General features: G+C 44.0%; 2 protein-coding genes and 1 non-coding gene across 3 annotated transcripts; 2 read left to right on the top strand and 1 right to left on the bottom strand.

The window, feature by feature from the left end:
* The first annotated feature begins 3,520 nt into the window (after positions 1–3,520).
* Eif4g2 (eukaryotic translation initiation factor 4 gamma 2) lies at positions 3,521–13,347 on the top strand. The gene is made up of 21 exons (XM_037203791.1): positions 3,521–3,735; positions 4,145–4,210; positions 4,745–4,885; positions 5,748–5,850; positions 6,629–6,760; positions 6,850–6,916; positions 7,055–7,206; positions 7,540–7,650; positions 7,771–7,854; positions 7,937–8,035; positions 8,220–8,358; positions 8,441–8,601; positions 8,943–9,056; positions 9,600–9,725; positions 9,862–9,966; positions 10,064–10,279; positions 10,358–10,616; positions 10,717–10,921; positions 11,031–11,242; positions 11,339–11,460; positions 12,521–13,347. The coding sequence occupies exons 1-21, from the start codon at positions 3,521–3,523 to the stop codon at positions 12,584–12,586; spliced, it is 2,895 nt and encodes a 964-aa protein (XP_037059686.1). The 3' UTR covers positions 12,587–13,347.
* On the top strand, positions 9,108–9,294 carry LOC114697607. Its single transcript, XR_003735221.1, has one exon. It is a non-coding gene; the product is annotated as a small nucleolar RNA SNORD97 (small nucleolar RNA).
* A 17,208-nt stretch (positions 13,348–30,555) lies between the features above and the next one.
* On the bottom strand, positions 30,556–57,664 carry Ctr9 (CTR9 homolog, Paf1/RNA polymerase II complex component). Its single transcript, XM_028875837.2, has 25 exons — positions 57,436–57,664; positions 56,281–56,379; positions 52,034–52,273; positions 51,466–51,583; positions 50,351–50,440; positions 46,898–47,046; positions 45,038–45,145; positions 43,008–43,115; positions 42,683–42,919; positions 42,465–42,554; positions 42,249–42,377; positions 41,970–42,153; positions 40,689–40,777; positions 39,898–40,083; positions 39,734–39,821; positions 39,442–39,590; positions 37,477–37,593; positions 37,210–37,355; positions 36,446–36,517; positions 35,912–36,047; positions 35,663–35,809; positions 34,786–34,943; positions 34,012–34,108; positions 33,672–33,784; positions 30,556–31,549 (listed from the first exon to the last, which is right to left on the bottom strand). Exons 1-25 carry the CDS (start codon positions 57,478–57,480, stop codon positions 31,129–31,131), a joined length of 3,516 nt encoding a protein of 1,171 aa, XP_028731670.1. The 5' UTR covers positions 57,481–57,664; the 3' UTR covers positions 30,556–31,128.
* Positions 57,665–71,052: the final 13,388 nt, after the last annotated feature.

A 71,052-nucleotide genomic window follows, 5' to 3' on the forward strand; every position in this document is an offset into this window, starting at 1 on the left:
GGTGTGTGCCACCACCCCCCAGCTGAAAAAATCGATTTTTTAAAATCTACATTTATTTTTTATTTTTGTCTTTATTTTTATTTGTTCTACTTTGGTTTACTCCCTGTGAGCTCAGCACCTCACATGCTTGCATATCTACAAAACTCACAGCAGAGTTTTCCAATTAGCAAGTCGAGAAAAGACCCTTTAAAGATATATGTGCATGGTGCCTCAGCATACACGTGGAGGTAAGAAGTCAACCTCTTTCTATCATGTGGGTCCTGGAGATTGAACTCAGTCATCAGGCTTAGCAGCAAGTACCTTTACCAGCATTACCATCTTGCTGGCCCCTTTAAAAAAATTTAATTGAAGTCAAATTCCTTATTTTTAGGACATCCATGTTTTAGGACCAAGTGACTATTCTTTCACATCTACATTATTATAATGAGTATGGAGTTTTTTAATCACTGTTTCTACCACACAGATGTTTTCAGTATATCATGAGGCAAATAAATCACTTGTATAAAACTAAAGTATCACATTATATATTTCTACAAGTTATAAACTTTTACAGAAGTTATACAAAGTGAAATCTCTTGTATCTTTAAAAACTGCCCTTTCCCCAAAAAGGTTTTTTTTTCCCCACACATAACTAACTCCAAAAATGAAAAAATGCTTTTTGCAGTTTTTAGTTTAAGTGAATTTTATTTAATAGCATTAATTCTATAGCAAAGATCTAAGGATTCTAGATTGCATTAGAAACTGTGCTACCACACTGTGCTATTATCAGACTTAAATGTTAAGGAGAGTACAATTTCTTCTGAAAATTCTATTTAAGGACTAGGTCTTTCACCATCAAGACATGCCAAATTAAGTTTGGGTCTTTGAAAATCCAGTTCTTGGGCATTCCAAGTCATGACTTAAAAACACACGTGCTTTTGGGGGGGGGGTGTCACCCGTTGTACCAAAAACTACAAAGCTCAAACACGGAGATTGGGCGTTTCTATTGTTTACATACCTTCATTTTTATTTATTTATTTATTTATTTTTTGGTTTTTCGAGACAGGGTTTCTTTGTGTAGCTTTGCGCCTCCCCTGAATCTCGCTCTGTAGACCAGGCTGGCCTTGAACTCACAGAGATCTGCCTGCCTCTGCCTCCCAAGTGCTGGGATTAAAGGCGTGTGCCACCACCGCCCGGCAGTATCCTCATTTTTGTAAAGCTAAAAATACCGAAAACATCTGGGCGGTGGTGGCACATACCTTTAATCCCAGCACTTGGAAAGCAGAAGGCAGATCTCTGTGAGTTCAAGGCCAGTCTGGTCTACAAAGCGGGTTCCAGGACCAGGGCTGTTACAGAGTAATCATGTCTTCAAACGCGCCCCCCCCACCACCACCACACACACATAACGCATCCTTTAAAATGCCACCTGTAAGTAGTTTAACCTACCACCTTTGTAATGCCTCGTTTTCCTTTATAACCCTAAGTAAAAGTGAAAACAGTATGCAGCCCATCTTTTAACATTTTTTAAATATGAAGGAAATTTTTTAAAAACGAGCTTGCAATTTTAAATCCTCCAAATGCTCGCTCTCTACAAACACTTCTCTAGGCAGCCTAGCATATTCTGGGTCAAGCTTGGACACAGCAGGCCGAACACTGAGGGAATACGAGGGCTCTAGCCTAGGGCACAAAGGCAATCCCTCCTCTTGATCCTTTTCTCGTTACTCTGCAGATGGAGGACCAACAAACAGAACGCTCTCCTTTCGATGGGCACACGTCCCTCTCCTCAGTCCGCAGGCCCGCCCGAGGCCAGGCCACGAGGCCACGCGGAGTTCTCAGGGCGCCAGGCCCGGGCAGGTCCAGGAGGAGAGGCAAGGAAGAGGTTCTTCTAGGCAAGCGTGGGGCTCGGACTCTGGAACAAAGCGCCGGCCCGGGAAGACACGCCGGCCCGGCGACGCACACTCACCGGGCTCCCGGCGCTACGCAAAAGCCCCGCAGCGCGCCGGCCCGCCACCCTTACGCCACTGGCTTGGCCCCAGAGCCTTCGCGAATATGGCTTTGCGCACTGCGGCGGGGCTGCGCCGCAACCTAGCTTGCCCGGTGGCTCCTCCCCGCCGGTCTGCGCGGATTGGTGGTGGACGGAAGCCCGGCTGCTGATTGGATAGCGAAGGAGCCACTCGGGGAGGCTCTGGTGGGTCGGCCGCCCCAGAGTGATAAGTTCGGCTTCAGACACGCCTCAGCGCCAGCAGCGAGCCGGAGCTCTATGGAGGTGGCGGCGGGTACCAGGTGGTGGCTGCAGCAGCGAGTCCTCTGAGCTGAGAGTTTCAGGCCGTCCCCGACTCCTTCCTCCCCCTTCCCTCCCCCTTTTTTGTTTTCCGTTCCCCTTCCCCCTCCCTTCCCCGTCCCCGACGACCGGATCCAGAGGAGGCAGCTGCGGCGGCAGCTGCTGAGTTCTCGGTGAAGGTGAGTGGAGCCGCCGCCGCCGAGCGGAGCCCTCTAAGATGGCCGCCGCCCCTGGCCGCTTCTTGTCGAGTGGTACAAAATGGCGGCCGCAGGCGGAGCCGGGCGGGGCGCCTTTCCTCTACCTCTGGGCCACCTAGAAGTCTCTGGCCTCTGCTCTCCTTCCCGTGCCGACCGAGGAGAGAGACTCTGCGGTCTGGGCTAGGCCGGCGTGCGGCCGAGTGGCGGGCTCGGCCGGGACCCTGCCGCGGGGTGCGAGGACAGCGTGCGAGCGTGGCGGGCCTCGCGCCTCGGCGGGAGGGACGCGGCCAGCGGCAGGGCCCGGCCGTTGGCGCGGGACCAGCGAGGCGGACGAGTCCGGAGCCCGGCCTCCCGGTGGGGAGGAGGTGTGTGGGTCCTGTCGCGGGCTGCCCCGCTCCGGGGAGGCCGAGAGCGGGTCTCCGTTCCCTTTGTGGGCCGCGGCGCTGTCAGCCGGGGATTTATGGTGGAGGCGGCGGGTGGGCAGGAGGCCGCCTTCCTGCGGGAGAACAAAGAAAGGGCCGGCCCGGAGGGGGCGCCTCCCGCCCAGGCCCTGGTCCTTCTTAGGCGCCGGTCGGAAGCCCGGCCAGACTTGGCTTAGGGGAGGAACCCGCTGCTCTTTTGTTCGCGCGGAGTGGGGCGGAGGTTCCTGCTGCCATGTTGTGGCCCCGGTCTTCCGGCGGCGGCTTTCCACACGCGCCCTGTGGGAAGGGGTGAAAGGACGAGCAGAGGAAAAAGCTGTCCAACAGCGGGTAGTGAGACCCTGGCCTGCCTCTCGGTGCCCAGGCCCCACTTATCAGTACAGCAGACATTTCCCTCGTAGCACCGCCGGTGTTAAGAGCATTTCTGTTAAATAAGGCCCCAGAATATGGCTGCGTTCTAGGCAATATCCAGATTTTTTTTCACACACCCCCCCCACACACACACAAAGGCTATTCTTTGCAACCTTGAACACTAAGGGAATCCACGTAACTAAACAAGATTTTAATTTGTATTTGTGGTTTTGACTTTGTTCTATTTTAGTCTTCTGAGGGCTGCAATGCAGTGAAAGTTAATCAGCTGCAGTATGAGCGCTGAAATAAATTACGATAGACTGAAGATTTATAGATCTGTATGCTGGCAGTGCCTAATTTTGGTGTTCTCTCTCGTTCCAGGCTTTTCATTTGTACCATCCCCTCCCCTCCCCACCCCATCCATTAATATTATTCTTTTGAAGATTCTTCGTTGTCAAGCCGCCAAAGTGGAGAGTGCGATTGCAGAAGGGGGTGCTTCTCGTTTCAGGTACGGGTAGATACATGGGGGGGATGAAATGGCAAATCATAAAAACCACTACCAAATCCCACTTAATGGTGCTGCGGTTCTAGAATTGTTTTCGGAAGAGTAAATGGATTATTTTTTGGTGGGGGGTGCTGTTTTGTCTGCACCTCCGTGTGCAGTGTCAGAAGAGGGCATCAGATCCCCTGGGACTGGAGTTGAAGACAGTTGTGAGCCGCCATGTGGGTGTTAGGAATTGAACCCTTGTCCTTTGGAAGAGCAGCCACCGCTATCAAACAGCTGAGCCATCTCTAGCCTCTGGTTCATTTTCTTTTAGGCCAGAGTTCAGTCTCGGGTGTGGTGCAATTTCTAAAATATAAATAGGTTCCCTTTTGAGTGAGACATAATTGGTATAGTAAAAATTTCTTTTGAATAGTGCTTCTTCGGGCGGAGGAGGAAGTAGGGGTGCACCTCAGCACTATCCCAAGACTGCTGGCAACAGGTATGGTAACTTGAAAGACAGTGACTTTTATAAATTGTCAATTTGATTGATTAAAGACTTCTCAGTGCCTAACAGGATAATTCTTGGGAAATCATCAGTAATTCTGATGTGAATTTATAAATTCAAACTGTTTTTCATTCTCTTGGTTTATATTTACTGGTATTCCAAAATTACTATCCCTGATATTTGGTTTTTGTGATGTGGCCAGTATGGAATATGTTTGTTAAGCATTTTAGTATTAAGTCTCAAGGTTTGGTTCCTGAATCAGCAGTTTTGACATTACCTGGGAATATATTACCAGGAATGAAAATTCTCAGTACTACCCAAAACTTACTACAACAGAAATTGGGAATGGCCTTCTAGATGATTCTGGTGCTGTTTGAGAAATAAAATTTCCAGGATTGCTTTGTTGTGGGGGAAAATGTAAAGCCTAAGGTTTTGTTTCTGTTTAGCAAAGTTTTAGGGTTATATGAGTGCATGCTGTGTTAGACTTTCCTAATTGTAAGCTACTTTGTTGATGTTTTATCAAATTAGCGAGTTCCTGGGGAAAACCCCAGGGCAAAACGCTCAGAAATGGATTCCTGCACGAAGCACTAGACGAGATGACAACTCCGCAGCAAACAACTCCGCAAATGAAAAAGAACGACATGATGCAATCTTCAGGAAAGTAAGAGGGTAAGTGTCAGGGTCTGTTAGGAGGGAGTAGAGATTAGCTCTGCTGTTGTAGTGTGTGGTGCACAATTGAAAGGGAAGATTCACCTTAGAAGAGTACTCCATTGCCTATAGGTATTTGGCAGCAGGAGTCATTTGCTTATTTTACCCATAAGCTTGTGCTGTCATATCCATGTTGGACTGGTGTGTAACATCAGTGATGTGGGTAAATACAACCATCTTAACTTACGTATGGTTAAGTCCAGATAATGAGAACCTTGTGCTCTGAGTTTTGAGGAAGGTTTCTTGTGAAACGGCAGGAAAGCCCAGATATAATTCAGATGTCATAGTATGTATCTGTGAGAAGTGTATTCCAGCATCTCTGGTTAGATGAAAAATGAACACTTCTGTGACAGCATGCACAAGATTTACATAAGTCAAGCCAGAGAAAATTCCCAACATAAAGGTTGGGGAGTGGGCCCATAAAGTCCCACTCTTAGCCAAGAAGCTACTGGCAATTCAGAGCTGTTGGGAGGGAGAGAATTTTGTTTTGTCCCATGGAGTGATGCTGGACATGTTAGCCACATTCCAGGGCAAGGTCCTATCTATGCTCAAGAACAAATGGCCAACACAAATTAGGTTTTCAGTGACTTTTTCTTAGAGAAAGAGCAAAGAGCATGAAGTGGGGTAGGGAAGGAGTTGGAGGTCAGAAAAGAGTATAATAAAAATACACTGTATGGAATTATCAAAGAATAAATTGGGAAGAAAGGGGAACGTTTGTCCCTCTTTAGGGAGCTAGTAAAGGGAGACTCAATTTAAATGCTATTTTTTCAGCTCAGAAAATAATTGTTAACCCACACTTGAAATGTGTTGTTTTTTCCCCCAGCATACTAAATAAGCTTACTCCTGAAAAGTTTGACAAGCTATGCCTTGAGCTCCTCAATGTGGGTGTAGAGTCTAAACTCATCCTTAAAGGGGTCATACTGCTGGTAAGTTTAAAATGTTAGCTTAAAAGAGGGGAAGAAAATAAATTAACAGACCCAAATTTCTTACACTTGATTATTGCATTAAATCATGAGATAAGTCCTAGGTATAGGTATGTGTGTCTGAGTAATGATATTAATAAAAACAGAACCACTTTTAATGGCATCAAGATTCAAAAGGTGAACCTTGAATCCTCATTTGCCTTGGTTTACCAAGCTGTCTGGAAACAGCTGTTGAGTTTTCCTTTTGTGAAAGTGGTTTTGGGAATTTGTGATAATTTATAGCATTCTGGCATCTTGTTTTGCAAGACTAGCAACCACAGAGTAAGATCCCCCACTCAACACTGTCTTTGTGGTTTATAGTTCTTAAAGATTTATTTATTTATTATGTATACAGTGTTCTGCCTGCATGTATGCCTGCAGGCCAGAAGAGGGCACCAGATCTCATTACAGATGCTTGTGAGCCACCATGTGGTTGCTGGGAATTGAACTCAGGACCTCTGGAAGAGCAGCCAGTACTCTTAACTGCTGAGCCATCTCTCCAGCCCCTAGTCCTGATATTTTTTAGCTGGGGTATACAACATGACATTTATTAGATTGTACCACAGATGATGTTTAAAAAAAAAAAAAAACTTTAGAAATGGTTTTATTTTTCTGAGGTGTTGTCCAAGTCCAAATGAATTGAGACTGTAGTTTATTGTGAATTGTAAGATTAAGGCTATTTAAGAGGGGGCTCTTTTCAGCCTCTGATTCATGCTAGTTTGTTTTGTGATGACTTTTGTAGATTGTGGACAAAGCCCTAGAAGAGCCAAAGTATAGCTCGCTGTATGCTCAGCTATGTCTGCGATTGGCAGAAGATGCACCAAACTTTGATGGCCCAGCAGCAGAGGGTCAACCAGGACAGAAGCAAAGCACAGTAAGTGGCAGTTTTTTGTTTATTTTGTTTTAAAAGTAATTTGGAAGATTCCTTATTAACAAAGTATAATGCCTGTTGTTTGCAAATAGACATTCAGACGCCTCTTGATTTCCAAATTGCAAGATGAATTTGAAAACCGAACCAGAAATGTTGATGGTAAGAATTTAAATTTACTGTTAACTAGTACTGTGTCTTTTTATTAGATTCATGCATTCCGTGGCCTAGGTGTAAACTAGGTCAGAACACGTGCAAGAATGGTTCTAAGTGTTCTTCTGTTTGCCTCCTCTTCCTCAGTCTATGATAAGCGTGAAAATCCCCTCCTCCCTGAGGAGGAGGAACAGAGAGCCATTGCTAAGATCAAGATGTTGGGGAACATCAAATTCATTGGAGAACTTGGCAAGCTTGATCTTATTCATGAATCTATCCTTCATAAGTGCATCAAAACAGTGAGTATGACTGGAGTAGCTTAGGGTGAGGTAGTCAGTGAGAATGTCCTTATTTGGGGGGAAATTAGTCAATTGTAGCATATGAGAAGATAGCTGGGTGGCTACTAACATAGTTGTGGTAACGAAAGAAAATTGAGGATTTTGAAGTATGCATTATAGAGATAGATTGGATTGCTTTGTCTGTGTTAAAATTTCCTAGAGGAATTTAATTTCTTCAACACAGGCTAGTAGGAAAGCATTGTTTTACATGCTCTAGGAATTGAGTCAGTCCAAATCTAAGGAGATAATACAACATAAGCCAGAATAACTGTTTTAAATCTGTTCTTTTGGTAGCTTTTGGAAAAGAAGAAGAGAGTCCAACTCAAAGATATGGGAGAGGATTTGGAGTGCCTCTGTCAGATAATGAGGACAGTAGGACCTCGCTTAGACCATGAACGAGCCAAGGTATGAGAACAGTGGGAAGGTAGTATGTCTTGTGAGTTGGGGTGTGATACTCCAAAATGCCTTAAATAGTATGCACATTTATCTTAGTTCTAGTTTTGTTTTGTTTTGTCTTTTTATCAGTCCTTAATGGATCAGTACTTTGCCAGAATGTGTTCCTTAATGTTAAGTAAGGAATTGCCAGCAAGGATTCGTTTCCTACTGCAGGTAAGATTTTTAACAATGTCCAATAAGATTGAGTTTTTCCTTTGGAATAGTAAAATAAAATGTATACTTTTTAAAATGACAGGATACCGTAGAGTTGCGAGAACACCATTGGGTTCCTCGCAAGGCTTTTCTTGACAATGGACCAAAGACGATCAATCAAATCCGTCAAGATGCAGTAAAAGTAAGAGAAGTTTTGGATTCTTTTTTATAGTGTAGTCCTTTCCTTAACTCTTCTGAAAACTAGAATTGTCTTACTGGTAGTGAGGTTTCCTAGTGTCCTTCATGCCATTTTGGAGGGAAGTTAGAGAACTGTAAGTAATTACAGGGTCTACAGACAACAATATTTATCCACTTTCTTCTCAAAGGATCTAGGAGTGTTTATTCCTGCTCCTATGGCTCAAGGGAGGAATGACTTCTTCCTGGAGGGACCGTTCATGCCGCCAAGGATGAAAATGGATAGGGACCCACTTGGAGGACTTGCTGATATGTTTGGACAAATGCCAGGTAGTTTTTAAATAAAGTAGTGTTTTGGTTAAACTAAAAGTTAATGTTTTAATGGTGTTCTAAGAATTTTCTGTATTTTAAGGTAGTGGAATTGGTACTGGTCCAGGAGTTATCCAGGATAGATTTTCACCCACGATGGGACGTCATCGTTCAAATCAGCTCTTCAATGGCCATGGGGGACACATCATGCCTCCCACACAGTCGCAATTTGGAGAGATGGGGGGCAAATTTATGAAAAGCCAGGTAAGATATTGACAGTGTTTATAACGTCAGGGCTAGCTTTAGGTCCAATACATTTTGCCCTTTATTATTTATTTTTAAATGAAGCGGAATTTTACTTTTGATACTTTTTTTTTCTTAACCAACTCTCCGTCTGACTGTTGTTTCAAATTGAGTAAAATGTGTATCCTTAATTAGTAAAATCACATCAGTTTATTCAACAGATAGGTTAGATATTCTTCCCTGTTTCATCTTTTCTGGGCAATTGCAGTTAATCTCTGGGCAAGGCAATGGCTTGGCTCATTCCCTTGGTACTTGATTACCATGATTTTTATCTAGACTTTCTCTCTCCCTTTCTGAAATAGGGGCTAAGCCAGCTCTACCATAACCAGAGTCAGGGACTCTTATCCCAGCTGCAAGGACAGTCGAAGGATATGCCACCTCGGTTTTCTAAGAAAGGACAGCTTAATGCAGATGAGGTACATTGCCTACATTACTTCTATGCAGTAGTTTGTCAGTGCAGATGTCTCTTGCCCGATGATTATAAAAAGACGCGAAAGAGGACTTAAGCTGGATGCTTTCCCTTTTTTTCCTCTTCTCTTCTCTACTCTTTCTTTAACTCTTCTCTATCTACTTTTCCTCCTTTTTCTCTCGCTTCTTTTTCTCTCTTTGGATGTCCAGCGTCCTATGAGCGAAGATTATGAGATATGAGGGCAAGTTTCTAAGTAACTTTTACTAGTTAGCATAAAAAATGGTTAAGATGTTGGTGGTTTCTCTGTAAGTAGAATAAAGTATCTATCTGTATTGCTGATACTGGCAAATTGTGGTACAAACTAAGGTTTGTAAACAGTATCTTACTCTTCCCCAGTATCTTCTGCAGATGACTTTTCCCAGTTGAATTTATTACATGATAGGAAGTATCTTAGTTTTGTTTAGAATTAATGCTAGGTATTAAAAGTGTTAACATTTCATGTTTATTAGCTCTTTTAACTTGTTATGTGTTGATTTATTTTTGATTTTAGATTAGTTTGAGGCCTGCTCAGTCGTTCCTAATGAATAAAAATCAGGTGCCAAAGCTTCAGCCCCAGATAACCATGATTCCTCCCAGTGCACAGCCACCACGCACTCAAACACCACCTCTGGGACAGGTATGGGCCCAAAGTCTCTACTCCCTGAAGATGTGTCCTCACTTCTCAGTGTTGCCTTCCCTCTGCATCATGGTGGTACTGTTCTTTTTGGTTTGTTACATTTTGATTAAACATGTGTTGTACTGCTTGTCTTTAGACACCTCAGCTTGGTCTCAAAACTAATCCACCACTTATCCAGGAAAAGCCTGCCAAGACTACCAAAAAGCCACCACCGTCAAAGGAGGAACTACTTAAACTGACTGTAAGTTACAAATAGCTCCCTAAATCATCATCTCTACTGCTTAGAAAACAAATGAGGACAGGGACCACTGATGGGAATTGGATTGTGTTCTTTTCAGGAAGCCGTTGTGACTGAATATCTGAACAGTGGAAATGCAAATGAGGCAGTCAGTGGTGTGAGAGAAATGAGAGCCCCGAAACACTTTCTTCCTGAGATGTTAAGCAAAGTGATCATCCTGTCACTAGATAGAAGTGATGAAGATAAAGAAAAAGCAAGCTCTTTGATCAGTTTACTCAAACAGGAAGGGATAGCCACAAGTGACAACTTCATGCAGGTAGAACATTGTACTGATTGTATGATAACACTTTCCAGTTATGGTTGGAAACTAAAACTTTTTTACATTCTTCCCAAGGCTTTCCTGAACGTATTGGAGCAGTGCCCCAAACTGGAGGTTGACATCCCCTTGGTGAAATCTTACTTGGCACAGTTTGCAGCTCGTGCTATAATTTCGGAGTTGGTGAGCATTTCCGAACTAGCTCAGCCGCTGGAGAGTGGCACCCACTTCCCTCTCTTCTTACTTTGTCTTCAACAGTTAGCTAAATTACAAGACCGAGAATGGCTCACTGAACTCTTTCAACAAAGCAAGGTCAATATGCAGAAAATGCTGCCGGGTAAGAGCTCGCTGACTGATGGAGACTTTTGTGTATTAGGAAATCATTTGTGAAACTCTTGTCTTAGGCCAACCTGGTAAAATGAAAAATGTCTTTACAGAAATTGATCAGAATAAGGATCGAATGTTGGAGATTTTGGAAGGAAAGGGACTGAGTTTCTTATTCCCGCTCCTTAAATTGGAGAAGGAGCTATTGAAGCAAATTAAGCTGGATCCATCCCCTCAAACTATATATAAATGGATTAAAGATAACATCTCTCCCAAACTTCATGTAGATAAAGGATTTGTGAACATCTTAATGACCAGGTAAGCTGAATAGTTTCATTTGCTAGAAAGAAAGCCTATACAGGGCAGAGGCCCGAGAATTAGTGTTAAACTAGACAACTGCAGTTTCTAACATGATCCTGCTGTTCAGCTTCTTACAGTACATTTCTAGTGAAGTAAGCCCACCTAGCGATGAAACAGATTCTTCCTCTGCTCCTTCCAAAGAACAGTTAGAGCAAGAAAAACAACTGCTGCTCTCTTTTAAGCCAGTGATGCAGAAATTCCTTCATGATCATGTGGATCTCCAGGTCAGTGCCCTGTATGCTCTGCAGGTGCACTGTTACAACAGCAGCTTCCCAAAAGGTGAGGTGACTGGGGGCAGGAGTTAGGGGATGAGGGCAGTCTGAAATACCACACCGAATAATGGAATCACATGCTGGGTTTTTGTTCTGTTTTAAGGCATGTTACTTCGATTTTTTGTTCATTTCTATGACATGGAAATTATTGAGGAGGAAGCTTTCTTGGCTTGGAAGGAAGACATAACTCAAGAGTTTCCAGGAAAAGGCAAGGCTTTGTTCCAGGTAAGTGCTTTGTTAAGATTTTTTTGCTATTGACTTGACCTGGTATGTTTTTTTTTGTTTTTTTTTTTTTTTTTTTTTTTTTTTTTTATTGTCTGTCTTTGGTAGTATGTCAGTCTGCACTGTTATATACAAGATGTGGTTAACTAGGCAGCTAGCAAATGTGATAAAGAGATAGTATAGTATGAAATCATGCTTAAAATCATAGTGGGATGTAAAGGTGTTCAATTAGAGGTAGGTAATGATTTTGGCAAAGCTGCTTGCTTGCATGGTTAAAGGATTAAATAAGTTTGGGTTTTAACTTAAAAGCATATTTTTTAGTTTGATCTAGTTTGGTTTTCTGTTACCAAGTGGAATTGGAGCCCTGGGGATAGAACTTGAAACTACTCTTAATCTTTACATAGTGTAAATATATTAACTTGAGTGCTAAAGGTTATTATTTAGCACAATTGAGGTAGTACTCTAATTTTTCTAGGGCCTCCGCTTTAAGGAAGCCCTGGTTTACAGCTTCTAAGGTTTGTTAGACTACTTTTATAAGGATCATTCTTAAGAATTTATCCCTATTCTTTTTTTTTTTTTTTTTTTTTGAGAATCTGACAGTAATTCCAGAATGCAGCTTGGCATACCCTACTTCCTATATATATGCTGATAAAATTTGGTTTGGAAGAGTTGCTGTCGTGGACAAGCTGAAGTATAAGGCTAGTTCATTGACAGCTAGGTGCCTTGAAGCCACCTAACACTTAGGGGTTAGAGGCAGGCTGGCCTCGAACTCACAAAGATCCGCCTGCCTCTGCCTCCCGAGTGCTGGGATTAAAGGCGTGCGCCACCACAGCCCTGCCGATATATTTTTATTTTATGTGCATTGGGTATTTTGCTAGATCCCCTAGAATTGGAGCTATAGACAGTTGTGAGCTGCCATGTGAATGCTAGGTATTGAACCCAGGTCCTCTGGAAGAGCAGTCAGTGTTCTTAATTAACCACCGAGCCATCTCTCCAGCCCTCAAAACTTAATTTTTATATACTATACTACTAAGTTTCATTAAATTACAAATTTAATTTACAGGTAAATCAGTGGCTAACCTGGCTAGAAACTGCTGAAGAAGAAGAATCAGAGGAAGAAGCTGACTAAAGAACCAGCCAAAGCCTTAAATTGTGCAAAACATACTGTTGCTATGATGTAACTGCATTTGACCTAACCACTGCGAAAATTCATTCCGCTGTAACGTTTTTTCACAATATTTAAAGCAGAAGCACGTCAGTAAGGTTTCCTTCTGCATAAGGTTTTTGTAGTGTGATGTCTTAATCATAGTCTACCATCAAATACTTTAGGAGTATCCTTAATGTTTAGATAGAATATTAGCAGCATGCAATAATTACATCCTAAGTTCTCAAGCAGAGGCAGTCTATTGCAAGGACCTTCTTTGCTGCCAGTTACCATAGGCTGTTTTAAGTTAGAAAACTGAATAGCAACACTGAATACTGTAGAGATGCACTTTGCTCAGTAATACTTGAGTTGTTGCAATATTTGATTATCCATTTGGTTGTTACAGAAAAATTCTTAACTGTAATTGATGGTTGTTGCCGTAATAGTATATTGCCTGTATTTCTACCTCTAGTAATGGGCTTTATGTGCTAGATTTTAATATCCTTGAGCCTGGGCAAGTGCACAAGTCTTTTTAAAAGAAACATGGTTTACTTGCACAAAACTGATCAGTTTTGAGAGATCTTTAATGCCCTTGAAGTGGTTTTTGTGGGTGTGAAACAAATGGTGAGAATTTGAATTGGTCCCTCTTATTATAGTATTGAAATTAAGTCTACTTAATTTATCAAGTCATGTTCATGCCCTGATTTTATATACTTGTATCTATCAATAAACATTGTGATACTTGATGTAGTTGTACATGACTTCAAATAGTACCTGCAAAGTTATGGAGAATTGTTCATTTTGTTTTGAGGTATGGACTTATCTCAGTTTAAGAACTTGGGAAATTTTTAGCTACATAGTCTTAACACCAGTGCTATTCAGTAGTGATTCACCCTGTAAGCATCATTCGTTGTCATATTTTCAGGTATTCAGTTTTTCACCCTATGACTGTTTTCCTGTCAGTCTTGTTCTAATACAAACTGTCAACTTAGTCTGGAGCTGCCTTTACTGTTATAGACTGTGTATCAACTCTTCAGCTCTGCTTCCTCTTTGCTCTGAGGTACCTGCTTTGCCCTTAATCTCCATTTACTCTTCAAAACAAAACAAGCAGAGCAAAAAACGGAAAAATAAACTGCCCTGTTGTTTAGAACCCAGCAAATGCTAGACTTTAGGTCATCATAAAGTTGGCTCCCTCTCACTGCTTTTGATTTTGTCTAGCCCTTGCAATATGCAGTTCCTCTACCTGAAACAGTGCTCTCCTTAAGCTGTTAACCTTCAGATGTTGGTGTAATTAATTTCACTCAAAGATCTTGCCTTCTTCCTCTGCCAGGACAGTGAGGAGTGTGTCAGTCAAGGTTTTTTTGAGATGTTACTGGAAGGTCCACAGGGAACCCAGAGAACAGTAGACCACAGAAATAGCCTGGCTGGGTCAAGTCCCACTGTGTCCCCAGCATCCTCTGCCAATATCTGTTCTCAGGTGTCACCAGCTCCAAAAGCCTACAGCAGAATTGAGTAGGGACAGATAGACCCCTTGCTTTCTCCCAGCCAGAACCCTGGTCTGCTTTGGGGGCTCTCATCATCAACTCTCAGTGGAGTAAAAGAATCTGGGAAGAGTTGCTTAAGTGGACAGACAAGGGTAATTGTGGGATTGAGGCTCATCCCACAATAACCTACCATGTGGTCCACTACTCATCCACCCCTTGGTGAAAGCTGAGCACCAAAGGGACAGTGTAGGTGCATCTCATCACTGCTGAATGGGATTTCGTGACCTTCAATCTTAGTGAATTTTGGGAATTAGGAATTACAGGGCAATTCAGAATTAGGTTTAGGATCCAAAATGTCCTGGATAAAAAATTGTCTTTGAACTGAAGATTGATTGACTGCATGGTAACTGAGTTAGGGCTAACACACTAACTGAAATGATCTGTGTATTGCCCCACCCACTAGAAAAACTAGTAACAAATAAATGTTTGGATAGTGACCTGGGTTTTTCTCATTTGTTACACCCCTTGATCCTAATACTTTACAGTGCTTGTGACCCAGTTTTAAACATCCTTCACAAATGCAATGGTTATATGAAATGTATGTGTGTGTGTGTGTGTGTGTGAGAGAGAGAGAATTTTTTAAGGCACACTCAAAAGTGAGTTTCTTGAAAGCAGGCTCTGGAACTGCTGCTCATGCTTTGATGGATGGCTAATCCTTTCATACCCCCAAATGAAGGTTATCCTTCAAATCCTTGGGGTGTTGTGGACCAGTAACCCTCAGTGTTGAGGTAGAGCAGGAGACAGATTTACAAAGCTCTTCCCCACTTTGTCTCCCTGTCAGACAAGCTGGCAAGTCCAGTCCAGGTAGATATGAGCAGAAGAGCTGAAACATGGGGAATCACATGGCCTCTCCACACCCCCACGTCACTTGGAACCTGGGTCTGGAAAACAGGCCAGAAAGCCTTCCATCTACCCACTAAGAGTGCTCTCAGAGCCCTCTGCCAGGCCCCAGGATGGGACTTGGGTGGCAAGATAAAAGGATCTTTGTCCTGCATCCAAAAAGACCTGGTGGACATACTCAAGTGAGAATCTCAGCTTCAGCTTGGTTCAATGACAATGATGTGACTCAGTGACACCTTAGGGCTGGCTGTTCAGGTCAGCTGAACACTGATCTGGAACATACTCTGGTCGGCAGGAGAGACAGATACTTAGGGTAGTATTCCATCGAGGGAGGGGAGACAAGGAGAAGGGAATGACGTCAGTGCTACCTGAAATGGTGTTCAAAGAATACCACTTGGGAGATAAAAGATCAAAGTTCAGGAGGGAATCAAGCCACTATCTAGAGGAAGAACATTCAGAGGAAGCAAATCCACGGACCTGAGTTGGGGATGGATGCTCACTGTGTCTTGAGAATGTTGAGGTCAGGGTGGTTGAACAGAGTAAGGTTGCCTGAGGCTGGAGACCAATGGGGTGATGGTAAAACCAGTCCAAGAGAATAAAGACAGGCCTTTATTAAAAATGGAATGGGCTGTCCTCTAAGGATCATATTATCAAGCAGTGATAATTCACTAAAATACCCAGTGTCTGCATTGTTTTATGACATTTGGTTGATTCACTGAGCATTTAGTATGTCAAATTGGAGTAGAAACACTGCTTCATTCCATCTAATCTTCCTAGCTTCCCCAGGTACTATGCTATCTCTAATTTACTGATGGGGGAAACAATTGAATAAGTCATAACACCTTGACCAAAAGCTTTAAATGATTCCAACCCCAATCTTGCATTGTGGTTCAAGTTATTGCTCATTTCTTTTTATTCAGTCTGGGACCCCTGCTCAAGGATGATCCCACCCACATTCAGGTGGCTCTTCTCTCTCCAGTTAAAATAGGGCTGGAGAGATGGCTCGGCTCTTCCAGGAGTCCTGAGTTCAATATCCAGCAACCACATGGTGGCTCCAACCATCTATAATGGTATCTGATGCCCTCTTCTGGCATGCAGGCATACATACAGACAGCATTCATACATTTTTTTAAAAATGCATAAATAGGCCGGGCATCCGTGACACATGCCTTGAATCCCAGCACTCAGGAGGCAGAGCCAGGTGGATTTCTGTGAGTTCAAGGCCAGCCTGGTCTACAGAGCGAGCTCCAGGACAGGCACCAAAACTACACAGAGAAACTCTGTCTCAAAAAAACCAATAATAATAATAGTAAATATTTAAAACTCTCTGGAAATAGACACACCCAGAAGTTTACTTACAATAAAGTTAGCAAGGAAGGTTAACCATCACATCCAGTAAGAAGCTTCATACCTATGGGATGGGCCCTTCATACATACATACATGTGTATGTGTGTGTCTGCCTGTCTGTGTGTAATGACACAGCACTTGCATGGGGACAGAGGACAGCTTTTCGGAAGTCCATTCTCCTACCTTGTTTGTGAGGAAGAGTCTCTTTGTTCCTGCCACAGCACAACAGTGAGTTTCCATCCACTTCTGTCTCCACTTTCCATCCCATTGGAGTGCTAGAATTACAGACATGAGCCACTTTAGCTGGCTTTAAGGTTGGTTCTTGGAATTCAGTTCAGATCATGTGACTTGTGCAGCAAATGCCATGTCACCAGCCCCCTTTCATTTCTTTTCCCTTTTTCTGCACTCCTTCTTATAATGTGACTGGTCAAGTACTCCTGTGTGACTTCCTGGAATGGGAATGAGGTAAACAAATGTCTAGTCACCCTAGATAGAGGATGACAGACCAAAAAAAAAAAAAAAATCATCCAAGTCTAGTTTGGGGAGCCAGTGAGTGTATAGAAGCATGGATAAAGTACTAGCACTCACCTTTCTTTGCTTCCTGATTGTGGGTACAATGTGACCAGTGACCTCATGTTACCACCACCATGCCTTCTCTGCCACTTTGGACTATATCTCTTGAAATGTAGCTCAAAATAAATCCTTCCCTCCGTGAATTGCTTGTTAGCTATTTTGGTCTCATTAACCAGAGAAGTTACTGGTGGTTTGAATGGGAAATGTCCCCTGTAGGAGCATGTAACTGAACACTTTGTCGCCCAGGTGGTTGCACTATTTGGAGAGGTTATGAAATCTTTAGGAAGTGGAGCCTTGCTGGAGGCAGTTATGTCACTGGGAACAGGATTTGAAGCTTTATTGCCTCACCCAACTTCCAGTTCTTGCTTTCTGTTTCCAATGTACAGCAAAAATGACGTCATCCAGCACCCTGCTCTGGCCACTTGCTGCCATGCCTTCCTCACCATTATGGACTCCTTTGGAACCATAAGCCAAAATAAACTGTTAGCCATTGGCATGGTCATGGTGTTTTGTGACACACAGCAACAGAAAAGTAAAAGACAGTAACTTCTGCACTGGACTTGTGTGGCTGGAGCTGGGAGAGTCTCTGGAGCTGCAGTCACCATGGGGTTGGACTAGAAGACCTGAAGTAAGGGACACTTGGCTTTCAACGCCTCTGTGATGGATTGGATTGTATCCAACTCAAAAGGAGGCCTAAATGTGGCCTCACTTGGGAAAGGTCTTTGCCAATGTGACCAAGTTAAGATGAAGTCCTGAGGATTGGTCCCTAGTCCTGTGGGAAAATGTCCTTACAAAAAGAGAAGAAACACAGACACAGACAATATCATTGATGACAGAGGCAGAGATACGAGGGATGACCTCTACACATGGAGGGATGCCTGAGAGTGCAGGCGACACCTTGAGCCATCCCCCACTCAAGAACTCCAAAGCTGCTTCATTCAATGCCATGACCCTTTAAAATAATTCCTTATATTGTGGTGACCCCCAACCATAAAATTATTTTCATTGCTACTTTATAGCTGTAATTTTGTTACTGTTATGAAGCATAATGTAAATATTTTCATAGAAGTTTGCCAAAGGGCTCAAGACCCACAGGTTGAGAACCACTGGTGTAGTCAAGCCAAGCATGATGCTGCAAGTGAATGAATGAATGATGGTCTTCTATTCAGTTACTCAGAATAATTGAAGAAACTTCCAGGAGTCATCTGTTTTAGGAGTGAAAATTTAAAAAAAAAAATTAAAAAGGGAAAGAAGAAAGGTAATTATACTAACAATTTCTGTAACTTGGCAGGGAATGACCTTTTGAGGAAGTTTCAGATTTTGAGGAGCTTAATTTATATAATTTATAATATAAAATCATAAAGTCAATGCAGGGCCTTCAAGGATGCCCGAGTGAAAATCATGATTGTGTGAAAATACTTAAACCATAAAGGTAAATGGCAGCATGGGGCGTGAGGGGGTTGCCAATATGTCTGATTCAAAACACGGATAATTAATGGCAAGCTAAGAAAAGAATCTGTCAGACACACCTCAGGAGCTGACCACAAACAGCTCTTCAAAAATCAGGCAGGAAAAAGAGCAACGTTTCAAAGCCCTGAGATGGAGACATCATATATCCCAATTCGGACAGTAGGAAGGCACAGCTGTCAGGAGCCTGGGAACTAAGAGTTTGAATAACTCTAAAGCTCACATTTTCTTCTAATGCAGCAGTTCAAACTGGAGTTCATTTCCAAATACAATGAGGAAACTCCAGGTACAGCATCTATGGCAACCATTTTGTGGTATTTTGTTTGCAATACTGAAGATGGAACTCAGAGCCTCATACATGCTAGGCAAGAATTTTACCACGAAGCTACAACCCCTCCTCAGACCGCAAATTTTAATCTCCAAATTACTCTTCAGAAAACACAAAAATCCAGCTCTTGTCAGTTCTCTCCAGCCACACAAGGCCTTCGCAGTTACTTGTTCTGCACAACATTGTTTTGTTTGGGAATGACACATCTGTTTGAAATTGTCCCCACCACTGCTGGTTTGTGATGTTCACAAAGGCCTTGAAAGAGTTGGTCTTTAAAGAAACTGAAAGCTTTCAGCACTGTTCTGGGAGACTTGACTGTACAGTCTCAAGAGTCATCAGAAGCCAAAACAAGCATTTTTAAAGACAACTTTAAACTTAATATTGTGTATGTGTATGGTGTATGTATGTGCACCATTTGCTTGCAGTTCCTGTGGGGGCCAGAAGAGGACATCATCCCCTGGAGCTGGAGTTACAGGTGTTTGTGAGCTGTTAGATGGGTGCCAGGAATTGAATGCATGTCCTCTTCACCACTGAGCCATCTCTCCAGCCCAGGGCATATGTTTCTTTAAGATTTATTTTTATTACTTTTTTTTTTTTTTTTTTGAGACAGGGTTTCTCTGTGTACAGCTCTGTCTGTCCTAGAACTTGCTCTGTAGATCTGGCTGGCCTCAAACCCAGAAATCTGCCTGCCTCTGCCTCCCAGGTGCTGGGATTAAAGGTGTGCACCACCACTGCCCAGCTATTTTTATTACCTTTACTTGTGTTTCTGAGTAGATATTTGTGTGGGACTGTGCACACGAATGAAGGTGTCCATGGAAGCAAGAGGTATCAGATCTCCCTAGAGCTTAAGTTACAGGATATTGTGAGCTGCCCAACATGGGCACTGGGAACTGAACTTGGGTCCTCTAGAAGAGGAAGCAGTGTGAGGTCTTACCCACTGCACCATCTCTCCAGCTCCAAGTACTTTTTAAAGCAGTACATTGAAGGGAGTCCCCACCTACTGGGTAAATGGGAAGGCCAGCTGTCCTAATGTGAGGACAGGCACTCATTATCCTGGAGTTTAGGATAATGTTTCTGGCTGATCAGGGACACAGATTCCCAAGGCCTGGACTTCAAGCAACACAATGGTGATGCTCTCTCAAAAACCATGAGGGTGCCGGGCGGTGGTGGCACATGCCTTTAATCCCAGCACTAGGGAGGCAGAGGCGGGAGGATCTTTGTGAGTTTGAGGCCAGCCTGGTCTACAGAGCGAGATCTAGGACAGCCAAAATTATACAGAGAAACCTGGTCTCAAAACAAACAAACAAACAAAAAACCATAGGGTCAAGTCACTGGCCAAAGATTTTATGTAGAGTTGAACGAAATTATTTTATGAAATGTGGGCAGAAGAAAACACTAGTTATTAATACACACTAATGCTGTGGTATGGTCTGTATGTCAAATTGCTCTGATTGGTCAATAAATAAAACACTGGTTGGCCAGTGGCCAGGCAGGAAGTAGGTGGGACAAGGAGAGAGGAGAAAGCTGGGAAGCGGAAGGCTGAGGCGGAGAGACACTGCAGCCGCCGCCGCCATGACCAGCAGCATGTGAAGACGCTGGTAAGCCACCAGCCACGTGGCAAGGTATAGATTTGTGGAAATGGTTAATTTAAGATAGAAGAACAGTTAGCAAGAAGCCGGCCACAGCCATACAGTTTGTAAGCAATATAAGTCTCTGTGTTTACTTGGTTGGGTCTGAGCGGCTGTGGGACTGGCGGGTAAAAGAGATTTGTCCTGACTGTGGGCAAGGCAGAAAAACTCAAGCTACAAATGGCGCCCAACGAGAGGGCAAGAGTTTCTACCTAAAACCTGAGAAAAGATTCTAAAATGGAACTAAAAACAGCTTCCTAATTGTCTCTCTCAAATGAGCAGCAGCTGCCGGTTTGAGTTACTGGCGGGTTCTGGCATGTGTGCTTGACCTGCAGTATGGCGGGAATGAGGCCTCTGCAAGTGGCACATTAAGCTGCATGGTGGATTTAGCCTTTGCTAGTTACAAAACAAAAAAAGTTTCTGGGCTACACGCTGCTTTGATAAGAAGCATAGACCCACTATTTCTGAGAATTGATGGCTCCCAAAGCTGGCGGAAAACGTACCACCGCCATGTTGGGAAGCTGAAGTGGGCGGAGCCAGCAGCCACAGCGCAGTTTCAGGCTTAAAAGGCTGCAGTTTAAAGCAATAGGCTTAAGATAATATAAAAAATAAGCCACATAAAGATGGCTACCACACAGAGAATCTGGATTATGTTCTCTTTGATATTCGTAACTGAAGAAAAACATTTGATTGCAAAAGCTGTTGAGTTATGCCAAAATGTATATTTTAAGGTACCTTGACTTCAAAATTTTGCTATAAGGATATGTTGCTTTGGAAAAGAGGCTCTGCTTTTGTTTCTACAGAAAGCCAGAGGCTATGGATTTGTTCCAGATTAAGATACATCAGGTTTGACCAGCCAAGACCACCTGAAAGGTCTCTGATGACACCATGGCCCAGATGATCCAACATCCAGAATCGTTTCAGGGCAACTAGCTCAGATGATACAGTCTCACGGACTACTCCATGATCCTAAAATTTTCTTTGCATCCCCATAAGATACAGCGCCCCCCTCCAGCAGGAAGTAGTAAGAGATGCTACGCCCAAATTCCCAAATATACCAAGCTGGCTTTGGAGATGTGTAAAAGTTAAAACCTTCCTTTTAAAAAAAAGAAAAGGGGAAGTGCTGTGGTATGGTCTGTATGTCAAATTGCTCTGATTGGTCAATAAATAAAACACTGGTTGGCCAGTGGCCAGGCAGGAAGTAGGTGGGACAAGGAGAGAGGAGAAAGCTGGGAAGCGGAAGGCTGAGGCGGAGAGACACTGCAGCCGCCGCCGCCATGACCAGCAGCATGTGAAGACGCTGGTAAGCCACCAGCCACGTGGCAAGGTATAGATTTGTGGAAATGGTTAATTTAAGATAAAAGAACAGTTAGCAAGAAGCCGGCCACAGCCATACAGTTTGTAAGTAATATAAGTCTCTGTGTTTACTTGGTTGGGTCTGAGCGGCTGTGGGACTGGCGGGTAAAAAGAGATTTGTCCTGACTGTGGGCAAGGCAGAAAAACTCAAGCTACACACTAATATAATATATGCTTTTAAATGTGCATTTTAATGTAACAGTGAATGAAATATTAGTAACTGAACTATTTCACATACCTCCCAAAGGCTTATAAATTTTAGTTAATAAAAAATTTATGTTAATATTTATTTTGTGTGCAAGTGTGTATATGTGTATGGGCATGTGCAAGCCATGGTGTGCATGTGGAGGCCAGCAGACAACTTGAGGGTTTTCTCCTTCCAGCATTTGGGTGCCAGAGTAAAGCCTGTTGGCAAACACCTTTACCTGCTAAGCCACCTCTCTGGCCCTCAAAAACTTGAAGCAGAGAGAGAATCTTCATAGTGTTGCCTCATGACACGTGGCTGCTCTTTTATAGCTCACGTGCCAACCTGACTCATCAACCGAACTGCTAATTGAAATGATCTGTTGAAAACTCCCCACCAGACAGAGCATTCATGAACGGTGGGGAGTGAGTGTGCCCCTGTGTGTATGAGTGTTCATGACCTACCATGTCAAGGACATCAATGCCTCAGAACTATGGGAAAAGCAAGACATTCCCGGTAGAAGAGAGAGGCGCAAGGCATGACAAAGAGCCAAGGGTCCAATTACTGGCCCGAGCTCCTCTCTTTAGATAAGTGTTTTTGTTTTGTTTTGTTTCCGCCGAGTCTCACCATATAGTCCAGGCTGTCCTCAGGCTTTGTTCCTCCTGCCTTCTGCTGATAAGTGCTGGGATTAGCCACCATTTCTGTCAAGAAATGCAAAGAACAAAAAAATTAATGAATACTTCTTGCTAAGTCTTAATGACCAGGGGACCTTAGGAAACAGATATAAAAGATATAAGGTCTATTTTTGCTGCGGCTGGCCCCTGGAAACCTGGCTGGGAGCAACAGCTGATTAAGAAAGACAGACACAAGTAACATAGAGCTGGGATCAGGTGCCCTCTGCTCAGATGGAGATGAACCAGCAGCGCATGAGTGAGGAGGAGGGTCAGCTAATCTCAGTAGGGTGTCTCTGGAGGGGAGTAGTGACGGGGGAGGATTTCATCAGTTTGAACACATTGATAATAAACTCAGAGTCACCAATAATGCATTGATTGGTGTCACACTAAGGACAGAAATCAAAGCACTTCTTGGTGTCATTTTCCCAAGAGTGAGCCCAGATTTGACTCCTCTCCTCTGCTTTCTCCATGTCTGCCATCATTCCCATCCGTCTGTTGTATGAATCGGAATCTGTGCCTGCCTAGCGCTGTCTTCAGAATCCGTCTGTCCTTGGCCGTGTGTCTGAATGTATCTGTCCCTAGCAAAGGGCTTTGATCTCTTTCTTTAAATTGAACAGCATAGAAAGCATCAGATGGAGAAAGGAATGAGGAATGCTTTACAGAAATCCTTAACCATTTTACAAGGGATGAAGTCACCGACTCCCACTGACTCAGACAAGAAGCAAACACTATCAAACAATGTCCAAAAGCTGCATTCAGCACTTATGTGGATATTCATTTTTTAAGACTTGCTTTCAGTCTATTTCCAACAAACGACTATCAAAAGCCACAAACACACATGCATTACTCTTGGGTCAGGGTCATGGAAGTTACATATCTTAAGACTGCAGCTCAGCATTAGTTTTGATGTAAAAGCTGATTACATGAGAAATCCAAGGCAAGTAAGGTTGTTACAGAGCTCTCCCCACCCACCCACCCACCCCCAGGAGCTTAGGGCCTTGGGCTTGCTAGGCAAGCACTCTACCACTGAGCTAGATCCTCAACCCCTCAGAGTTCTCTTAAAGGCTAAACAAACACGCTGAATACACTGCAGCATGGCAGTCTTATATGCCTTTAAGGTGTATTATTAACTCTGGCTGTGAGGTCCAGCAAAAGTTTCGGTCTCTTAAAACATAAGAGAGATTTTCAGAGTATTACATCACACAGGGTGTGATCTCATAGTCATCCAGGATGAGGAGGCTGCAGTGGGTACTTTTTGCACATACTGTTTTCACCTAAAGGTCATCCCTTTGTCGACACTCGGACCAGGGGAATGTCTTGCCTTTCCCATAGTTCTGAGGCATTGATGTCCTTGACATGGTAGGTCATGAACACTCATACACACAGGGGCACACTCACTCCCCACCGTTCATGAATGCTCTGTCTGGTGGGGACTTTTCAACAGATCATTTCAATTAGCAGTATGAGAATCTACAGGGCCATACCAGGGAGCCTTACATACTATAGATTTTTATCAACAAGTGACAATGACCAATGTCCAAGTTATTGCCCCATGCAGTTTCAGTTTCTATCCTGCACCCAGGAGACTGCTGGGGAGGTGGGCGAGATGGCGCAGCGGGTAAAGGTGCTTGCCACCAAGGTGACCTAAATCTCATCTCAGGGACTCACAGGAGAGGACAGAACCAATTCCCGCAAGTTGTCCTCTGACCTCTATACGTGTGCTGTGGCACCACGTATGTATCCCCTACCTCCAACTCTGTGAGAAACGAGAGCAGTGCAATTGAGAGACCACATGGTCGTGGGCGGGCGCGCATGCGCGCACGCACATGCATGAGGCGGTTCCACAGGGAAAGGCGCCTGGTGACGGGAGTTCAATTCCAAGGCCCCACGTGGTGGATGGAGAGAAGCAACTTCCACAAGTTTTCCTCTGACTCCCACATGTGGACTGTGGCATACACATCAACTCTCCTTCCCCACAAATAAATAACGTAAAAAAAATTTTTTTAAGACAGTACAGGGACTGAAGACATAGTTCAGTGATGAGGAGCAATTGTTAATTTTCCAGAGGAGCTGAGTTTGGTTCCCAGTACTCACCCATACTGGGTGGCTTGCAACAGCTTGTGACTCCAGCTCCAGGGCAGCCGATGTCTCTGTCCTCTACAGGCACTTGCCCTCATATGCACCGCATACCCTCACAGAGACACAGGCACAAGATTAGAATCAAATGAATCCTAAAAACAATGAGGAGCAGGGCCAGTGGATCAGCTTTGCATTTTGTATCATACATCTGGCACCCATGATTAAAAGGATGAAGCTGAGTTTTTTGGACATCGGGTCTTCTTGCTTGTTCAAGGGGAAGTTGTTTTTGTTTTGTTAGTGGTTTTTTTTTTTTTTTTTTTTTTTTTTTTTTAAGACAGGGTCTCATTATGTATCTCAGACTCATCTGGACCTCACTATGTAGCCCAAGCTGGTCTCAAACTGACAGAGATCCTTCTGCCTCAGCCTCTGGAATATAGGGGTTACCAGCCTCTGCCACGAAACCTGGCGACACTGAGTCTTCTAATTGGGCCACACATTCCTGTCACCAATCTCTCCTAAGTGCGGCTCCACTCCAGGTACAACCAATCCAAGCTATCCAAGCTCCTGTTAAATTAATTTAAAACAGGGTTTCTGTGATTTGACACAGAAAATTTCGCTCATTTTCACAGGGCTATAGAGTGCAGCATTTTCACAACTGGTCTGTGGGCTTCTCTCTCTCTCTCTCTCTCTCTCTCTCTCTCTCTCTCTCTCTCTCTCTCTCTCTCTCTGTTTTGTTTTTCAAAACAGGGCTTCTCTGCATAGCTCTAGCTGTCCTGGAACTTATTCTGTAGACCAGGCTGGGTTTGAACTCACAGAGATCCACCTGCCTCTGCCTCCCGAGTGCTGGGATTAAAGGCGTGCGCCACCACTGCCCGGCTTCCCTGGACTTCTTAAAGGAGACTGTGTGTCCTAGAAAAGACTCTTGGGCATAAAGCTCTATTTGAAAGACAAGGTGGATGAGAATGTGAACTCAAACTCAGCAATAGAACATCTGAAAATCTGGTCTCTAGAAGCCTCACTCCTACTCAGTGTCAGTCACTAACTGTGGCTTTCATGACCAAGTATCTGCTAGTCCCTGGAGAGACGACAGTGGCAAGATTGGATCAGCTACACACATGCACCCAAAATAAATATGTAATTAACATAAAATCTTTTTATTAACTCAAAGTTGAAGTCTTTTCTAAGAATTAATATTTAGAAATGGAAAATATTACCAGAAACATTTCTTCTACAAAGCAGAGGAAAAGCAAGAAACTAGAGCCAAATACATAGATTTATAGGCAAATATATCTATGAAATTTTAGGCCTGAAATAGTAAATACCATTTTCAATTATTTAGAAACACTCAAGCACTTCAGCTGCATTAGATTAAAATATTTTTCTCAAAGAACACTGGCGTTTTGAGAATTCCTTCTCTGGAGAGTCGTCAACAACATCTACCCCTCCTCCTCGAGCCCTAAGAACAAAGATCAACCCGGGAAGCAATGAGTTCACTGGGCGGTGCTAGCGGCGGGAGTGTGGGGTCCCCAAAGCCGACTTACCCAAAAATCTTCACCAGCATGGATTGGTGGTTTCCTCATAGCGTGGGTGCCCCCTTCAGGCGGCTTTCCACAGCCTATTTACTCCAGTGGCTCCCGAGCCCCTGAGGCTATGTGGAATTAGGGCAGAACTGCCTCTAGATGGCCGAGAGGTGCGGTGGAATCTCAGAGGAGGGTCCATTGACCCTCTCTCTCCTCTGCATCTTTCTATGAGGGAATGTTAACAGTTTACAGGCCGGCTAGTGACAGGCTACTGCAAACAGGTACAGCTGATCTGAAAGACGGTGTTTTGTTTTTGTTTTCCTTCCGAGACAGGATTTCTCTGTGTAGCTTTGGAGCCTGCCTGGAACTTGCTCTGTAGACCAGGCTGGCCTCGAACTCACAGAGATCCGTTTGCCTCTGCCTCCCAAGTGCGGGGATTAAAGGTGTGTGCCACCACCGCTCAGCTGACAGTGGATGTTTTGCTGGGAGGACTGGGTGGCACAAAGCATGGGAGGAAGAAAACATTTTAGAAGAAGAACCGAGGAAGGAATATCTGACCTCGCCCCATTGGTCCAGACAAGTTGGGCATGAGGAATGCATCCACAGGGTGATTTTTCTGGGAATTTACAGTTTTGCTTTTAATCTGTTTATAATCCTCGGTTGTATCCTGAGAGCTCAATGCACTCTTGTTAGGGAAGAGCTGTGTGCTCACTGCATCTGACAACAGTAACTTGGGGGAGGTGGTTAAGGCTTTGGGTTTAGAATAAAATGGTTTTTCTTGCATAAATGGCAACAAAACTTATTTTTCAATTCAGTAGTTCTGGTTTTATGGTGATGCCTGGTCTAATTCTGACTTATCGACAAAGACAATGAATCATTTTCTCAAATGAGGTTTTAAACCTTACTGTAGGAGAAATGGTCTGATTCAGAGGGGCCAAGAAGCCAGCTGGGGAGACAAACATGCCCAAGGTCACACAGCTTCTGCACACCAAGGAGTGAGATCTGACCCAAGACTGCTGAACTCCAGGGTCTCGTGTAGCTCAGGAAAAACTCAGACTTGGCCTTCATGCATGCCAGATACCCAACCAACCAAGTTACACCCTCAGCCATAGGGTCTGGGCTCTTCCCCTACGGGTTCTTCTCTACAGCCTTCTGTTGGCACCAGCTCCACTAAGGGAATGGAGCTGATGACATAGAATCCCAGCTCCAGGACAACGGAGACCAGTTTCTGTGGGTCCCAGAGGGCCGCAGCCAAGCAGGGCCAGTTAGGTCAGTCATGGGTCCTTTGTCAGAGGGCTTTCCCTCTCGGGACCACTCCTGTAGTGAGTGTCCAGGCTCCAAGATGTAGGCTCCAAAGGAAGCTATGCCTCAGGGAACCTCAGTGTCTTCTGAAGCAGGCTAGGGTGATGAAAATATTGCTGTTGTGGTAATCTGGGGACACAGAACCAGCCTGACTCAACAGAAGCAGATGGGGTGTGACCCAGAGGCACTTCTGAGGCCAAATCACCACAGACATGTGAATGTACTACGCTAGACACATAGGAAGACAATGTCAGGATTTATTGAGGGACAATACATTCACAAGATTTCATGTTTTCAGGGAGAGCAACTTGCATATAGTTTGTCTGCCTTGGTAGGTTGGCTGAGGCAAATGCAGGTTCTTTTTTCTTTTTTTTTTAATTCTTCTCTAATATATCACATCCTGACAGTTTCCCCTCCCTCCTCTCTTCCCAGTCTAATTACTATTAATGCTCATATCCCACACAGCACAGTAAATGTATCTACATATCTGTAGTCTTGGTTACTTTTCTATTGCTGTGATAAGACATCATGACCTAGGCAACTTATAAAATAAAGCACCTAATTTGGGGACTCACGGTTCCAGAGGATGAGTCCATGGCCATCATGGTGGGGAGCATGGCAGTAGGCAGGCAAGCATGGTGCTGGAGCAGTAGCTGAGAGCTTACATCTGGTCCACAAGCACATGGCAGAGAGAGCAGAGAGGAGAGCAGAGGAGAGGAGAGGAGAGGAGAGGAGAGGGAGGGGAGGGGAGGGGAGGGGAGGGGGGAGGGGAGGGGAGGGGAGGGAGAGAGAGAGAGGAGAGGAGAGAGAGAGAGAGAGAGAGAGAGAGAGAGAGAGAGACTGGGAATACTGTGGGCTTTCAAATCTCAAAGTCAGTGACACACCTCCCCCAACAATGCTCCACCTCTTAATCCTTCCCAAATAGTTCACCAACTGTGTGTGGACCAAGCATTCAAACATAGGCTATGGGGGCCATTCTTATATGAGGGTTACAGAATGAATACAAGTTAAAGAGGCTGCATGCAGCAGTTTGAGAGGCTTCAGAGGACTGTAGTGATGATGACCAGAGCGTGCCTGGAGGGAGCTGCTGGAATCAGGACTGAGAGCAAAGCTGCAGAGCACAGCTGCTAGATGAAAGACTAAACCTTTCTGAAGCAGGATATGGGTTAGGAGCAGGAAACAGGTGACCAGGACCTGGTCCAGAGGGGCAGACAAGGGGGATAGTCAGTCAAGTAGGCCTTGTTAACAGTCAGGGGCTGAACATAGCTGAAGCTCTAGGGATGCGGAGGGTCCTCAGTCTGCGCGACCTACACACCAGGTATCAGACAGGAGGTTGATGTGAGACTGCTGTCTCAGTGGCCGGTGTCCATCGCCCATAGGATCCAGGGAAGAGAGTTCCACCCTTTCCTTGGTTGACGTGTCCAATAAAGTCTCGGACCTGGTTCCCCCTGGTTTTCTTCCTTTTGAGGCAGGATTTCATCCACCTGCCTCTGCCTCCTGATGTGATTTTAACACTTCCATGTCCCCCCCCCCCCCCCCCCGTCTTAATTCACTCCAGTCAGCTTACAGGGTGGTACCCTTCCTATTCCCAGGAGTAAGTCACTTATTAATCTGCACTGAATGAGCAGTGTCTGGCAGATGGTATTTCTAGGTCCATCCAGAGACCATGGCCATCTTTTTCCCTCAAAATGGAATTAAAACAAAAACAAAAACCCCGTTTATAGGAACTGGAGAAATGGCTCACTGCTTATAAGTGTTTGCTGCGTTTCCAGGACTAGAGTTCCGTTCCTAACACCCACCTCAGGCGGCTCTGCTGGCCTTCAGAATGTCTTCATGCATGTGGTGCACATATGTACACACAGGCACACATACATTTTTAAAGTTGCTTATAAAATTGAAGTCTCCTAGAGCAAGGCACAGCCTGGAATGTTAGTTTTATACCATATGGAGTAACTGAGAGCGGGACATGGCCAGATCACAACAGAAACCACTCTATGTGTTATCTCTGGCTTCCCCAAGGCCTGCCTTCTGGTGGGTAGTAAATATACTTGCAGTCATGGGAACTTCCAAATAGGGGAAAAAAATTTTTTTTTTGATGGACAGATTTGAGTGCTACTGGTGTTCTGGAAAAGTGCAGATATATCATCACATGCCTTCTCATCTGCACATCATAGAACGAGTGGTATGACCTGCACCCATTCAGCACACCCACATCCTTAGCTCCCCAGGAGTTATTGCCCCCCTCCATCCATCACTGCCCTTGCCTCTGCCCGCAGCACCCCAGAGGTCCTCCGTGAAGCAGGGCTGCCCAGGGCCTGCAGGCTCCTGTCTTTCAGGAAATCTTGCCTGGTCTGCTTTCTCTACACTGTGCAGACACTAGCACTCCACTTCATAGCACAGGGACAAACGTATTCACGGGGTTTTGGCAAGAGGGCATTTTGCCTCTGCTTTCTCAGTTCACTGACTTAAGGTCCACTTCACACACTCACTAAAGCTTTCTTTCTTTCTTCTTTCTCTCCTTCTTTCTTTCTTCTCTCTCTCTTTCTTTCTTTCTTTCTTGAGACAGAGTTTCTCTGTGTAGTTTTGGAGCCTGTTCTGGATCTCACTTTGTAGACCAGGCTGGGCTCGAACTCACAGAGATCCACCTGCCTCTGCCTCCCAAGTGCTGGGATTAAAGGCGTGAGCCACCACCGCCCGGCCATTAAAGCTTTCTTACAATGCTTACCAAAATATATTATTTAATTAGTAAAAATAAAAATTCAGCCTGGTGTGGTTTTAATCCCAGCACTTGGGAGGCAGAGGGAGGTGGATCTCTGTGAGTTGGAGGTCAGCCCTAGTATGCATACTGAATTTCTGAATAGACAGGGCTATGTAGAGACCTTGCCTCAAACAAACAAAAACCACAAAAAATAAATAAATAAATAAATAAAATATAAAAAAAAAATTCATAGTCTTCTTGTGTATTTAAAAAAAGCCTCCAGGAATCTGCCATGAATTACAAAAGCCTTGAGGAAATGGCCTTTGGTTTGGTCGGTTTTCCAAATTTTTGCTTAAGATATTTGTATTAAATATATGTTACTGAGCAAAAAGAAAGGACGCAAGGCTCCCCACTATGGTTGGCAGAAGGATTTATTAAGTGGCTGGGGGAGGTCTTCCCATTCCAACAACAGAAAAGCACTTTCCACACCTTACCCACCCCAGTGTTTACAACTGACCCGTGGCTGCAGCTTCACACTGTGAACGCCTTCCTCTCCCAGTTCCACAAAGGGACGTCTCTTCCTCTAGAAATAAAACTTACATTTCAACTCAAAAGGTAACAAATACATCCCGGTTTCTGCAACATTTGGTAAAAGTTTGCCACAAAAACCGTACATAGCAGCATGCTGCCTACCGGAGACCAGGCTAGCCTGGGCAAGCCTTGCAGGAATGCTTAGCATATGATACTGCAGTTTTCACATATGACAGGTGGAGCTGCACCACAATGAAGGAGTCTCATTGCTCCAGTTCCAGACACTGGACTCTAGCACAGGAAATGTCTCTTGGAGTTTAGTAAATATACAAATAGAAAAAAAATGCCTTAAGAAAAGTTTCACAAATGACTAACCATCTGAAATGTTTTTTATCACAGCTTTTATATATTATAAAGCTTCCCCCACCCCCACGGAGTCTTTGATGAAATAAAACCTAGTCACTATCATCTGATCCACGTTCCGAGGCTCGGTCTGAGGCCTCATTGTTGGAGCCCTCTGGTTCCGATTCATTCCCAGAGCCTTGGCCAGAACCCTCGTTATCGGATCCCTGCTCCGATTCCCGGTCTGACTCTGCACTTGGAGAAGCTGGGCGAGAATCGTTTTCCGAGCCTCCGGAGGGGCTTCTCCCAGACTGCACAGACTCATTGTCCGACTGCTCAGAGCCCGAGCGTCTTCTCTTTCTGGATGGCTGGTCACTGTCGGAATCCTCCTCCGACTCCTGTCTTCCCGACCTTGGAGGGCTGCCTGCCTCGCTGCCAGACTTGTTCTGGTTGTCATCTGACTCGCTCTCGGAGGAGGCCCGTCTAGTGGGTCGCTCGTCATCATCGGAATCGCTGTTGCTATTCCTGGGATGTCTGAGGAGAGAGGTGTAGGTGAGACACCAGGTCAGCCAGCAGCACTTCTTGTTCTGGGTCATGCCCGGGGCCTTACACAGGAGCCCCTGGGACACTGTAAATGTGGGCTTCTCAAAAGGGCCCAGGGTGGGAAGTCCTCAGTTGATCATATCAACAAATCCTAGGCTGGACCTCTGATGGTGGCCATTTCCTGTCTTAGAACACCCTTGTCAACAGACACCTGAAGAGTCACCTCACTGCTGTTCTGGGATTTGTGAAGCACCAGGTCTTCACCAGGATGAGCTTATCAGACAGGAGCTGGCCGAAGGGGCTAAGCTTACTAACTTTTGTTCCCAAGTTCCCCCGTCGGCTGACAAGTGTCAGGGAAAGTGAGGCCTCCTGGAGCTTCCACAGGTTAGAAGCATGCCCCTGACCACTGGGAGGCTGCCTCAGCCATGTGCTGCTCTGGCATATTTCACAGCTTTGGTTTCCATGATACCTTCTGGCATGCCTCAGACCAGGAAGGGTGAGGAAGGTGGAGTGTGTTCCTCTCTCAGAAGGGAAAACATCCCTACAGACTCAAGAGAGGCTCCTTGTGCCGAAGTCTGAAAGAAGGAACCATACATGCACGAGCTAGCCCAGGTCACTCTGAGAACATGGAGCTGTGACCAAGCGATGGCACTGACGTTCACTCTGCAGATCCACTCAGGTCAACGGGTCACTTCATTCAGCTGCCCCAGTGCTCAGATCTTTCATGACGGCTGGGACAAAGTTGAACTGATGTAAACGGCACAAATAAATTTGGCCTTGACTACAGGCACAAGCCTGGTAGCAGCTCGGCCTCAGAGACTTATTTTTTGAACATTCTGCATCTCTTCCACTGGCCTCAGACCTCTAACCAACAGCCCCGAGGGGATACTGTGAGGACAGGGACAAAGCAGCTCTTCAGGGAAAAGCGATCCAGCTTTGTCAGCCAGTATCGCCAGAGCAGAGGAGACCACAGACAGGCTCACAGATGGTGTCTCCTCTGACCACCACACTCCCTCTCCCCTACCACAGCACTTGCCAAAACCAGGAGTTACCTCTACCACCTCCAGGGTGGGTGTGCTCCCCAGAGCAGGAAATGGAATGTGAGGTGGACACACATAGCCCACTGCAAGGTGGTTTGGGTCTGTTACTCTCCACTGCAGCTAAAGAAGTTCCTTGGGGGCCGGGCGGTGGTAGCGCACAACTTTAATCCCAGCACTCGGGAGGCAGAGCCAGGTGGATCTCTGTGAGTTCGAGGCCAGCCTGGGCTACCAAGTGAGTCCCAGGAAAGGCACAAAGCTACACAGAGAAACCCTGTCTCGAAAAACAAAACAAAAAACAAACAAACAAAAAAAAGAAGTTCCTTGGGGAATTCCTGAGCCTGTCTTGACCTCTGTATCCTCTTCACCTGTCAGTTTCTCAGGAGGGCCATCAACAGGATGAATGACGTAACAGCAGAGGAGTCCTGGGAGTGTGACTCCTAGGATCTAGGAGCTCTATTCCAGGAGTCTAGGGGTGGGCCTGGGAGCTCCAGAGGCTAGCACAGTCAGGTGTCACTTCACCAAGGCCAGGAGCTCAGGGTAAACTCCGGACAGGCTGTCCAGGATAAATCCACCAAGGAAGGCCGAGGTGTGTCACCTACCCATCAGGGCAAGAAATGGACACTAAATTCCTCATCTCAAGGCCAGGGCCAGGCTACTCCTAGTACTGTTAGCCAGTCAGTCCTGGGCAGCAGAATGACACTTTGCTTAGGAGTGGTTATGCCCCCAGGAAACATCAGCCAAGTTTCTGAGTGAGATGAGATGTCTGTTATGGTTTCTTCTATAGCAAGAGGCCAAGACAGCTAGGCACGGAGTACAAGTCTGAGGCAGGAAGTCACTGAAATACAATGCCAGCCTGAAGCTGGTGAGAAGACAGCATGGCACACTGGCCACCCCCAGTCACCTGTTCTCCAACTTTGTTCTCCCTCGTAGGACAACAGAGACAAAGAAGAGGACGCAGACAGCTGGTCAGCAGCCACTGTGGCTTCGAGCTGTTAGAATTTACCCTGGGGAAATTCTTGCCCAGACCGGAACTTACCACCATTAGAACTTAGTGGGGACAGAGTGATTCTTACCCTTCATCAGCAATCTTCAGTTTATCCTCATCTGAAGAATCGTCGCTCGATGATATAATGGCTTTGGATTTTATTTTTCCCTTCATTGAAGGAGGCAGGCGTTCTGGCTTGGGCTAGAGAATGTCAAGCATGGCCCATTAGTTGAGGTTCTCACGTTACTGGGCCATCTTATTAGACCAGGTTTTATAATAACGACAGACCAGCAGCCACCAGTGGAAGCAAGCATCTGTGCTGGGAGAAGCTGCAGAAGTGCACTGCAGCACGCTCACACTGTCAGCCTTATAGGCCCCTCCTCCCGGGGTTGGGGGTGGGGGAGCAGGAAGATAGCTCTAGAACTTACAGCCTTCTTCTTCTCTGCTCTTGGTGGACGGCGTTTCTTTGGTTTGGGGCCATTTTCTGTATCATCATCGTCAGATCCTTCTTCTCCCTTCTGAGGTCTTAAACAGTGAACATCAAGAACTTGTCAGGAGGGTCACACCTGCCAGGCCTGAGGCTACTCTGCCATCACAGTAGAACCTTCCTGTGTGGATCTGACCTCAGCTACACTGTGGGTTCAAGGGCACAGGGCATACAGCCTGCACATCACTGGTCTGCACGACATCTGCTACTAACTCGTCACTGTGCAGCTCCCTCCTCCATCTCCACTGCAGTCTGTGCTGGAGCAGGGACGGAGTAAAGAACGCCCTGGGTTTGGAGATCTCCAAATCTTCCTCAACTCTCCCTCCCTCCCTGCCACCTAGGCTGCTCACTTCACATTTGGGTCCAAAATACATTACAAGAAAAGAAAACTGGTGTGGTGGCATACACCAATAATCCCAGTGCTCCTAAGCCAGAGACAAGTAGATCTCTGAGGTCAAGGTCAACCTGGGCTACATAGCGAATTCAAAGCCAGTGTGAGGTACATGAGATCCTATTTCAAGAAACAAATGACAAGAAAGACAATGGTGACTGTCAGCTGTTTTCAGGGGACAATGTAGAGATACATGCAAACTAAGTGCCTGGATACTGAAATAGGTTGAAGCAGGGAGTCAGTCTGGGAAGATGGAGATGTATAATTCAGAAAAGAAAGGTCTCCTGGCTTTACAGACACTTAGAACATTAATGAAGACACTACCTTCTCCTCCTCTTCCTCTTCCTCTCTCCACCTTCCTCCTCTTCGCCTTCCGGTTCACTGCCACTGCCCTTCCTTCTCTTCTTCTTTTTGGATATAGGGAGGTCGTCATCGGTGTCGTCATTGACAAACTCCTCAAACTCGCCTCCTTTCTTAGAACGCTACGGCCCAAGGAGACCACAGTCAGCTAGTTACAGGTAGTGACGGCACCTGAGGTGCCGAAAGCCGCACAGTGCCTTTGCAGGTCTCTGACAACTGAGGACCTTTTACTAAGTCACATGGAAGAGGGGCTTGGATAGGCCCGATTTCCAGCACTTATCAAGAGAGCCCATTGTTTTCAATTTGGCAAATATCATCAACCACCTGAGAACTCACCACAAGGTAAACACATCTTCAATCAAAAATGCATTTAACCCATTTAGCCCCACAGAATGTAGAGAAGTATTGGTTGTTCGCCCTCATGATCATGTGGCTGACTGGGAGCTGTGGGTCTCTGCAGCCACCCAACATCACAAAAGAACTTCACACCAAATGTCTCAGCTTGGCAAAAGACCAAGATTCAAAGTACAGTTCTACCAAGGGCTCATTTTTACACTATGTGAAGTCAAGAAGCGTAGATCAAGCCATCATGAAAGCAGGAACCATCTGGTTGGCGAGGTCAGCAGCTGAACTGCAGAGCACACATGTGTCAAGACCTGTGTTCCTCCACAGCACCACGCACACCACAAAGGCAGGGGCCCCTGCCTACACCGGACACTGCAATTCTGTGGTGGAAGACTATCCCTTGGTAGAAGTCAAGGCTAAGAACTAAGAGCAGACCCAACTAAACTCTGCTCTTCATTTCGGAAAGCCCAAAGGCAGACACGGGGCTGGATCTTACCCGCCCTCCACCTCCACCTCTTTTCTTCTCCTTTGTTGCTTCAGTCTCGCCAGTGAACATGAGGATATTTTTGGTCTTCTCCACATACTGAGCCCGCTGCTCCAGAAGTTTCTTTTGCTCTTCCTTTTCTCTGAGACGTTTCTCTTCCTAAGAGGCAGTATGGGGACTTATGAAAATGTTCTTAAAATGAACAAAACCACCACAGAGTAGACAGAGGACGAGCTCCTAACCCACAGCGTGTGCACGCACCTGCTCCTTGAGAAGCTTCTGTCTCAGGAGCTCCTTCTCCTGCTCCTGCTTGGCGCGCAGCTCCCGTTCTTCCTCATCCTGCTTGCGTGCCCGGGCCACATGGTACTGGGCCTGGCTCAGTAAGTCAGAGCACTGCCTAACATTTCAGATGCAGAGAAACGCATCACTTAGGATATCTGCGTTCCTTAAACCACGCCAATGCTACCAACTGTGCTAAGCTCCCCAACTCTGGGTTCCTGTCTCGATTCAATGACAGGTGGCTCAGGCCGGTACTCCCATCCCTCGGAGGATCCTGAGTTCTAGCCTGGCTGCAGAGCAAGACCCTGCTTTAAAAAGACAACAGAAAGAAAGAGAAACAATTTCTCCAACCTAAGTGCTAATGGTCCATCAATTTCCTCAAAGTCTGAGAAGATGTTGTAGGAGAGGGAGTAAGTAACCCGAGAAGGCCAGGAACCACCGTGTTATGGCCACACTTTCCTGATGCACACCAATACAGCCACTTCCCCCAAAGCCACCTCTGTAAACAGGCATTACCTGGCTTCAGAGGCAGCAAGGGCCAAATCGAATCTCATTTTATCTCCTACTTTACTCAAGTAACTGAAGTATCTAAATGAAAAGGAAAGACATTTCATTTAATCTGCATCATTAATAGCCTCAGTATGTTTAATAAACAGAAGTTCATCAAGAAAGGCAAAAATGTATTAATACTGTCAGTAAACTAAGAGATTACTAACGACAGGTCGTAAGCAGTAGACTGACTAAGTAACTGTATCAGCCTGGTGGGTGGGGTTTAGCACTAATACTTTACCTGATCACTCAGAGATGTGAGCTTTTCATTTTACCACACACTGAATTGCTAAGTCCTATGAGGATAAACACCTTTGAACTGAGCTGAATAAATCTGGTAAGCAGTGAGTGATAAAAATCTTAATCCTAACTTGATGAAAATCAATATCCTATAAAGACATATGGTACAAAACATGAACCCACACAAGTGGAGACTAAACAGTTCACATGTGTAACGTGCTCGCTCGTACTCCTGAGAGAGTAATGAAAACTCTAGGGCAGGCCTGCAGCTAGCCAGCCAGGGTCAGAGATCAGGCTTCAAGAGCCCAGTGTGGCAGAACTCTGCCTGGAGTTTGGCGCCACCACATGGTAACTGTGTGCTTTGGCCTAAACGAACCTGTGCTAGACCTCCAACGGTTATTCTTTGAGGGAAGTCATCTTTTTGTATCTTTTGAGACAGTTTCCAGGAAGCCAACCATTGCAAAGCCATTCTTCTTCTTCAAAATTATTACCTATGTGCAAGCTCCAGCTCCTTCACAGCATTAAGGACTTCCTTCAGATTACTCTTTTCATCTTTCAGGACAGAGGTAGCTAATCTTTGCAAGACCAAGGCCACATTAAACATCAGAACTGTATCACTGGGTGCCACATGTCTGGCCTGTAGACAGAAAGCAAAGCAAATAACTTCTTATGACTGAATGCCACAGAAGGGATTTTAACAAGGAAAAAGCAGGAAGTGAGCGGTTCAGGAGCAGTGGGCGGGCACAGGAGTCCTTTACCTTCAGCAGAGTTTGCTTACACTCCTGTAACTTGCCACACTTGAAGAGGGCCCGGGCCAGGTAGAGCACGACTTCAGTGTTTTGGTGCTTATAGAACTTTCTGAGGCAGTTCTCATACTACAAAAAGGAAATGTTAGTCAGAGACACAGCGGGGATGAAGTGTATTTTTATGCTACGTCAGGATCTCAAAGCAGTTTTCAAGCTCTGAAGACACTCCACTCCGATGAATTTCAGAGAATATCTGGAGTTGACTTCTGACATTTGCCAGTATACACTTTTACAACATAAAAATCTGACCACAGAAAAATTAGACGCAAAATACTTTTTCACTTGAAATTTGGACCAATGCTGAATGGAAGGGTAAAGAAATTGAAGTCTGTCTGTCTGTCTGCCTCCCCTTTAGCTTCTATCTTTAGAACACTATCTAGAATCACTTTGCTAACCACCATGACAGATTACACCCTGGATCCTGTGGGTGACATACTTTAGCATTGTCCTCTTGGGATCTGTGGAATGAACATAGGAAGTTAATTTGTTAACTTCAGTTAATTTGTTGGTCAGACTAACAAATGAATATCTGACTTAATTTTTTTTTTTTTACTTTTTACTCTAATACACGTGACCTGTACCTCACATGTATGGGGGAGGTGTGGCTGCAGAGGCCAAAAGAGGATGTCAGGTGCTCTGATCTATCACTTGCCACCGTATCCCCTTGAGACAGGACTTCTCACGGACCTAGAGCTTGCCACACACACACACACACTGCCCTTTGGTTTGCTGCCCCAGTGATCCTCCTTTCTCTACCCTGACAGCACTGAGATTACAAACAGGCATGGTCAGATTTGACATGGTGCTAGGAATCTCAACTCTTAGGTCCTCACGACCATGCACAAGTGCTCCTACCCACCGAGTAACCTCCCCAGCCCCCAGAGTTAAGTTTTATTTAAACACGACACTTTTTAACCACAAGCATATACCCTGTTATAGGTAACTGACAAAGTAATTTCATGGGAAATGGTAAGACAGTTTTTCCAGGAATATCCCTAATAACTAATTGGCACTTCTAGAAGGCAGTGCTGCTATTCTACAGATTGGGATGGTTTATCTCCCAGCACCCATGGTCAGGTGGTCCACAGCAGCCTGTAGCTCCAGCTCCAGATCAAAGCCTTTTCTGGACTCCTCAGGTACCATGGCATACTTTCATACAACGTATGTCCACATAAAAGTAAAAAAAAAAAAAAAAAAAAAAAAAAAAAAAAAAAAAAAAAAAAAAAACTAAAAGATAAGTCATTTAAGCTGGGTAGTTGTGGTACACACCTTTAATCCTAGCACTCGGGAGGCAGAGACAGGTGGATCACTGAGTTCAAGGCCAGCCAGGTATATAAAGTGATGCAGGACAGCCAGGGATACACAGAGAAACCCACCAACAAAACAAACACAAGCCATTTAAACTAAAGGCAGTTGTATGAGATTGTAATCCCAAGTACTTGGAGGGCTGAAGTGGGAGGACACTTAAACACAGGCACTTAAGATCAGCCAGGGCAATAAAGAGACTGTTTAAACAACAAACAACACAGCAAAACAAATTAACAATAAAATCACTTAACATTTCTGGAACTCGATTCACTTCAGAAACTGAAGGAATAAATACTAAACCCTGCTCTTTAGTGGATACTTGTTCTTCTTGTTAGCCCAGTTCTTTTCATTCCAGGTCCTCACAAAGTTCTCTAGGTTAAGAGACTTCCACTTTACAGAGAGGGAAATGGTCAAAGAGGATAGTTTCTGTCTGTGGCATGCATTCCTGGAACTGGGACTCACATCTACCTGGCCTTGTCATTACATGGTTACAAACCTCTGAACAGACAGTATCAGAGGAGATCTCAAAAGTCCATGATGGGGTCAGAAGGGTTAAGGAAGCATTGGCTCCCCACGACATGCAGCTATCTGGAGAGGCAAAGACGTTACCATCTGAACGGCGCTGATGTACTGCTTCTGCTCCACGTAGATGTGTGCTAAGTTCAGCCACACGTCACTGATATCTGCTGTTGCTTCTCTCACTTGGGCAAACACATCACGGGCTTCACGGAAGTATCCTTTGTGGGCCAATACTGCTCCTAAAGTTACACAAAGGCTGACACTGAGAATGTCCTAACCTCTGCCAAAACGACTAAAAGTCCAATATTAAAGCAGCTGCACCGATCAGGAAAAACAAAAGCACTACTTTCACCAGTCACTATGGACCAAGGCTTCTAGTTACCTATGCCATTGGCAGCATACAGGTTCTTGGCATCATTTCTGAGGACTTGTTTGTAGATGGCCAGGGCACGGTCTTGATGACGCTTTTCCTATAGGAAAGAATAATTACTGGAAAACTCAACAAGGACAGGGACACCAATCTTGCTGAAGGAGACAGGGGATTACCTTTTCTCGGTCTCGGGTTGGCTGGTGCAAAGTCTGGAGCCACACGTTGCCAAGGGCCAGCATAGAGTAGGTGTCACTCTGTGTGGCTGGCTGTTTTAATATCCTCTCAAACTTCTTCTGGCCCGGGCCCCACTCTTGTTTGGCCAGATGGAGGTTACCAATCAAAGACCAGGCATCTGGGTGATCCTATGTAAATATAAAGAAGCGAAATTTCCAATCTGGGATCTGAGAACTCAGTCATCTGACAATGGCTAATAACTGAAGAGGTTCACAGCTACATTACAATGGTGGTTTTCAGACTGCCAGTTGAGACCCATTAGTGAGTTACAAGATCAACGTAGTGTCTTATCAGGACACCAAGTCAACAGAAGGGACTGAAGTAAACAACAGTGTACTGGCCGGCAGCTGGAGCAGATAACAACTTGTAAACCTGTCTTTCAGGGCTCCGGGCTGCAGTGTGCAGTCTCCTCTTCCTGTGAGCCACAATCAGAAGCTCCAATCACCTATGGAATGCTGAGACACTGACTCTGGGCTGATGCAGGGGAAAGGACAGGACGCAGACAAGGAAGGGAAGGGAAGGATGAGAGGGAAACAGCTCTATATACTCAAAAAACTGACGCTGATTCTGACGTGACTACTCACACACACTATTACACTATTACAGTCTTTAACAAGTGGAACAAACAAACAAAACAAAACCAAGCCACTAAAAACAGATGCCATAGCTAAGAGACATCACAGCCATTAAATGGACAGACTGATTTTGAAAGGTAAAAGGTGACACCACCAACCTGATTGATCTGAAGGGCTTCCTTAAACCAATCTGAAGCTTCATAGAAGTTTCCTTTATCTCTGGCCATGGCTCCTAGGCGAAGATAGCCTGAAAGAGAACATTTAATTCATTTTCACTATCTCCTCTCTAAAGGGGCCTAACCCTGAAGTCCACTTTTGGAACAGTCATGTTTTGTTAATACTTTCAGTCAGAGAAGAGAAAAGCCTCATATATGAAGACACATGACACATCACTCTAGGCAAAAGAGAAACTGCATCACTAGATCAATCTTTCTTTTTTGAGACAGGGCCTTACTATATACCTCTGGCTGGCCTTAACTCAGAGAGCTCCACCTGCCTTTGCCTCAGGAGTTCTGGGATTAAAGATGTGTGCACCATACCTGGCTGGGACCACCATGCACACAAATACTGATGTCCTCTCAAGCTGCTCTCTGAAATGGCTGCTCAGTCACCAACAATATGAGCATCAAGTAGTGGGATGATTCACATCCTGGGCCAGGTGGAGCAGAGCAACATAAGATTTCATCACGACACTTAGAATGGTCCACAATTTGAACTTATGGGTTACTTATGGAATTTTTCATATCGTATTTTGAGAGCAGAATTTGGTATAGGTAAATGAAACTATGGAGAATAAAACCTTAGAAAAGGAAGAACTGCTAAAAAGCATATAGGTTAATTTTAAATGCCAATGATTTACAGTGCCTGTTGTAAAAATTCAAACCAGGACATTTTAGTAATACTTGTTTCAAGAAAAAAAAAACAAAACCAGTCTTACTATCACACAATGTAAAAATGTTGGTGCAAAGTCAAAGACGGTAACTTACAAACTCTACCCATTATAAAACATGCCAGGGAGCTGCAGCTGACTCACTGCAGAGGCACAATCTGCCACTGAACACGGCTCAAGTGGCTTCTGCTGACCCTTCTATTTCCCAGTATAAGTACATGAAACTGCACTTGTTTTATTCCATACACTGCCGGGGTGTGTGTGTGTGGGGGGGGGGGGGGTGTGGGGGTGTGGGGGTGTGTGTCGGTCCCAAACCTGCTAGACAGGGAGGCTGGCCTCGAATCCCTGATGCTCCTGCCTCTGTCTCCCGAGTGCCAGGATTACAGATGAGAACTACCAAACTAAGCTGCATCTTTTTTTAAAGGAGACAAATTTGCCTTGGAGAAAAGGGAATATTAGACTCTTTAAAAGACTTTGTTTTCTAAGTAAGTTTTCAGTTACTATGCGAATTTAGGAACTTTATCACACAAGAGAAATCTGGAATTCTTACAGTCAACATAGTTAGGATGCTCTCGTAAAATGTTTTTGTACAGTTTCTCTGCTTCATGGAATTCACACATGGCCTCGTAGAGCCTGGCTAAGTTGTAGGACGTGGTAACAGAGATGGCGTTGTAATAGTGTTCATCATGCTCGGCTTCTGCCTTTGCACGGTCCAGTGATGCCAAGAAGTATTTCTGTGAGAAAGAAAACACATTGTTATTGGCCATGGCTGACCGAAGTGCCTGCAGCTTGGTCAAGCATAGACAAAAGGGAAGGTTTGGTTCCCCACCTTTGCTTCGCCTAGGTTTCCAAGTCTAAAATGGAGGGCCCCAACATTATTCAGAATCTCAGGAGGGACATCGGCCTGCACCTTCTCCTGCAGGATGCGGGTGGCTGTTCCATAGGCTGAAAGGGCACCCTGTATTTTTACGGCAGACAGAGTAAGGTTCACTCACAGATCAAAGAGAAACACATCATTTAGGATATGAAAAGCAGACGTCAATACCTGTATGTCAGTCTGTTCTAAGATCTGGGCCAATTCAATCCAAGCTTCCACATCATCAGGATACTGTTCTGTGACCTTCTTCAAATGGCCCTGGGATAAATGAGAGCATTAAAATAATACTGTCAGTAAAAACCAAACCAAAACAAACCAAACCCCACATCTTCTGTAACGTGTTCCCACTTCTCAGAGTCTCAGGGTAGTTAAGATTTACAACATACCTTCGCTATGTCTCGTTTCTCCTGATCTTCTGAAGCAGCATAGAGAGAGCCAAGAATTTTCATAGTTTCGTAATTGTTGGGATAAGCTTTCAAAACTTTCTCGAAGCACTGAGACGCATTCTCTTTGTCTCCTCGATAAATATACATTTGTCCCAAACCAAAAAACGGCAGTACAAAGGAGGATGAAGCAAACTGTGTGGCTTGGTAGTAGTACTGAAAGGCTTGGTCATAGTCTTCCTAATAAATGAGAATAGAACAAGACAAGTTACAGACACAGAAGCACTGGAAAACTGAAATCTGTAATTAGAAAGGTGGACGGTCTTACCTGAACGTGGAATGATCGAGCCAGCTGGTAACAGCTTTCTGCTTGCATAGCCTCCACCTCTGTGTTGTGGAATGCATGGAGAGCCAGGTGCTGCACTTTACTATAATCCTGAATTGGAGGACCAGAAAAATCAATTGAGTGATGTCAGAAGACTGCTTGAATAGTGGTTTACTTTAACTGGTAACATTTCATTTAGCTATAAGGTATATTTCCATCTTCTCCCTAAATAAACTCTAGCACTGTAGCAGTTATAACCTAATGCTTAATGAATAATCAGTATGCTTCCATAAATTCAAAAAGTAAAACATCAAATAGGATTAATGCAGCATTATTAAGCTCTAAGCTATTAACTCGGCCTCAATTTATTCATCAAGAAAATGGGCACAGGCTGGAGATAGTTCAGTTGGTAAGAGCTATGCAGTCATGGGGACATGAGTGCAGGTCCACCTCAAAAAAACGAGGAGAGAGGGACTAAAGAAATGACTCTGCTGCTCTTGCAGACGACCCAGGTTGTTTCCAGCCCCGACATGGTGCTTACAACCTTCTGTAATTCCAGTTTCAGGGGATCCAACGCCCTCTGCTAACTTCCATAGGCACCAGACACCATGTGGTGTACATACATACATGTAGGCAAAACATTCATCAACACAAAAGATAGAAATAAAATCTGCAAAAAAAAGGTAAAGGGTGATTGAGGAAGATACCTAACACCACCCTCTTGCCTCCACACAATTGTGTACTCATATGCACATGTGCGCACACCCACTCAAGGAAAGAAGAGAGGAGGAAGGGAGAGGGAGGATAGATGGATCAGACTATTTACCTCATCAGGCAGATGTGACCATTACAGAAGTAAGGACTGGGAATGCACTTTTAACAATGCTTGGGATTTAGTAAGCACTGAGTACATACATGAGTGACAGCTCATATTAGTAAGGTTGATACATTTTTGTCAAGTTTTACCTAAACTTGTTACACAAGTATTTTAAAGTTTATAGTACAGTTTAGTCCCTGGTTCCAAGAAGGCAGGTTAAACTTTTCTGTTTATTGTGTGAAAACTTTGTCACTGGTGAGTGAGATAGACATTTTCTTCAGCAGTGTAGCCTCTGGTAAGCTGCCCATAAGCTTGTAGAAACCCCTCACCCAAGTTGCTACAAGCAATCCTAATTAGACCCGTGGGGTCACCAAATAAAAGACAAAAAACCAGAGGGACTAATGGAAAAGAAGAAGGGATCAGCAGGAGGAGGATGAGAGGGAAATGGAGGTATATGAGCAAGGCATATTATATACATATATGAAAATGACACAGTGAAACCCATTATGTATGATTAATATATGCTAATAGAAACTTTAAAAATGTAAAATTTTATCAGTAGTATCTTGGATTTGGTATGTTAAGAAATATAAAATACCGTTGCTTCCACAAAATTGTTGGAATTAATAGGCAAGATCAACCAGGTAGAAATAAAGAGAACCCCCATTGACTCTGGTCCTTCCTATATAACTACAGCCAAATTCTATCAAGCAAGGGCTCCCCTATCTGGGCCTAACACAGCACCTGTTGTAGTCTATCTATCCATGTGATGTTCTGACTTCTCCAAAGGCTTAGGTCTCTTCAGCCCCTGCCTTTCCTCTTCCAACTACCTAGAGACGGCCAGTCTAACACAAGTTAAAAGCTTCTGCCCTGTGGGGAAACCTCCCCTTCCCACTTGACCACTTCCTTATTTCTCTGTGAGCAGAGGCCTTTCCATTCACATTCACATATGCTTACATGCCTGCTTCTTTGAGTGCAGAAAGCAGTCTTATCTTACATCCGATCACAGGTTGTACTCAGCACAAAGTACCAATACATATTAAGTCAGAGAATGAATCAATATGTACTCATCCCTGGGCAACTAATACAAGCTCTAATTTGGGAATAAAACAAAAACATAATAACATTTTCAAATTTCTTCCCAAGTTAAACTAAAATCATGTACTGACTACATTCAGAAAAATCAGATTTAAAAACTGAATAAATGATGTTTTACCTTCTTGAAGAAAAAGTGGTTTGCCAAGTGGTTCAGTACCATAGGGTTGCTAGGGTCAATAGTGTAGGCTCTGGAAAGAAGCTGCACACCATTTTTGATGGAATCAGCCTAAAAGAAAACAATGGAACAGAGTGGAGTGGCACCGTCACTTTACCAGCACATCCAGTTTTCTTAGTTTCAAGAAATAAGGTCCCATGCCTGCAGTTCAATACCATAGGACAGGTTGCTATTCTTCATCTCAAAGTGGCAAAGTTCCCAATAAGGAAGTACCAGTCTTAATAACTTACGCTCATTCCGAGGACAAAGAAGAGAAAACATATTTTTAGGAGATTTATTTTTACTGATAAGTATGAGCATTTTGCCTGTGTATGTGACTAACTTGTGTGTACAGTGACTGTGGAGGCCAGAGGAACTGCAATTATAGGTAGTTGTGAGCTACAATGTGGGTGCTGGGAACTGAACTCAAGTCCTCTGCAGGAACAGCAAGTGTTCTTAACTGCTGAGCCATCTCTCCAGCTCTCTCTTACATTTTTTGAACGTTCATTTGTAATGCAATCCCCATTTGCATCTCAGTATTTGATTTTGTGTGTGAGTATGGGGTGTGTCTGTCATTCAGTTCTTGCTTGAGGTTGTCTACTTATTAGTCTTTGCCTCAACTGTCTTCTTGGTGTGGCAGCCATTTTACCTTGCTAACAGAACACAGCTTCCTTCCTTTCTTTCTGACACAGGATCTCACCACATACCTCTGGCCGGACTGGCACCCTCTATGTATATCAAACTGGCCTGAAACTCACACATCTGCCTACCTCTGCCTCCTGAGTGCTAGGATTGAAAGTATGACTCACCATGCCTGGCCTCAGAATTAGTTTTGTAATCTGTGAGACCTTTTGATTTCTGGAAGGAAAGCTCCCTTCCCCTTTTCCAATCCCAGGTGACAAATCATGATTGAACTAAACTAGTCAAGATAATCTATTCTCCTTCTCTACAGATTAGCCTAAGGCAGAAATTCCCACCGGGGACAATATCTGTTTTTGTCACCACTACTGTGGAGATGGTACTGCCATTTAGGGGTAAAGGCCAGAGAGGCTGGTTAACATTTCATGAGAGAGAGGACAGTTACTCACATAAAGAATTATGCAGCTCACTGTCAACAGTGCTGACACTGAGAAACACCGGCAACCATTTGGACAATCAAATAAACAGGTAGGACAGGAACCGCCTTCATATATCGGCCAGAACTTCCGAGAGAAAGCCTAGGGGAAAGCTTCTTGCTGCCTTCCCTCCTGTGAGACTAATGGAACAAGCAGACACCTGGGGCTTCACACCATCTTAGGAATATGAAGTGACAGATACAGGGAAAAGTCCACACTAAGGAGGGGCTGACATAAAGTTACTGAAAATCCCTGAGTTTGGTGACATTGTGGTATCAAATATGAGACCTTAGATACTTATTTAGTAAACTATAAAAATGTTAATGTTTAAGTCGGCTGAGTGTGGGTTTCCTACTTTGTCAAATGCATTCCAGACAGATTTATGTGCCTGCAATCTCTCATCTGAAATTCTAAACCTTAGAAAGTTCTACAGCCGTTTTGGAGGTGTGTGTGCCACATTCACACAAGCGCTAGTCTTACAAGCAAACTCACGTGGTGGGGAAGTCCTTTCCCTAAGCTGTGAGGCTACCTTCATATGGCTATGCTATTCAAATGTGTTTGCTCTGGGGACGGTGCCTGCAGCACAGGCACCACACTTCCTGTCTATAAGCTGCAATCTTGATTTCTAAAGCATAACTTGTTCTAGCAGTCCTAGATAAGGACAGCCGGCCCAGCAAACCAGAAGCTAGACACCGTCTTCCTCCCATACCTCTTTATTGTTGAGTTCCAGAACAGCCAGTCCAACCAGTGCTCCCACACACTTAGAGTTGAGTTCCAGGGCTCTGCTGAATGCTAGTCGAGCTTTCTCCAGTTTGTTAAGTTTGACAAAGCAATGGCCCATTCCTAAACGAACTTCAGCTAAAAAGTAAGTAAAATCAAGTCATTTGTCCTGTCAACCTAGGACACCTTAAGAGTTCAATTTCCAGTATCTGGACTCCTTAAGACCTGTTGGCCTACCATAAACTTGATTTCACTAGTAGTTAGACCGTATCATTCCAATCCTTCTCTCCTCTTCTGGGTACCACTCTTACTATACAACAGAATAACCATAATGCTGGCATTTTTCTTATCTTATAGCACCCATTGCAGTAAACCACCACCACTGGCTCCATTTCTATTTAAAAATTATTATACACATGTGCGCGCGCGCGCACACACACACACACACACATGCAGTGAGCACACATATACATTGGTGCATACATGAATAACCCTAGTATTTAAATAGACACTAAAAACCCCATCAAGGCCTTCAGACTGTGTCTGAGTACACATAGCTGCTGTCATTCGCTTCTGAGCTATGCTGAGACATCTACCTCATTTCAGGTCCTATCAGAGCACACATGTCCCTCCCTAAGGCTACTCCACTGGTCATGGGATCCGTTCTCATCTATGTGAAGACAGCAGACAGTGCTGCTGTCAACATTTTTCCTGCTATTCTCTGGAGCGCTCTCAGCCATATTCAAACTCTACCATCTTACAGAAGTACTTCTTGCTCCTGTTTCATTTCTGGTGGCCAGCCCACTCCTGTTCTTCCTGACAACAGACTCCTCCAAGTGCTGCCTCTAATCCCTTTCTTCCATTTCCTCTGGCATCCACTCTAGTGAGGTGCTATGCCCACCATCCCACTAAAACTGTTTTATAAATGTCACCAGTGATTTGCACTGTGCTAAATCCAACCATCAATTCCGCCCGTTTCACTGGCCTAACCATAGAATTCGACACAGCAGATCACCTTCTCCTTGAGAAATGTTTCACATTTGGCTTCAAGGACATTACTTTGAGTTTTTTCTTCTTATCTCTGGTCACTCCTTAGTCTGCTTTTTAGTCTGCTTTTCTGAGTCTTCCGTATTCCTAATCTCTACACTTTAGAGCAGCTATTCTCAATTCCTTTGGGAGTTAACTGACCCTTTCAAAGGGTTTGCCTACTACCATCAGAAAACAGATATTTACATTACAACAGTAGCAAAATGACAGTTCTGAAGTAGCAAAGAAAATAACTTCTGGTTGGGGTCACCACATGAGGAACTGTATTAAAGGTGGGAGCATGACGAAGGCTGAGAACCACTGCGCTCAGGGATGCAGGGCCCTCTTTCCTGGGCACACTTCCTCCCCTTGGGTCTTCATGCACTCTCCAGGCTTTTGCACCATCCATATTCTGGTGACTTCTCTGAACAACTGTGAGACACAAGTCTGCCCTCTTGTGCCTCAGATAGGCATTTCAATCTTTCATGTCTAAAACTAGTTTCTCTTGAACTGTTTGACAATGTAGTAAAATGTAACTCCACTCCTAAAACTGTTTGTTCGGCCTTTGATTCTTGCTCTTTTTGCTTCAATCGGCTCTCTTTCAAAACACTAGAACATAAGCACCTGTGCCGCCACCGCTGTTGCCTCCCTAGCTGTGAGCTCTAACAGTCTGTGACCAAACACTTGCAGGAGCCTTCTCCCCAGTTCACACTACCTCTGTGCTTGCCCCTCACCCCACATCCCACTCTAGTCTGCATTTAGTTCAACAGTGCTCTTAAACCTAAGTCAGATCACACCCTTCTTCTGCCCAAAGCCCTCCAAGGCTTCTCCGTCAAAAGCTTGAAGTCTCTAACACAGTCTCAGACGCTCAACCTGAGAAGCAGCGGGCAGCACAGCTGATCTCCTTTCTCCCATCCATCTCCACTCTGGACACACTGACCTCACAGTACTTCTAAACCTGCCAAGCAGTTTCTGAGGACCTCCATACCCGCTGTGCTCCTTCGGAAATGGCACCCTCCCATCTATCTGTATGATCCTTGGTCACTCTAGCACTTTCTAGCCCCGAGTTTCCCTGGCCACCCTAAGGAACTCCCAATGCTTCTCATAGCCCTATTTTGCCTCAAGTTCTTAAGTTTTACCAATACCTTTTACAGTATCTATTTTTCTCATTTAATTCACTAGGAGATGAATTACATGACTGGACAGGAACTTTTGTCTTTTGGTTCACTGCTGTATTTTCTGCACAGAACAGTGCCTGGCACATAGTTGATATACAAATATATTGAATGAAAACTATTTGGGAAGAAAAGTAGCATAGCTCAAAAATATGATACGATCTGCCATTCAGGTTTTTCTGTTTGTTTGTTTTGGTTTTTCAAGACAGAGTTTCTCTTTGTGATAGCCCTAGCTGTCCTGGAACTCGATTCATAGACCAAGCTGGTCTTCAACTTGCAGAGATTCACTGCCTCTGACTCCTTAGTGCTGAGATTAAAGGTGTGTACCACCACTGCCCAGCCAGGTTTTTTTGTTTTGTTTTGGTTAGGTTTGGTTTTTGGAGACAGGGTTTCTCTGTGTAGCTTTGTGCCTTTCCTGGAACTGCTTTGGAGACCAGGCCTGCCTCTGCCTCCCGAGTGCTGGGATTAAAGGCGTGTGCCACCACTGCCCGGCAAAAAATGTATTTATTTTTATTTTATGTGCATTGGTGTTCTACCTGTATGCATGACTGTGTGAGGGTGTCAGATCTTGTAGTTACGGACAGTTGTTAGCTGCCATGTGGGTGCTGGGAATTGAACTCATGACCTCTGGAAGAGCAGTCAGTGCTCTTAATTGCTGAGCCATCTCTCCAGTCCCCCCAGCCAGGTTTTGGTTTTAAATCAAATAAAACACCAAGAAAAAAAATCTCTCTCTCTCTCTCTCTCTCTCTCTCTCTCTCTCTCTCTCTCTCTCTCTCTCTCTCGTGTGTGTGTGTGTGTGTGTGTGTGTGTGTGTGTGTGTATGTGTGTGTGTGTGTGTGTGTGTGTGTTGTAGGGAGGGAGGGGCGGCATAAGGTTGATATTGGGTATCTTCCTCGATCCTTCTCAATTTATCTATGCAGAGTCTCTCAATGAAACCAGAGCTCACCAATTCTGGTGAGTGTCGTTAGCTGGCTTGTGCCAGCATCCCATCTCTGTCTTCTGAGTGCTGGGATTACAGATGGCTACCACACCCACCTGGCTTTTCTATGGGAGCAGGAGATCTAAATTCCAGGCTTACTCTTAGGCAGCCAGTACTTTATGCACTGAACCATTTCTCCAACCCCAGAACAAAATCACTTTTTGAAAGTGTCATTTCATTACTCCTAAAGTATCTTTTTATAATTAATTTTCAACATTTTAATTTGGATCACAAACAGCTTAGAATTAAAATTTTCCCTTACCTGGACATCCTGGGTTAGTACGCAATGCTTTTTTATAGTAAGCAAGAGCTCCTCTATAATCCTTCTTGTTAAATGAAATGCAAGCTTTCCCTGTGGTGATTTAAACAAACAAACATTTTCTGTCGATTAAAGAACACAAATCTACTGCTTTACACTAATTTATATCTTAGTAAGAAATACTTCAAAATAGTGAACTAACATATTAAAATGTGTTTTCCACAGGTTGTGCATTAATTTAGTTCTAAAAGTCTTTATGTAAAATAACAATATAAATAGCTAGCTTGTAGTTTTCTATGAAAAGATTATTTGTTGATTCCTTGGATGCAAACAATAATTTATTCTACTTTGCCTTCAATTGCTGTGATAAACACCAGGAGCAAAACAACTTGGGGGGGGGGGAAGGCTTATTTTAGCTTACAGTTTAGTCTATCACGAAGGGAAGTTAGGACATGAACAGCAAGTAGAAACCTGGAGGCAGAAAATAAAGCAGGGGCCATGGAGGAATGCTGCTTACTGGCTTGCTCCTCCTGACTTGCTCAGCCTGCTTTCTTTCTTTTTTTTCTTTTTCTTTTTTTTCCAGACAGGGTTTCTCTGTGTAGCTCTGTGCCTTTCTTGGAACTCACTCGGTAGCCCAGGCTGGCCTCGAACTCACAGAGATCCACCTGCCTCTGCCGCCTGAGTGCTGGGATTAAAGGCGTGCACCACCACCGCCTGGCATCAGCCTGCTTTCTTTATACCACCCCAAACCACCTGCCCAAGAGTGGCACTGTTCCAGTGGCCTAGACTCTTCTCTATCAATTATCAATCAAGAAAATGCCCTGCATACAGACTTGCCTACAGGTAACCTGATAGGGGTTCCTTTTCCCATTTGACTCTACCTTGTGTCAAATTAATAAAAAACTAACCAGGACATACACACACACATACACAATTAGCTTATTATATTCATATATATATATATATATATATATATATATATATAAAAAATACAATATATATATAAACACACACACACACACACACGTATATATTGTATAATATATATATTTATACATAAACGCTTCCAATAACACTGATCAACTAGATTCCTAAGGTTCTTGCTGAAGAGCACTCACCAAGAAGGGCTGGAATATTGTTTGGAGACTGGTTAAGTACAAAATGAAACTGTGCATCAGCCTGATCCATTTTGTCACCTTCGAGCAGGCAGAAGCAGGCTCTTCCCAACAAATGGTTCTGTAATATACAGACTTTACTAAGACTAGAGACAATTTACCAAAAGCATGCCAAACGATGCCAAGCAAGCACAGAGGGTGGAAGCACAGCATTGCTCTGTAATCGACCAGTGTGGTTGCCAATGAGAATCTCTAAGCACCAATGAAAAGCTTACCCAGAAATGTAAATCTGTGCTGGTAACAACGACAAAACAAAGGTCATAATTCTTAAAATCTGCTTGAAATTCACGTGAGAACACTGGGATTATGGACTCAACATGTACATATTTACTAAATCTGCCCAAATTTAACAGTATAAGGACTAATACAATTCTGACTTTAATAAACCCTTCTTTTTGACTATATCAACAGTTATTTTAGTAAAAATTCTTTCACAAAGAATCCGCTACACTCATATTTTGCTTTCATGTGGTATTTTGTGCTCTCATAAATTCAGACAAATTTGACTTACCTGATCATACATAATAATTTTATCAGCCATTGTATACAACAAGGTTGCCTGTGTAATAAGGTCCTTCTTATTGTCTTTGTTCTTTTCTTTCCGAGCCTGTTGCACATAGTAGGCTGCCAATGTATCCAAGCAAGTCATCTGGTCTTTCTCATGGTCTCGATAGTCCAAATTGCCATCTATCCGTGCAGCTTCCAGCAACTTTACAAACTCTTCTGTTTTCCCTTGCTTGTAGTACTCCAGCTAAAGGGAAAGGATGGAATTAATATCACTAAACATGTGTCCACACACAAAAACTACACAAATGTTTATAGAACCTTTATCTGGAATAGCAAAAAACTGGAAGCCAACTATTGATTAACAAGTGAATCGATAAACCAGTTGTTGTATATCTCTGTGATGAAAGCAGTGAATCATTGACAGCTACCACAACATAAATAAATCTCAAAATGATTATGCTCAAAGAAGCCTGTCCATCAAAAGAATACATACTGTGTGATTCTACTTTTTTAAGACTCTAAAAAATACTTAACAACAAAAATGCAACTAGAGGGGCTGCAGAGATGGCTCGGTGGTTAAGAGCACTGGCTGCTCTTCCAGAGGTCCTGAGTTCAATCCCCTGCAACCACACGGTGGCTCACAACCATCTGTAGTTGGATCTGATGCCCTCCTCTGGCATTAAGTCGTACATGCAGATAGAGCACTCATACAAACAAACAAACAAGTAAATAAATAAATAAATCTTTTAAAAAATTCGAATCAGTCGTGGCTGGAAAAAGAAGGGCTGGGAAAGAACTCTGGGGGATGGACACATTCACTGACTTCACAGGTACACCCAGACTCAACATCAAATGGTACAGTTCACACATGAATAATTTATCACAGGCCAGCTAGATTTGAATAACGCCATAAAAACTGGAATCACCAAAGATACTTCTTTTTCTCACCTGGCAATAGTTTAATCTCAGTACTGAGGAAACAGAGACAAGTGGATCCTGGGAGCTTTTTGGCCAGTCACTCTAAATAAAGTGGGGAGTTCTATGTTTAGTGAGAGACCCTGTCTCAAAAAACAATGTGAAGTCAGATGTGGTGGTTCACATATTTAATCTCAGCATCTGGGAGACAGAGGCAGATGGATCTCTATGAGTTTGAGGCCAGCCTGGTCTACATAAGATCTGGACCAGCCAGGGATACATAGTGAAACACTGTCTCAAAAAAACAAACAAAACAAACAAAAAAAAACAAAACAGCCTCTGGCCTCCACATGCATACACAAGGGCATGTACACACACCCCACATGTAAACACATGAATACACCATACTACTGTCACCCCACAGTAAAGAATAAATAAAATCTTAACATGCTACAAGAGACATTGTCTTAAAACCAACAAACCAACTTGGGCTCTGGTTTTGGTTCTAACAAAAATTACCAGTGACTTTGGACAGATGAGTAACTACCCTAGGCATCTGTTTCATGGAGCTACATGCCATTAGTACAAATTCTACCAATTAATAACAAGATTAATGGCTTACTCTCTAGGGAATAGGAACACTTGACTCCTCTAGCCAAAAGGGCAATGTCTGTCAGCAATACTACTTCTTTGAATATCCTATGTGAATGGAATACACTTTTTGTTGTTGTTTTATTTGGAAACAGTCTCAATATGTAGCCTAGAGTAGCTTCAAACATGTAATCCTCCTGCCTCACACCCTGAAATGCTGGCTTTTAGAAGTATGCCACTGTACCCAGCTGGGAAGATAATCTTTGTGTAGACATCTCAGGAAACAAAAGCACAAACTAACATACAGAACTATGATAAACTGAAGGTCTGCACAGCAAAGGGGTCAATAGAGTGAAGGGGAGAACTTACAGAATGGAAAAAAGTAGCCTAACAGAGAATTCATATCTAGAATACATAAAGAACTCAGAAAACAATAAGCAAACAGACACGAAAATAAGTAAACCAAGTAACAAACTAACTAATAATGACAGATACTTTTCAAAAGGGGGAGTACAAACTACTAAGGACATAAAATGCTCAGCATCTTTAGCCATCATGAAAGTGAATATGAAAAGTACATTGTGAGCTGGGCACAGCGGCACAAACCTTCAAGACCAGCACTCAGGATTCGAAGGCAGGAAGATGAGGAGTTCAAGGCCAGCCTCAGCCAAATAGCAGGTTTGAGGCCAGCCTGGCTACGTGAGATTCTGTCTCAAACAACAACATCACCCCAAACAACAACAACAAACCAGGGGATGGAAAGATGGCTTAGCAGTTAAGAGCATTTGCTGCTCTTACAGAAGACCTGGGTTTAGTTACCAGCAAACTGAATGGCAACTAACAACTGTCCATACCCCCAGTTCTAGGGGGTCCAACACCCCCTTTGGCCTCTGAAGGCAGCAGGCATACATGTGGTACACAAGCATACATGCAGCCAAAGCACTCATACACATAAAATAGAATAAATCTTTAAAAACAAAACAAAAACTCCCAAAGAATAAAACCAAATTAAAATTTAAAATTATACAGAGATTCTACCTCACCCTAGTTAAAATGGCTATATTCAATAACAACAACGATAACAAACATTGGCAAGGACCATAAGACCCACCTATACCACTTCTAGTCTCATACCCAAAGGTGGTAAAGTCAACATATATAAACACTACCTGCACATCCACTTAAATTATTTATTTTTATTTTCGTGTGCATTGGTGTTTTGCCTGCATGTACATTTGCATGAGGACACCAGATCCCCTGGAACTAGAGTTACACACAATTGTGAGCTGTCATGTGGGTGTTGGAAAATGAACCCAGACATTCTGGAAGAGCAGCCAGTGCTCTTAACCACTGAGCCACCTTTCCAGCCCCCTGTACATCCACTTTTAGTGTGGCACTATTCACAATAGCCAACCTATGGAATCAGCCTACGTGCCTATCAATAGATGAATGGTAAATATACCCATATAAGAGAGTTTCATCTAGCCATACAGAATGAATCATGTTATATTCAGGAAAATGAATGGAACTAGAGGACACACATAAAAGGTCAAGCATTATACAGATTTTTTTTGTATGTGAAGCTGGAATTGAGAAGAGAAAAAAATGGATAACCTCAAAGTAGATGGATTACCAGAAGGGGCAAGGGGGTGAGGGAGGTAAGAGGGTGTAGATATGACCAACATTCAAAATACGCATACACGGAAACGTCCCGGAGAAATCCATTAATATGTATACTGTGCATTAATAAGTATATATTTTTTTTAAATGTATACTTGGAAGACTGAGTAGGAAGACTAAAAGTTCAAGGCCAGCCTGGGCAACTTAGTGAGACTGTCTCAAAATAAAAGGTAAAAACAAGGCTGGGGATATAGCTTAGTAGATGAGTGTTTGCCTAGCATTTGTAAGGACCTAGGTTCAATCCACAGGATACTTGAGCAAAAGATAGGCCCAATTCCACATCTATTTTTCTGACCATCAAGGTAATAGTAGGAACTTCTTATGTGTCCATATGAAAGCCACTTGTGGCATACCAGTTTAGGATTGAGTATCGAGTTTATCTTATCATTTCTCATAAAAAGGAAACATGGTGCCAGGCAGTAGAGAGTCCAAAGTTTTAGGCTCTCAGATCGGATTTTGCTGAGAATTTCCAGTAACATTCATATTATGGAAGTAGCAACAAATAAGACAAAAAAGCATAAAGCTGAAATAAATTTTACCCCAAAGGGCTAATCACCTTCTAGATGTTTTAAAAGAAAAGTTATGGAAAGCAATATTTATACAATCTATACATAAGCTAAGCTTCATTGAATTATCTCTAAGTAATTAAAACCTCGATATAGAAAACTATTTACCTTAAATGAATCTTGCCTTTATCAACAAACATTAATTTACAAGTGGAGTTGTTCTTAGGAAACTGCCCTTATTGTTTGTTCCATAAACAATAAGATAATTGTCTTTTCTTTTCTTTTTTTTTTTTTTTTGGTTTTTCAAGATAGGCTGTATAGCCCTCACTGTTTTTTATAGACCAGGCTGGCCTCAAACTCAGATACTGACCTGCTTCTGCTTCTCCAGTGCTGGAATTAAAGGTATGAGCCACCATGCCTGGCAAAACTGATTTTCATACAGATGATTTCATACATGATTGTACAACTGATCTGGTTTAATCATGTGGGCTATTACTGTACTTGAAAACCAAAATCATATTTTTCCAGTCAACAAATAATCTGCTATATGAATACTGACCGCCAAAGCAATCCATATGTGCAGTTGTGTGTGTTCCTGCTTCAGAATACTGATAACTTCATCTCCCTCCGGTAACTGATCGAAGTCAAGTTCAATGACCTAAAACACAAAATGAATGTTTCATCTCCCTTTTTAAATTCACAATTTTTCTTTTCTATGTTTTTTGAATGCTCAGCAATATGTATATACAAAGGGTGTGTACTCACTTTGAATGGGGTGAACTAATACATGTTCATATTTGGGGAATACATAGCAAATAGGTTGTAGTCTGATTTGGTCAAAGCATAGAGAAGCAGACAAATCCTGTTAGTTGTCTTTACATCACTAAAACTATAAAATTCCCAATGACTTGTTTATTCAAAAACAAAATGAAACCTTGTATAACCTATAATCCAATAAGGTGCTGATGCCATAGGTCTGAGATCTTGAGAAACACGACCCCAGAGGCCAAAGTTGAATGCTAACGTAAACATAAATCATGGAGGCAGCATTGCGTGTCACATACATGCCTGAAATATGGACACCAAAAATAAGAAGAAAAGTGTTCTGGAATATACCCAAGACTACCGGATTTTAGAAATAAATTCTACCTCGATCAAAAATTAAAGTGTGAAATATCCAGTAAGACTGAAGCAAAGCTGGAGCTTTTTCAGACAAACCGCTCATCACCCATGGAGTAGAGTGGGTCATTGCCACCCAGCACACCAGAGCGGCTAAATCTCGGGCCCCTTATCTCCGTGAGGGAGCTGTGTAAGAGTGTGCCTTGACAGAGTCTTCTTCGAAGGCACTAGAGCGACCTCTGAGATCCCCAGGGAGGTTTAAAAAAAAAAAAAGACTGCGAGTTTGAGCAGCAGGTAGACCCGGGGGTGGGAGTGGGGGAGGGTCATCGAGCGCCCTCTGCAATCTGTGAGCTTTACCCGGCGCTCACACCCCTGCGCCCCGGAATTAGGAAGACAGCCGAGCCGAGGACTGTCAACAAGGAGAGGCTGCAGGCGAACTTTCCCGAAGTCCTTGCAGCTAGAAAGGCGAGCAGGTGAGCGGAGCCTGGGTCGGGGAGCTGGACCGCGGCTCTCCGCTCAGAAACCAAGGGGAGCAAAGTCGGCGCTGGGATCGTCCAAGTTCACAGCCCTCCCCCGCTCCACACTCGGCACCCACCTCGTCAGTATCCCGGAGGGGAATCTCGATGGAGCCCCGAGACATGGCGAGCTCGGAAAGCGGGCACTTCTCACCCCGCCGCTCGGCAGCTCGCTGTCCTGGCTTCTAGCCGTGTAGAGGTTACCACACCTCACACCCCGCCGAGCTGCCTCAGCTCCGGCTTCCCTCTCCTGCTCGGCCGCTGAAACAACGAGCCTCCGACTGCGACAAGCCACTTCCGGAGGCCCCGCCCCCTGTCCCGGAAGCACTATCAAGAGGGCGTGTCCCACGCGAGCTCCGCCCTGCGGCTCAGGCGCGTCCGTCTCTGGCTAGACCGATCTTTCCGAGGTTGTCGGTGTGCCGGACGCAGGTGACCCGAACGCCTTCGGGAGCCCGGCGTCTGCCCCTAATTTGCCCGAACCGAGTTCAGCACAGGCCCGCGCCGAGGGGAGAAAAAGCGTGTAAGGCGAAGGCACGCCCCCCGGTGGGGAGGGGCCTCTGATGACGACTACTATGGGCGGGTCCCCGCCGGGCCCCCTAAGTTTCTTGGGGCCAACTCAGTCATTTATCATCAGTGCCGCAGTCGTTTCGTCTTTCTGCATCCTGTTTGTGCAAGTCACACTGGTGATATCTTTGTGACTAGTTTAAATAGACACGCTCAGTGAATTCTGAAGTTATGGTGATACTGCACGAATTATTATTTTTATTTGTTACGTGTATTTGTATATGGGGACACGCAACCGATGGTGTGGCGAATGGAGGTCAGGGGACAGACACCTTGTGGGAGTCAGTTTTCTCCTCTCTTACTCTGTAGGTCCTGGGGATCGAACTCAGGTCGTCAGGTTTGGCGCCAGGTGGTTTTACCTGCTGAACCATCTTGCCGGCCCTATTTTATTTTTTGAGACAGGGTCTCACTACCCCAGGCTGACCTGAAACTCCCGACCCTTCCGCCTTCTGATTGCTGCACTTACGGACATGAGCTTGGTCACCTGGCTTTTATATAATTCTTTATGTACTTATATTTCTTTGGAAGCACAGTTAAAAGGCACCGCTAGATTTTATTTAAATAAAATCAGAAGAATTTGGTTAAACCTAAATAATAGAACTATAGAACTTGAATGAAAATATTTTAGCTAATGATTTCATTATAGAAGAGTATTAAATTAGTTTTCTGTGTTTGGGGTAAAAAAGTAAATAAGGGAAGAATCTCAAATAAATAAGCAAGTTAAAAGTGCCAGTTTAGCTGGGCATGGTGATGAACGCCTTTACTCCAGCTCTCAGGAGGCAGAGGCAGGTGGATTCTGTGAGTTTGAGGCCACCCTGCTCTATATATCGAGTTCCAGCCTAGTCTGGGGCTACATAATAGAGAGACCTTGTCTCAAAACAAAGAAAGAAAAAAAGAAACAAGCAGCCACCCCCTCCCACCTGCAAGTGTTTTCAGAGATGTCCCTGCTCATCCTGCCCATTTCTTCTGCTGAGCCAAAGCCACTATTACCCTTTGTCATCTTTCTGACTCTTCATCTGCTTTGCTTTCAAGCTCCAACCCAGTTTCAGCCATATTATACACTTTGGTTTAAAAAAATACCAATTCCTTTATAATTTTTCCTCTCAACTCCCTTAAAACCCCTGAGGAGAAACTGTATTAAATTTATGTTTGATTAATGGTTGTGCAACTATTTAAATGTTTAGATCAGTGCTTGCCAATATAAGTATAATGCTAACTACATATGTAATTTTTAAAAGTTTTTGTTAGGCCAGGTCTTGCTATGTAACCTTGAATGGCCTGTAGCTCACTAAGTAGATCAGGTTGGTCTCGAACTCACAGAGATCCGTCTACCTCTGACTTCCCAATGCTAGGATTAAAGGTATGTGCCATCATGCCTATCATAACTTAAAACATTTTAGCTGCCATATTAAAACATAAAAGCCAGATGAAACTAAATTTAGTAATACATTTTATTTAAACTCAGTAAATCCAGAATTCAACTAATGATCACTATTAAAGTTGAGTTATAAGTTACATTTTTCCTATTAGTTCTTGGAAATCCAGTATGTATTTTAAACATATTTGTTTATATTTTAAACATAAACTTAACTTAGTTGTTTAACTTTATTTGGGTCAATATTTATATTTCCTAACATTTATAGTTGGAAAAGAAGTCATACACCTCATTTTTCCATAATTTCAATGAATTAAAACTAAAATTCAACCCTCCACTTGGATTAGCCATATTTCAAGTGTCCTCATATGCAGTTAATGTATACTGTTTGGGGCACTACAGTAAATTCTGTTCATTACATGACAAATCACATAAAATACACACCACGGTGGGTGGTAGATGGTAGCTGTTATCTTACATGTCCCAAAGCCTCCAGGATATGAAAGTCCCTATTAGCTGTTTGGTCTTTCTTTACTGGTAACCAAGGATATCCTAACTGATAATGTAGAGCTCAATGGTTGGCCAAGAAGAGAACTTGATTTAGATTGGGATTTGGAAGAAGTGATAATTAGTAGGAAAATTAGTATGACTTGGGTGGGTGTGTACTAGAAAGAAGAGCTTCATGAATCCAGAAGAAAGCCATGGGACTGCAACGTAATACCTGAGTGGAGAGTAGGTGAAGCCATGTAGAGCAAAGGCTATGTTATCAGTCCATGCTGATGTCCCACAGCAGGAAATGCAAAATACTTCATGCTCTGAAATAAGCCATATAGGACAATGTCTAGTGGTGAGCAGAGGACCACCTGCCACAGTCCTGAGAAGTGCGACCTGAGGTACAACTCCTGACATAATGCAGCCTGCCTTTTGTCTTTCCCTGACTGTGGCTGACACTGATTAGATCAGAGGTTTTAAAGCTGTAGGTCCAGTTTCAGAGTGATTTCAAAGAGTATTTCAGTTAGCTTGATTTCGCAATGTCTAATCACAAAATGCTGAGCTCCACTGGATGTGGTGTCACATGCCTTCAATCCTGACCCCCAGGAAGCAGAGAGGTGGATCTCTGTGAGTCGGCAGCTAGTCTGGTCTACATAGAGAGTACTAGATCAGCCAGGGCTAAATATTGAGAACTCAACTAAATCAAAACCAAACAAATAAACAATGACAGCAACAAAAATTCTGAGCTTCATGTTGGGCCTCTGTGCCCCAGGTCAGGGTGAAGCATGAGCATGCTTAGTAACTGTGAGGATGTGAAGTAAACATTCAGAACAGATTGGGAGGGCTGCTCTCCTGTGTCAACATTGTGGTCGGTGGCTGTGTGAAACACAATGAGCCAACCTGGAAAACAAGCTACTTCAGATGTTGGCACAATAGCTAAATATTAAAAGTTGTAAGGAATATTTCATCTTAACAAAGAATATTTTAGTTCTTCAATTAGATCTCTTTTAAGTATGAGTACACAAAAGGAAATATTTTGAGCAATTTGTACACGTTAAGAAGGTTTGAGAAGCTGTAAATAGTTTGATACGGTAGTAATAAATAATAAGGTACTTCAGGCTGGGGTACAGAAATTCATTTTCTCACAGCTCTGAGAGGCTGAGAGTTAAAGACCAAGATGTTGTTGGGGCTGGTTATTTTCCCCTGAGGTGTCTTGGCCTGTGTGTGCATGTTTTCTCCCTGTGTGTTCATACAGTCATTCCCTCTGTGGGCCAAAGTTCTTCCTGCAACTGCCTATTAGGACATCACTCAAGGGGGACTAGGAGTCACCTTAATGACTTTATTTTAATATAATTACATTGTCAATGATTCTGTCTCTAAATGTATTTTACATATTGGAACTTAAGACTTTAACATGGGAATTTTGTTTCAGCAGATTACAATAACCAGAATTTTTTCCTGTAAGAAGTCTTTCTCGGCTGGGCGGTGGTGGCGCACACCTTTAATCCCAGCACTTGGGAGGCAGAGGCAGGCGGATCTCTGTGAGTTCGAGGCCAGCCTGGGCTACCGAGTGAGTTCCAGGAAAGGCACAAAGCTACATAGAGACACCCTGTCTCGAAAAACCAAAAAAAAAAAAAAAAAGTCTTTCTCTGTTCTACCAGCCACCTCCCAGCTCTCAAATAATGACACAGAGATTTATTAATTATGAAAGCTTGGCCTTAGCTTAGTGTTGTATGAAATCTAAAATGGTCTTAAAATATTGGGGTAAATAAATACTGAAAGATCAGAGAGACAAAGGAACAAGCCACTAGAGAATCTTATCACCACTACCGAATCCTCAGGCTGAATAGAAGGCAAGATCCTATCTCCACAAATCCTTAGACTGCAAGCCTCTGAGTCCTCATCCGAAAAGGGTCTTCTGAGTACTCAGCTGAAAGGGCTTTAGTTCCTGTCTCCTCATACCTTATATGCCTTTCTCTGCCCAGCTTTACCACTCCCTTCCTAGTGCTGGGATTAGTGGCGTGTGTGCTTCCCAAACACTGCTAGCAAAGGCATGATATCCCAAATGCTGGGATTAAAGGTGTGTACCACCACTGCCTGGCTCTGTTTCTCTCCTGGACTGAATCAATCTCATGTAGTCCAGGATGGCTTTGAACTCACAGAGATCCAGACAGATCTCTGCCTCCCCTAGGATTAAAGGTGTGTGCCACTACTGCCTGGTCTCTGTGTTTAATCTAGTGGATGGCTCTGTCTTCTGATCCTCAGGCAAGTTTTATTTGATACACAATATATCACCACATTTCCCCTTTTTTTAATAATAATATATTATATTATTATTATAATAAAATAATAAAAGAAGGTTATGACTAATATAAGAAAAACTATATACAATAAGTACAATAAGTATATACAATATATTGTCAAGAATTACATTAACAATGTCCAGTCCATTAACATTTGACAGATTCAGAGAAAATACTCAATTATTGATCATATTTTGGTGAGTTCAAACTGATGTACCTAATTCACTTTCTTTTCCTTTTTTTTTTTTTTTTACCCTGCCCCATCCCATCCTAATTCACTTTCTATCCTAACTTGTATTACCTATTGAAAACTATCTTTTGATGTCTTTCAAACTTATACACTTTACACCTCTTTAGTGAATTTGTTAGTGAATTTCTGAATTTAGTGAATTTCTGAATTTGTTAACAAGGAAAACTATAACTGCCTAGTCTTCAACTCCCTCAGAGACCGGAGAAGGAAATAATGTTACCTAAAGTAAACAGAAAGTGCAAACAAGCGACTTCCAAAAAATGTGAGAAATGTCAGAAACAGCTGGCTGCCTGGACAGACACTCAAGTTTCTTTGCAATGTTGGCAGCATCCATCTTCAGCCTACAGGCCTAGCATATCTGACAGATTTACCTGTGAAGCCAGATATTCTAAAGGCCACACCAGCTGCTGTGCTGCTCTGACAGCTGCCTCCAGCCCACGCAGGGGCAGGGAGCCATGTCTCTGTATACCACTGGGCACCAGCTGGCCTGAGAGGCTGTGGGACAAGGAATCCGTATCCAGCTCTTTGTGTGTTTGAAACTTTTTTTAAAGCTTTCTCAGGGAATTGGATCCCCTTTTTCTGGCTTCCAAAGGCATTCACACACACACACACACACACACAGAGACACACACAGACATACACACACAGACACACACGGGGGGGGGGGGGAGGAAGAGGGAAAGAGGGGAAGAAGGATTGAGATTTTAAAAAGAAATAATCCTTTTTTTTTTTTTTTTTTTTTTTTTTTTTTTTTTTTTAAAGTATAGGTGTTTGCACAGGTCTGTATTTTAGGTTGATTTGCCTGGCCTGGGACTTCCCAAGCCAACAGGTAAACGTAGCGATGGTCCTTAAGTGTGTGCTATCCTCAGAATGTCTGGGCAGGTCACTTAATCCCTTTGGTTGATCCTTATTTCCTCAGGTAGTAATTGAATAGTAGCAACTAGCAAACTGTGAATGTCTTCTTGTGTCAGAATATTACAGACAGAGCCATTCATTGTTTCAGGGCAGCCCCATGACATGAGCACTGTCGTCTGTGGTGCAGGTGATGGCAGTCACGTCTGTCTCCTGTGATGACAGGAAAATGAGATGAAGTGTAATATGTGTGCTCGATGCTGTTTCTGCGTCACCCACCCTCTATGTGTCCTTTGTGTTTTCTCTCATTTAAAGTGGGACAGAGTTTCTTAGCTTTTCTCTCCCCACTTTCCTTGTCCCCCAAGAGACACTAGACCCCCTCTTCTCCTTTTAAAGACTTTACTATTGATGGTTTTTGAAGGAGGGAAGTAAAAAAGTTAAACTAGGCTTGAACGGATTTCAAGCAGAACAGTGTCTTGACAAGAAGATGCTCTAGGGCCGGTGACAAGTGAGATCGCGACACCACTAAAACTTAAATTCTTTGCTGTCTGCTGCGTCTCAGTTCTGCTTTAGGAAGCCTTCTGCTGAAATTCTGCTAAACTGTGTCAAAAGTGTGGTTCCCAGGATGGTGAGCACCCTCATGGCTGCCCCACGACCATCTGTAACCCTAGTTTCAGGGTGTCTGGTACCTTCTTCTGGCCTCTGTTGGCACCGGGCATGTATGTGCTGTATAGATATAGATGTAGACCAACACCCGTACACATAAAACAAAAACAGGAAACATACCACTGACTTCTGGGACTTGTTATGGCAGAGAAAAACAAAACAAGACAAAACAAAGTGAATCAACTTGCTCTTTACTGGAGACTCTTTTGCTTATCCCCATGTGATTTTATGCCTAAAGAATGATATAATGATTTACAAAAGTCTTTCCCAGCTATCCCCTCAATTATGTGGAAAGTCAACTTGACTACGGAGTTTGTGGCTAGTGAAATTAATGGCTTAAGCAGAGTAGTAAACTTTGCCAACTTATCAGTGAGTTTTGGCCAAGGAAAGTTCAAATCGGGGTCATCCTGACATGCCTTTGCCACAGGGCAGGCTGCTCCCATACAGAAGACCTGCTTACAGAGATAATTTTAAAAGGCATTGGGATTTAAATGTCAGCACTATTTTTATTTCAAGTCTTTTTTGCTTTGTTTGGAAAGATTCTCTTCCAACATTAATAGTGTTTTAAAATAACTTTCTGTTATGATGGGATGGAAGGGGATCTCTTCGTTTGTTTTTTGAGATAAGGTATCTCTACATAGTCCTGGAACTCACTGTGTAGACCAGGCTGGCCTCAAACTCATAGAGATCTGCTTGCTTCTGTCTCCAAAGTGCTGGGATTAAAGGAGTGCACCACCACACTCAGATAGAAGGAGAGCCTTTTAAGGTCTGGAGAGATTTTCGTGTGTTTCAGAGACAAGTCTGTTTCTGTGAGCTCTGCAAGTTGTCAGTGTTACAGCCTTCACCTGGGGGTGAGTTAAACCCAGATTGCTGGGTGGCTCCCCAGTGTCTAGTTCTTAGGGTGGATAACGTTCATTTTTATTGAGTCTCCAGCTGATACTGATGCTGCTGGTCAGGGCCCACACATTGAGAACCTAGGAATGGAAGATCGTTAAGTCAGACAGTAGAAAAATGACCTAATGGCAGGCACTCAGCACACAATGTGTCTGATTTGAGTAAGATCTCCAAAAGGGAGAGTGACTGTTCCTGTTTCAGGTGAAGGACCCGAAGCTTAGAAAGTTCACTGAGTTGTCCAAGAACACACAGTAAACAAAAAGGATTTTTCTGTCTTTAGATCCAAGCGGTATCTATTAAAATAAGTTTGTCTGTCTAGATGAAACTTTGTCTAGTTCCCTCTACATTCAGGAATACTTGTGTGTTTGTTTTAGTGTTCTCTCTCTCTCTCTCTCTCTCTCTCTCTCTCTCTCTCTCTCTCTGTCTGTCTCTCTCTCTCTCAGAGAGTTTTCTGTGTAGCCCTGGCTGTTCTGAAAATTGCAAAGATCCCCCTGCCTCTGCCTCCCAAGTGCTGGGATTGAAGGTGAGCACCACACCAGCTGTGTTACAGTTTCTCGAGGGAGGCTCTCTCATAGGTTAGAATAATCCCAGCTGTGTACCCCGAGGCTGGCCTCACAGTCCAGCTCCTTCTGAGCCTCCTAAGTGCCTGGGTTACAGGTGTGACCCACCTTACCTGGCTTCTTGCTTTGCTTTTTTTGTTTGTTTTGTTTTTTTGTTTTTTTTTGTTTTTAATTTTCTGGAGCTGAGGCCCAAACCCAGGGCTTTGTGCTTGCTAGGCAAGCGCTCTACCACTGAGCTAAATCCCCAAACCCCTTGTTTTGCTTTTTAAGGCAGAGTCTCATAAACAGCTACACAGCTGAAGATGACCTCTAACCTTCCCAGCAACACTCCCCAAATGCTGGGATTGCTGACATATACAATGTTTTTGTCTTTCCCTACTTACCACTCAACACAGACACTTCCAGCGTTCAGTCACTAAAATGTATGTGAGATGTTTCCCATGTATTAGTGAATTCTTCAGAAGACCCAATCTGGAGGTCCTGTTAATTTGACTCAGTTTGAGTACTATCCAATGGAGACTGAGCCACACAGCCCACAGATTAAGGCTCAGCACCTCAAGACTGTTACCTCTCTCAGCTGCAGATCTCAAGTTCTAGGTCGTGACGCAGCACTTCCGCCTTCAGCTCTAAACTGGGGTTCCAGTGTCTCCCTCCTCTAGGTCCATTACCTTGTGAGAGAAGCTCACAAACTCAGAGCACCACTGGATCACAGGCTGCTCACCGCTGAAAAACAAGTGAAAAAGACGAACACAGCCAGGAAAAGAAGCACGGGACAAGATACAGTAGAGAAGGGTGCTGGGCCGCTATGTCCTCCCAAGGATCCCACCTCCTGTATCCAGGCATCTAAGTCATCTGGATGGGGCAGTTTAGGGACTTTTATGGAGACTTCATCATGCAGGTGATCAGTTACCAACTCAGTCGCCAGCTTTTATGTTTCAGCCAGGCTGGTACCCAAAGAGCTCCAACGATTCTCCTGTCTCTGCCCGTCTCAGTGCTGGAGTTACAGACATCAGCAAGGCCATATCTGGCCTATGTGGGTGCTGGGATCTGAACTCTGGTCCTCAAAGTTGCTGGGCAAGTGCTCTTACTGCTGGGCCATTTTTTCCAGGCCCCAATTTGCCTACTTTGCTGTGTACTTTGCAGTTTGCTCTTACAAAAATTCTGTCAAGAACAACCCTCTACATACACAAGGATAGTTCACTGGCTGGTTTTGTGTGTCAACTTGACAGAAACTAGAGTCAGTCATCAGAGAGGAAGGAGCCCTAGTTGATGAAATGTCTCCATAGATCCAGCTGTAAGGCATTTTCTCATTTAGTGACCAGTGGGAGAGGGCCCAGCCCATTGTGGGTGGTGCCACTCCTGGGCTGGTGGTTCTGGGTTCTCTAAGAAAGCAGACTGAGCAAGCCATGGGAAGCAAGCCAGTAAGCAGCTCCCCTCCATGGTCTCTGCATCAGCTCTTGCTTCCAGGTTCCAGCCCTGCTTGAGTTCCTACTCAGACTTCCTCCAGTGATGGACTATGATCTGGAAGTGTAAGCCAAATAAACCCTTTCCTCCCCAACTCACCTTTTAGTCAGGGTGTTTCGTTGCAGCAATAGAAACCCTAACAAAGACAGGTAGTATCTACACATAGCTCCATGTATATGCAAGTGTAATACAAAGTTATTTGCTATGTGAATGGACATATATCTTTTAAATTTTGATAGATTCTAAAATGAAAATGCAATTTGATGCATCCAGGTTGTGGCTGTAGCTCGGGGGCAGAGTATGCCACTTGGCATGTGCAAGTTCCTGGGTTTGATCCCCAAGAAGCAAAAAAAAAAAAAAAAAAAAAAAAAAAAAAAAAAAAAAAAAAAAAGAAAAAGAAAAAGAAAAAAAAAAGAATGAATGTGCCAGGTGGTGGTGTCACAGGCCTTTAATCTCAGTGCTTGGGAGTCAGAGGCAGGTGGATCTCTGTGAGTACGGGGCCAGCCTGGTCTACAGAGCCAGTTCTAGGACAGATGGAGTCTCATCTCCGAAGCCCTGTCCTGCGGGGTGGAAAGAAAGAAGAATGTATGTACTTGCTCTGCCTGCACCCTCAGTGAGGGGGTGATTCCTACTGGCACCAGAGTTTTTTTTTTTTTTTTTTTTTTTTTTTGCCAGTTTGCTAAATGAACTATTTTAATTTCTTTACTTATACCAGAGGAGAACATCTTCCCATATGTTCAGAGTCTTTCACATTTATTTTTCTATAAAATATTTCTATACTTGGCACGGTTTTCTATTGGCTTCACACACACACACACACACACACACACACATACACACACACTCATTTATACTAGTTCTGTTTAAGTTAAGGAAAGAACTCTTCAGCAAATCTGTTTTAAGATTTTTTTTTTCTGTTTTGGAAGTTTGTCTTTTGAATAATTTTCTCTTTTCATACCCAAATAATAGTGTTATTTGTGCTAATTTATTGGCTTCTCTCTTTAAGGCCTCTGGGTTTTATATTCCATCAACAGATTCATGGAAAAAGGAAATGTGGTAGATAAACATAGTGAGATTCTGTTTAGTTGTAAAAAAAGAAAGAAATTACATTTTTCAGTAGATGGAACTGGAGACCATTACGTTAAGAAAAATAAGCCACAGAAAGGCAAATATTATATATTTTCACTTAGAGACAAAATCTAGATTAAAAATTTGTTTTGGTGTGTGTGTGTGTGTGTGTGTGTGTGTGTGTGTGAGAGAGAGAGAGAGAGAGAGAGAGAGAGAGAGAGAGAGAGAGAGAGAGAGAGAGAGAAGGAGAAATGAGACCACGAGAGGAAAGGAAGCATTCAAGGTGGGTTGGGGCAGCAGGCAAGAGGGGATAATGGAATATAAGTGTCATGAAAGAAGAAGGGGGACCATGGTGGGAGAGGAAAGGGTCCAACAAAGGGGAGCTTTGTGGAGTGTTGGAGGGCAGTGAATGTGGGGTGAACAAACAGGATATAATGACACATCTGTATGACCGTGTGACAGTACAACTCATTTCTCTGTGTGCTAACGAAAGGTTAGAAGAGATGGGGTTGGGAGTGAAGGGGAGGAGATTGGCATCAACTGTGGAGTTTAGGGTAGAGGTGTTAGGTCATGCCTAGGAAACCCAAAAGCAGGCAGAAAAGAGTTTGTGCCGTATGTAGTCTGCAGAGAGGTCCACGTGGAGACAGGAGCCCATGTGTGAATGTTGTTTAGAATCAGAACAATGGGGCACAAGAGTGCAGACAGAACAGAGCAGGAAACAGACACCAAGGGATGTCAGTTCCCAGAGCCTGGAGGAGAGGTCAGCCAGGGATGGGAACAGAAAGACAGGCAGGCACCATCTCCTATCTGTGCAGCCTTCCGGGACACAGGGCTTTTAGGTGACAGGCCAGTGTCCTTCTCATCTTCTGCTCAGGGCGTCCCCCCTGCCCCTGTGCTCTTGGCTCCATCTCCCCTGACTCCTTGCCTCTGGCCCTTTGTCCTTTGCCCCCTTATCAGCTGGTTGGTGGCCTCTTTTTACTCCACCCCCACCCCACAGCACCTTATTTTCAGGATGAGTCACTGCTGTGTTGATTCAGGGCAAATTGCTCTAGGGTTTGCTTTTTTTTGTTCCTGTTCTTGTCCTTAGTTCTGACCAGAATCTGGTAAATAGCAGGCGTACAGTAAGCATGGTTCAGCAGTGAATAAGCTTTGAACCGTACTGTGACCCTGTAAGTAACTTTAACCCTTTTGTGCCTTTCGTTGTTGTTGGGGTTTTTATTTTTGTTTTTTGTTTTTCAAGACAGGGTTTCTCTGTGTAGCACTGACTGTCCTGTAATGCGCTCTGAAGACCAGGCTGGCCTCAAACTCAGAGATCCCCCTGTCTCTGCTGGGATTAAAGGCGTGGGCCACAACTGCCCAGCTTCCTTTTTGTTTTTTAAGAAAAACATTGAGGGGCTGGAGAGATGGATCCGAGGTTAAGAGCACTGGCTGAGGTCCTGAGTTCAATTCCCAGCAACCACAGGGTGGCTCAGAACCACCTGGTGCCCTCTGGTGCCACTTCTGGTTTGTAGGCACACAGTATACATAATAAATAAACAAACAGACAGACAAACAAACAAACAAACAAATAAATAAATCTTTAAAAAAAAAACCACATTGATGTGACTTTGTATGGGTTCCAGCATAGTGAGTAGTGATGTGTGATGTGTAGGTGAAAATGTCGGCCACCCTGTTTTAGGGAGGGTTGACTGAATGGGCGGTTGCTCGGGAGCCAGAGGCTGTGCAGGCCAGGACCCAGCAGGGGGCAGCAGAGGTCCGTGCAGGACCTGGACTCTGGGATCCGCCTGCAGGTCCCGGGCTGAGCAGCCACATCCTGGGCTTCTCTAGTTTTTCCGCAGTTCTCTAGTGCTTGACAGAGTCAAGACAGAGCTTGAGGGAGCCTTACTACTGTGTTGAGATCTGCTGATACGGCACTGAGTGTCAGTGTCTTCCTGTGGGTTCCCGGGAAAGGGAAAAATGAGATGGGAAGACGGGTGGGGGTGGAGCTATGAAGGGCGGCCTGGACCCCAGGCGGAAAGGTGGAATGGTGACTACTACAAGTGGGGTCTGGGGCCTGTTTGCTAAGCGGGGAGCTGGGAAGGCTGAAAGTGTTGGTCCCAGGACATACGTGGTCAGAAATACCTTCATTTCTTTTCTTCTCTGAGTTGGTTTTCCTTCTGTCCTTTGCGTTGGTAAGGGCTTTTGTTTGTGTTTGTTTTAAATGTCCAGCCTATCATGGGCACTGCTGGGGAAAGGGATCTTGCACTGGTTCCTGGGGGCCATGGAGGTCACAGCAGCAGCAACCAGAGTGCAAGGTCCTGCATGGGAACTGCTTAGTCCAAGATTTTGGTTACTCGGCTCATACGCCTTGCATAAACACACATCCACACACCACATGCACTATGTGCACACATCTTGGTGTGATCTGAGTCTAGGATCAAATCAATTCTCAGCCCCCAGCTACCACCAACACAATCCCAGCCCCTTGATACTGCCTTGGTGACTACAACTGTTTCAAGAACGAGTGAGTAAGCAAAGCAGCTGTGGAAGCTGTCAACGAATATTCTGTTACTCCAAGAAAAGGCCAGGTTAGAAAAGGCCGATGGGTATATGCAGATGAGAGACTTACAGACAGAGTTGGTAATGGCACCCCTCCTCCCCATATTGGGAACCCCAGAACAGCCTGTGCCACCTTTGTGCTTTAGATTCCATTGTTACATTGCTATGATTTTTTGATTCATTCACACTGGGCTTTTCTGTTTCTTCTATCCAGAATTCCCAAGGAGCAGCAGCTCCCATCAGAACTCTTGATGGGAGGCCTGGAGAGGTGCAGCCGCTCTCTCCTTCCTTTCTGTCTTTTGATCCTCAGTGTGACCACGGGCACAGTTCTTGGAACTTCACATAGGAGGAGAAGCATTTAAATCAGGACCCAGAACAGCCTCTGCCTTCTAAGGAAAGTGGCACAATTCAAACCTGGAGAACAATGTGGATCTTAACTTCTTGTAGAGGCTGAGATGAGATTCAAGCCAGTGTCTTCGGATTAGGGGGGCAGGAAACCTTGGCTGTTCTCTCCCACTGCCAGTCTCTAACCACTCTGAGAAGTGGACATTACTCATCCCACTTTGAGGACAGATGATGAGCATGTCTCAGAGCGGGTGTCTTCCACTCAACACAGGGTGGAGCTCAGCTTCCAGTCTAGGGCCCTTTGGCTCAAAAGCTTGCGGTGCCTC

The sequence above is a fragment of the Peromyscus leucopus genome, chromosome 1 (genome assembly GCF_004664715.2).
Source record: "Peromyscus leucopus breed LL Stock chromosome 1, UCI_PerLeu_2.1, whole genome shotgun sequence".
NCBI classification, from domain to species: Eukaryota; Metazoa; Chordata; class Mammalia; order Rodentia; family Cricetidae; genus Peromyscus; species Peromyscus leucopus.

Coding starts and splice junctions, on each gene's coding strand:
- Eif4g2 (XM_037203791.1), top strand. CDS start 3,521: ATGAGCGCTGAAATAAATTACGATAGACTGAAGATTTATAGATCTGTA. Junction 6,917..7,054: donor CCGAACCAGAAATGTTGATG/GTAAGAATTTAA, acceptor CCTCTTCCTCAG/TCTATGATAAGCGTGAAAAT. Junction 10,617..10,716: donor TATGCAGAAAATGCTGCCGG/GTAAGAGCTCGC, acceptor ATGTCTTTACAG/AAATTGATCAGAATAAGGAT.
- Ctr9 (XM_028875837.2), bottom strand. CDS start 57,480: ATGTCTCGGGGCTCCATCGAGATTCCCCTCCGGGATACTGACGAG. Junction 52,274..56,280: donor ACATATGGATTGCTTTGGCG/GTCAGTATTCAT, acceptor CTTTCCCTTTAG/CTGGAGTACTACAAGCAAGG. Junction 39,591..39,733: donor GTATGCTGCCAATGGCATAG/GTAACTAGAAGC, acceptor GTGTAACTTTAG/GAGCAGTATTGGCCCACAAA.